The sequence below is a fragment of the Mytilus galloprovincialis genome, chromosome 14 (assembly GCF_965363235.1).
Source record: "Mytilus galloprovincialis chromosome 14, xbMytGall1.hap1.1, whole genome shotgun sequence".
Taxonomy (NCBI): Eukaryota; Metazoa; Mollusca; class Bivalvia; order Mytilida; family Mytilidae; genus Mytilus; species Mytilus galloprovincialis.
In genome coordinates, this window is record NC_134851.1 from 37867798 (window position 1) to 37939886 (window position 72089).

General features: G+C 32.7%; 4 long non-coding RNA genes across 4 annotated transcripts; 1 reads left to right on the top strand and 3 right to left on the bottom strand.

Moving 5' to 3' along the window:
- Positions 1-1812: 1812 nt before the first annotated feature.
- On the bottom strand, positions 1813-7980 carry LOC143058381 (uncharacterized). Its single transcript, XR_012973036.1, has 2 exons — positions 7877-7980; positions 1813-6820 (listed from the first exon to the last, which is right to left on the bottom strand). It is a non-coding gene; the product is annotated as an uncharacterized LOC143058381 (long non-coding RNA).
- Positions 7981-8921: 941 nt separating this feature from the next.
- On the bottom strand, positions 8922-16048 carry LOC143058739 (uncharacterized). The gene is made up of 3 exons (XR_012973215.1): positions 15739-16048; positions 10711-10802; positions 8922-9625 (listed from the first exon to the last, which is right to left on the bottom strand). It is a non-coding gene; the product is annotated as an uncharacterized LOC143058739 (long non-coding RNA).
- Positions 16049-24771: 8723 nt separating this feature from the next.
- Positions 24772-36705, top strand: LOC143059075 (uncharacterized). The gene is made up of 3 exons (XR_012973372.1): positions 24772-25601; positions 28952-29027; positions 36000-36705. It is a non-coding gene; the product is annotated as an uncharacterized LOC143059075 (long non-coding RNA).
- Positions 36706-49894: 13189 nt separating this feature from the next.
- Positions 49895-58924, bottom strand: LOC143058582 (uncharacterized). Its single transcript, XR_012973132.1, has 3 exons — positions 58813-58924; positions 52671-52851; positions 49895-50951 (listed from the first exon to the last, which is right to left on the bottom strand). It is a non-coding gene; the product is annotated as an uncharacterized LOC143058582 (long non-coding RNA).
- Between the last annotated feature and the right edge of the window lie 13165 nt (positions 58925-72089).

Sequence of the window (72089 nt, forward strand, 5' to 3'; positions counted from 1 at the left end):
TCACTGAATGGTAAAGATTGGTTGGTAGTAAAAGTGAATATACATTGTTTATTGTATAAAACAATAAAAAAAACTTCATCAGCAACATTTTATATTGGCAAATTTCCAATGAAGTTATTTACATAAAGTTATTGGCAAATAAAAATAGAAAATGACATCATAGTCATGTCTGGCAAATTTCCAACATACATTATCTAAAAACATTTTAGATAAGATAAGGAAAAAAAGCTTCATCAGCAACATTTTATATTGGCAAATTTCCAATGAAGTTATTTACATAAAGTTATTGGCAAATAAAAATAGAAAATGACATCATAGTCATGTCTGGTAAATTTCCAACATATATTATCAACTACTATTCTATACAAAGAAAGATAACTCAAATTGAAAATTAATTGCTATTGCACAATATTGTGCAATTAGATATTTCTTGCTATTGTGCAATACTGTGCAATTGAAAATTTCTTGCTATTGCACAATACTTGATATGGAATCCTGATTTGGACCAACTTGAAAACTGGGCCCATAATCAAAAATCAAAGTACATATTTAGATAAAGCATATCAAATAAGCCCAAGAATTTAATTTTTGTTAAAATCAAACTTAGTTTAATTTTGGACCCTTTGGACCTTAATGTAGACCAATTTGAAAACTGGACCAAAAATTAAGAATCTACATACAGTTAGATTTGGCATATCAAAGAACCCATTTATTCAATTTTTGATGAAATCAAACAAAGTTTAATTTTGGACCCCCATTTGGACCAACTTGAAAACTAGGCCAATAATTAAAAATCTAAGTACATTTTTAAATTCAGCATATCAAAGAACCCCAAGGATTCAATTTTTGTTAAAATCAAACTAAGTTTAATTTTGGACCCTTTGGACCTTAATGTAGACCAATTTGAAAAAGGGACCAAAAATTAAGAATCTACATACATAGTTAGATTCGGCATATCAAAGAACCCCAATTATTCAATTTTTGATGAAATCACACAAAGTTCAATTTTGGACCCTTTGGGCCCCTTATTCCTAAACTGTTAGGACCAAAACTCCCAAAATCAGACCCAACCTTCCTTTTATGGTCATAAACCTTGTGTTTAAATTTCATTGATTTCTATTTACTTATACTAAAGTTATAGTGCGAAAACCAAGAAAATGCTTATTTGGGCCCTTTTTGGCCCCTAATTCCTAAAATGTTGGGACCAAAACTCCCAAAATCAATCCCAACCTTCCTTTTGTGGTCATAAACCTTGTGTTAAAATTTCATAGATTTCTATTCACTTTTACTAAAGTTAGAGTGCGAAAACTAAAAGTATTCGGACGACGACGACGACGACGACGAAGACGACGCAGACGACGACGCCAACGTGATAGCAATATACGACGAAAAAATTTTCAAATTTTGCGGTCGTATAAAAACATATGAGTTGGGGTGCAGATGCTTAGAAATGAGGTGGATAGCGTTACAGTGTGCATATATATGTACTTAGTCTGTAGGCTAAGAATGTGACATTTGTCATCAGAAGGAGCGTCAGACATATTGTCAAACGTGAAGCAGTCATTGATTTCATTTGGGGGAAGGAATGGTAACCCGAAAAAATGGAATAGCCATTTACCAATGATGCTTAATTTGTCTTTATACTCTGTGCTCAGCCCATGTAAAAGTATTAACTTACCTGTAACTTACCTGTCCAATTAGGAGAAAAAATAAAATCGGCGCAAATGAAAAAATAAATCTGCGCAATTGAAAGAATGAAAATTTTCAAAATCGGCGCAAATGTCATACGCCCGTCAATAAGATAAGATAAGATAAGATAAGAATTTTATTAATCTAATCAAGAACCCATAAAGGGCATCATTTTACAACACAATATGATTGGAAAAAGCAAAACAGAAAACTAATACCATACTATAACGTTATGGACAGGATCAGAGCCTAACACAACATGTGTTTTATATAACTATTATATTAAATCTTATAACAATAAAATATTTAAATTACTTCATATATTTTGTTTACATCTGGATCTTGTTTCTAAACCTTTAATAATGTAATTTCCTAGGCACATGAGAGTTGGTAAATGCTCATTTGTGAACAGCCAGAAATATTTCTTATCATTAGGTAGTTCTTTAAAATTAGTACAAAAAGTGATAACTTCATCAAATAATAATTTCCTCTGTTCATCATATAATGGACAATTTACTGTAAAATGAGTCTCATCTTCAATAGAATTTGATCCAAGTGATTTAAGCAGTGATGACATAGACGTTGAGTTCTCTATGTATTTTTTACTATATCTATCTTTTTTCAATTCTAAGATCATGAGCACTTATTCTCATTTTACATATAGCTCTTCTTATACTAAAATCTTTAATTGATAAATAAGCCTCCTTTACAAAGTCAGTCTTGAGGTTGAAATAATTTTCTAATTTACTATTACCTTGTAATAAGGTTTCAGATCTTTTGACTAACCAAAATGTTTTAAAACTATTACAAAGTTTACATTTTACAAATAATTAATAATTAATTTATTGAGCTTTGTATCTAAATTTTGTATATCAAGTGATTGAAGTACATATTTCATAGATGAATACCAACAATTAATGTTTTCTGTATCTAAAATTTTATAACATTCATAAGCATCATAAAGTAATCCTTTGTCCAACTTGTTAAGCCTGTGTACATATTTTACCATAGATATAATGACAGAAAAATAAAGAGGAAATCTTGCAACCTCTGATAACACTGCTAAATTTGAGGCTTTCTTATTTACACCAAGAATATACTTTAAATATCTGAAATGTGATTTTCCAAATAAACATTTATGTAGATTAATTCAAATAGATAATCACTTTTTTTCTTGCAAGCAGCAGAGTTCATTTTAAATGAACCCCAAATTTCACTACAATATAATAAAATTGGTTTTATTGTGTGATCATATAAATGAATTGCAGTATCAGTTCTTGGATTACAAGCTGACATGGATTTTTGTAATTTAAATTTTGCCTTTAACAATTTTTTGAATAGCTCTTCTTTCCCCTGTTGAAAAAGACCACTAGAAGTAAAGACTATCCCTAAATATTTACATTTATTAACACATTCTATAGCCTCTTTATCTAAATAAAATGATTCCTTCAAAAAAATTTCCAGGCTTGTTAAAAGTTAAAACTTTTGGTTTGGACAAGTTTACATCTAGACACCAGTCAATACAATAAGTATGCAACATATCAAGTCGGTTTTGAAGACCTTTTTTAGTGTTTGATAATACAATAATGTCATCAGCGTACATAAGACAATCAATTCTACGCCCATTGATATCAACAGCATCTGGACTTGGCTCAAATTTTGGAGGCAGATCATTAATGAAAAGCTTAAATAAGTTTGGACTTAGAACATCCCCTTGTCTTACCCCAACTAGTAAACTGAAAGATGGTGTTAATATATTGCCAACTTTCACAGACATTTCATTCTTGCTGTACATATCTTTTAAAATAGTATAAAATTTTCCAGATATGTTATTTTCCTATAATTTATATTTAATACCACAGTGTATGACCCTGTCGAAAGCCTTTTTAAAGTCCACAAAGCAAGCATAGATTTCCCCCTTTTTTGTTGGTATATTTGTCTAATATGGTTTTTAAAACAAACATATGATCAGATGTTCTACTCTTTTTTGAAAAACCAATCTGACATGGATGAATTATATTATTTTTATCAAGATGAATGTCAAGTCTTTTGTTAAGAATACTGTTAAATAATTTTCCAAGGCATGAATTTATTGCTATGCCTCTGTAATTTTCAGGTTTACTAGGACTCCCTGCTTTAAAAATTGGACATAAATAAGATAATGCCCATTGGCGAGGGTATTTTCCAGAACAGAATACTAAATTAAAAAGTTTCTGCAAAACAGGTGCAAATATACTTCCCCCTGATTTTAATATCTCATTTGGAATACCATCCAATCCTGCAGCTTTATTATTCTTTAGTTTATTAATAGCATCCAAAATTTCTTTTAGGGTTATTTTGTAAACTAGTTCACAAAAAGTTGGATTTTTTTCTAAATTTTATACTAAATTTTTTTTCTAAATTTTTCTAAATATAATACTTCCATGATCATACTAGCATATCAATACCGGAAATCTGACTTTTATCGATCAAAGATATTTTTTATGAGAATTAAAAGATAATAAGTTGTAGTTTTGGTTATTAAAGAAAAATGGGTATAACCTTGCATACGGTTGTAGTTCTATGACTGCCATTATAAAGTAATCTCAGATTTAGCGTTATTCAATATATTCTCTAGATCATATCAGTAGTCAAACTTACCGATGGTTATCTTTCCATGTCTTCATTTGGACAATGGTTGTTTTATTTCGTTGGACACTTAAATTCGTGGATAAAGTCATCCACGAAAACCACGAAAATTGGTATCCCACGAATAAAAGTACTTTCACAGTAAGTGGTCATAAACCAAGTCGTTATTACAAATAACCTTGTCGTGATAGCGATTTCAAATTAACTAAAAGATGCCACTAAACGGATTTACCACACATCAACACGTGCGAAACTTACTGTGTAAAAGGATATTTACAATATACATGCAACATATACGTTCACGAGACAGCTTTTTGGCATAAAAAAAATCCGTTGAATCACTCAACCTTCAACATAACACAAGTCCCTGGATAATATTTGCAAACTACATTTAGATTCCCTATGAAACATTCAGGTATTTTTTTTTTATATTTGGTCTGATTAAAAAAATCCCCCAAAAAACTTAATCACAATTTTGATCTTTCAAGAGCTGAAATAGAATGTGTGACCGAAATATGCATACCCATCCGCTATAGTGCCCTTCTCTTGCTTAACTTACAACTAGCACATTTATCCTTTTAATATATTTTTCTATATTTTTAAATTCGTCATATTTCAGTGAAGGTCTCATATACATTAGAATTCAGATTAAAATAGTAACTTTCATAAAATATTATTGGATCATTTTCGTAACGTTAAGTTTACACCATAAAGCTCAATCTGAAAAAGGGTCAAGCAATATTATAAACCCTATTGTATGTTTAACCCTTGTATATTTACATTTCATTAGAATATGAAAACTCAATGTTTATCTTTTTTCTTATCATCAATTCCATCAGCCAGTGTTCATTTTGTTTGATAAATATTGATAGATGTATAACCGTTGTTTATGACTAACAGTTCTCTTGTTTCATTGTTGTACGATAAACCAGTCGGCCGATTTATCCCGTCGTCTGCTGTCAAAACAATGTCATGTTTCTGTCCATCATTAGATATTTTATGTATGTTTTTTGATGTTTGTCCTGATACATACACATCACCACGGTAATCTACAGCTACACCAAAAGCACTTTTCAGGTTAGGACTGTTGTATATCTCACGTTCTTTTCCATCCGAAGAAACTAAGAATACTTTATCACTATTGTCGTCAGTACAATAGACATCACCATCCTGATTGGCACAGATCCTAAAAGGATCAAATGTTGTTTGTATTACTTTAATAACTTTACCATTGATATCCACAATTGTTAGAGTGTAAGGTTTATTTTTTACCCAGATCTTATCCTTTACACTGGTGATTCCTGTACAGGATCCTTCAACTTTAATAATCCTTCCAGGCTTCAATGATGTCAGGTCTATGATCTGGATACCTATATCATGAAGAGATACTACAGCGTGGTTTTTGTCATATAAGCATATATTGATTGGTACATAATCCAAATTAATCACGCTAGAGTTTGATCCATCAAGTTTACTAACAATAAGTTGTTTGCCGTTGTATTGACAGAGTAGTAACCTATCATCAGGAATAAAGCATCCACTAAAGATACATGTAGTTACTCCATTACCTAATTTCGTGGTCGGGAATGAATGTGTCAGTGACAACTTTCTTTCGTCCCTAACGAGAAATTGACCTTGTTGATCAATATCCAGTAAAGGCATTTGGACTTGGATATTTTCTACCGTTATTGTACCCAAGTCTGGGACTAGTTTACTGATGTTCGACTCAGATTCTGACGGATTATATTTAAGTATTGAAACAGTAGATGTTAGGATTTCTCTGATTTCTAATTCTTTCTGGTAAGTTTTTGCATCAAGACATTTTACCACCTGGAATAATTGGATTTCTGATGTGTGTTGCTTCAGTGATTTTAAATCACTTTTCCATGTAGCCAGCAAGTCAGAGCTGGATTGGATGCTTTTTTTGCTCCGGGACACACTCTCGGTACAGTTTTTGTAATTGTAGTCAATGTCTTTATGTATCTCTGTTTCTAGCCTATCTAAATGAGCAATAATGTTCTGCTTGAGCTCCGACACCCTATTCTTTATTTTGTTTCGATTTTTTTCTAAATCAACTAGTGTTGTCTCATTTTGACTCAGTATGTTCTCTGTAACTTGGCATAGGTTGGAAAGCCTTCTCTCTAGATCAGAAATAGCAGTGCCATCTTTCACGCCTCTAGCAGCTTTTTCAATTGAAATGATAGACTTGCAATGTTGATGTGATATCGGAACACATGAATTGCAGATTACTTTGTCATGTTGACAGCAGTACAGTATTATCTTTTGATCTGGATGATTCTTGCAGTTGTCGGACAATTTGAGGAGTGAAGAACTGAGTTGTTGTATTTCTTTCATTGATACTACCTTGTGAGGTGGGGACATCTTTTCGTGAACTCTGGAACACGCCTTACATACAAGTTCTCTGCAATCACTGCACCAAGCTACATCTGTAATGTCTTCACCACCGCGCTGACAACCAGCACAGAATTTACTGTCCGCCATTCTGTAAGAATAGAAAAATATAGCGTCTGTAGTTAAGATATTCACTAAAGTATGAAAATTGTGGCGGCCTTCTTTGACCTCAAATGATCGATAAAGATTACTTGTTAAATGTAGACATGGATAGTAGTACATCTTATTGAATTTTTCAAAGGAAATTATATCAAAACATTTTTATTCTTTTGATATGAGTGTTCAGCCTGAACTGTCTAAACTCCTTATGCGATAATGACCGAAAAGCTGCAGAAAAAAATGTGTAATCTAAATGTTTTGAATTCAAGAAAACAAAATTTATTGATTACCATGTCGAAATTAAATGTAAAACAATTAGAGAGTACCAAAAATCTTATCAATTACTTAGAACGAATAGTAGTTTATGATAATACTAATTTATTTCACAAGATAAATAAATAATAAAAAAAAAACACTATACAGAAAAATACATCTTGAGGAGGGGAAATAAAACATCATATATTACAGTCGTCATAAAAGACAAGTAAGAATTTATTTTAAACTTTTGAAAAAAAAATTCAATGAGAACGATATAGAAATATGCAAACTACTGTCATTCTTATATCGTGAGAAAACATAAAATAGTGCAATTTATCAACAGAAATATTAAGAATTAAAAAGGGGGAAGGGGTCCATTCACCTCACGCCTTTGTTAAAGAGAACTATCAAGATTATTATTGAAAACAATGATTTGTATTTTTCAGAGATTGACACTGTCGCTTTTCGAGTAAGGTAACTAAGCAAATAAAAAGGGAAAATTACTAGATGAACACAGCCTTAGTGTAACCGTGTTCATTTATTTTTTTTTCATTTTCTTTTCTTTATAATGATGCAATGAATATAACTTAAAGGTTTATTAAAGTCCGTATGCTACATGTACACGTATCTCAAATATACCACAATACGCCTTTGTAAGTAGGATTTAAATAATCATAACCTACATTTTTTATTATCTTGGTTACCAACGTAAATAAACAATTTGTATTTTCATCCTTATCATTAGAAGTTTGACTTTTCTATTTTTGATATGATTGTTTGTTTAACTTACCTATCCAGGTTCTTTTGAGGCAAAACTGGATTTTTTTGTTGTGTTTCTGATCAGCACAGTAAAATCACTTTCGTTTTCAGTGGGAATTTCCATTTTATTAAAGGGAAACAACTTAAGTGTACTAACGGTGATTTAACTGAATCGGCGCTAAAATTTAAATCGCATTCGTGTTTCTCATGTTTATGTTGATACGGAGAGAGATATAAACAGTCTCCGGGACAAGTTTGCAATTCCGCTGAGTGCAAAAGTTGTCACCTTCATTTTGGGAGTTAAGTCAAAATGAAGTTGATAACTTGGTTGGTATTAGTTCCCTGATATTTGTCCTAAAATTTTTTGGCTCTAGCACCACTGTAGAAAAAGTTATGCCCCTTTTTTCAACAATTTCCTCAGAGGAAAAGTAGTTTTCCTCAAGGGAAATCAAATTTCCCTAAAGGAAAAAGAGTTTTCCTCAAGGGAAATTGTTTTTTCCTCAAGGGAAATTGTTTTTTCCTCAAGGGAAAAAGATTTCCCTTAGGGAATTTACTGCATAAATATTTCCTTTGAGGAAATTCTATTTCCTTTGAGGAAATTCTTTTTCCTTTGAGGAAATTTGCGGCTTCAAATTTTCCTTTGAGGAAATTCTATTTCCTGTGAGGAAATTTGCGGCTTCAAATTTTCCTTTGAGGAAATACTTTTTCCTGTGAGGAAATTTGTAGCTTCAAATTTTCCTTGGAGGAAATACTTTTTCATGTGAGGAAATTTTTGACAAACACTTTTCCTTGAGGGAAAATTCAAGACAACAAATTTCCTCTAAGGAAATCATTGTTCTTCAATTTTCCTCTAAGGAAATTTCTGAACATCAAATTTCCCTTAAGGAAATGTTTTACCTTATTTTTACGCGTTTAACATTTCTTCACTATACCAAATTACCATGTATACAAACAGTATGAATATAATTTTTAAAAGACTGAATAATTGATACAAATGATATTTAAAACTTTTAATAAATGTTTGACTCAACATTTTAATGGCATTGAAAATTAATACAGTCTGACTGTTTAGGTCTAGATATTGTTCATACTTTTTATATAACTTTAACTTTGATTTATAGAAAAAATTTGTAGCAAAGGATTCTGTTTTCTTTGTAATTGTTTCAATGCAATACATTAAATATAAGCAACCAATTTGAATGTCATACCATTTGTGGTGTTCTTAAGAATTTGTTTATATTTGCAGATTAAATAATAAAATAGACACTTTTCCTGTTATTTTAAATTAAAATTTTCTACTGTTTCAGCTTGTGTACAGTTATTCAATCCACTACGTAAGAATTCAATGAATACATTATTCCATTCACTACACATTTTCCTTCAATTCTAAGACATTGTAAGAGAAAAGATTTTTGCAAATTGTTCTTCAATGATCTTCTGTCGTATATATGATATGAGGGAGCGATGTAAATGAGTGAATAAAACTGGTGTTCCTTTTTTCAATAACAAAATAGTATTTTTTCTGCATTTCTCCTTTCTTTCGACTAATATATATGTTGTTGCTTTTTTACAATAGTGTTTTTGTGTATCTATGATAGCACTCCATTTTGTTTATGGCCATCATCATGTGATTATGATGAAATTTCCTATTTCTTCTTTGCAGGAAAGCACACATTCCAGTTCAGATTAATCCAATTGCGCACTATGTAGATAAATTTCAACTTTAAGTTTCCTCTTCAGTAATGACCTATTGATCATGAAAACCAAGATGTCTAATCACCTATAAATACACAAAATAAACAAATAAAATGTTATAAATGGAGAGAGAAACAGCAATATAAGTTTATTTTGTCATGTTTATTAACATTTTAAATATATTTCCTTTCTTACTTGTGAATGCTTTTGTCTATAGTTCTTATATTAGTTGGTTTTGTGCATTTATCAATCTTTCAAGTTGAGGCAGTTTGTTCTTTAAATATATGTGTTGAGCTGTTAAACCACTGTCTAAAGTTAGGGTAGGGTTGAGTGCTATAAACCCGTTTTTTATTACATGCATTAGTTTTTATGGATTTTTAACTTAAGCTGTCAGTTACTGTGAGTACTTAACTTTGTGTCTTTTCAATTAAGGGAAATGTATAAATTTCTTGCTTACTGTAAACCAACTTATTTTGCGAGCGATTTATTATCACAAGCAATTTATTTTCGCATTTAGAAATATAACGCTCATATAAATCGTCGCCAATGTTTTTTATATGTATAATCTTTTCTTTTTAAAATACATTAAGTAAACTTGTAAAATGCAAAAAATAAATAGCTGCGATATATACTAGAAAGTATAAAACGCAAAATAAAGTATTCACGAAAAATTAGTTGGTTAACAGTAGTCCAGTCTGTGTTTGCAGGAAATTTACATCATTGGTTGTCTGGTGGAGAGTTGTCTTATTGGCAATCATGCCACATCGTATTTTTATATAGCCTTGCCATATTCCTATTGTGCCTGTCCAAAGTTCAGAGCCTGTAGTTTTTGTCAGTTTAGTCTTACACTAAAATTTAGTGGTTGTTGTTTTTGTTTCATACCGGTCATATTTATTTTTTGTAATTTGTTTTGTTATAAACTAGGCAATTAGTTTTACAGTTTGGATTGTTTTAATTTTTCATTTGAGGGTCTTTTATAGCTGCCTACTTTGACTATAGGGTATGGATTTTCTCATTATTGAAGGTCGTCACAGGCCTACAATTGCTTTCTCAAAGCCATGATCAATAGTTTTGATATTTAACATAATACCACATCTTTTAATTTTTATAGTAATCATGATAATCATCATTCAAGTTCAATAACTTTTTTAAAAATAAAAGTGGTCTTACCATTTATGTTTAGTTAAATTGCTTCTGCAAATTTTAAATTGCCTATCATTACTGCTGTTTATAATTTCTCTGTATCTTCTATAGTTCTTGTCCTATACATAAAAGAGTAAAAGTTATTATGGAATGACATCTTGCATCAATATTTTGTTTGCTGTTTAATGTACATGATGTATATTAATGTGTGTTTAATAAAAATCGGTACCATGAGTGCTTGATAAGCTTGTTGCCCTTTTAGCTGGTCTTTATGCTTTAAATGAATTTTAATGATCAACTAGAAAAACTATGAGCACTGCGCAAATAAGACCCCCCAACCCCCTCCAAAAAAAAAAAGGACATGCACACACAGTGGTATTCATTGACATAAAACATGAAGATAATTTGGCTCCATTTAGAGATATCTCAAATGACTATAAGTTTAAAGCTGTGATTTTTTAACAAATACATTTCTAAAACCTTCCAAAGTTTGAAATTTGACAGATTTTAAATAACTTTCCAACAACTAAAGTTCCTTAACTCTGCATCTTGTACAAAAATATACATGATCAATAGGGGATGATACTCCAGCTTGCATATTATTCGAAGTTTTAAAGGAACATAACTGAAGAACGGTAAAAGTTTTACTACCAAAATTTGAAATTGATCTGATTTTGTAGTAAAAAGTATTGTTTTAAAGTTTAATAAATTTGGTTGAGGTAAACTCAAGTTAGAGGACGGAAACGAAAAATTTATCATTTTTCCATTTTTAAAAAAACATAAATCTAGAATAGCATGAATAGTAAAAGAGACACTACCAAAATTCAAACTTAATCTGTATTTTGTGGTGATTGTGTATAAGTTTCATAACATTTGGTTGAGACAAACTAAAGTTTAGAGAACGGGAAACCAAAAATTCAGCATTTTTTTTCCCATTTGTAAGGGGCATAACTCTAGTACAGTAACACTGACATCACCAAAATTCAAACTTGATCTGAGTATTGTGATAACAAGCTTTTGTAAAAGTTTAATGAAATTTGGTTGAGACAAACTAAAGTACTGTAAGAGAACAAACAAGAGGCTCTCAAGAGCCTGAATCGCTCACCTGGTAAACAATGTCTTCGGCCATGTTTTTTGACGAAATAGAAAATAAAACACAAACTTTATTTTATATACCCTACTGATCATTCAAATGAAGTTTGGTTGAATTTGGTTGGGTAGTTTTAGAGGAGAAGATTTTTTAAAGTTAGCAAATATGATGAACAGATTGTGAAAAATTGTCATTAAAGGACAATAACCCCTTAAGGGGTCAATTGACAATTTTGGTCATATTAACTTATTTGTAGATCTTACTTTGCTGATCATTTTTGCTGTTTACAGTTTATCTTTATCTATAATAATATTCAAGATAATGACCAAAAACTGCAAAATTTCCTTAAAATTACCGATTAAGTGGCAGCAACCCAACAATGGGTTGTTTGATTCATCTGAAAATTTCAAGGCTGATAGATCTTGACCTAATTAACATTTTACCCCAGTCAGATTTGCTTTAAATGCTTTAGCTTTTGAGATATAAGCCAAAAACTGCATTTGACCCCTATGTTCTATTTTAAGTAACGGCGGCCATGTTTTTTGACAGATCAAAAATCAAGCACAAACTTTGTGCAGGATAATCTAAGGAACAATTATGCTAAGTTTCATCCAAATTCATTCAGTAGTTTCAGAGGAGAAGATGTTTGTAAAATTGTTAACGACGACAGACGACGACGACGGACGCCAAGTGATGAGAAAAGCTCACATTTCCTTTTAGGAAAGGTGAGCTAAAAACTGCAAAATGTCCTTAAAATTACCAATTCAGGGGCAGCAACCTAGCAACGTGTCGTCCGATCCATCTGAATATTTTAGGGCAGATAGATTTTGACCTGATAAACAATTCAACCACAGTCAGATTTGATCTTAATGCTTTGGTTTTTGACATTTTACCCCTATGTTCTACTTTTAGCCGCGGCAGCCATCTTGTTTGGATGGCCGAGTCACCGGACATATTTTCCAAACTGCATACCCAAAAGATGATTGTGGCCAAGTTTGGATTAATTTGGCCCAGGAGTTTCAGAGGAGAAGATTTTTGTAAAAGATTACTAAGATTTACGAAAAATGGTTAAAAATTGACTATAAAGGGCAATAACTCCTAAAGGGGTCAACTGACCATTTCGGTAATGATGACTTATTTGTAAATCTAACTTTGCTGAACATTATTGCTGTTTACAGTTTATCTTTATCTATAATAATATTCAAGATAATAACCAAAACAGCAAAATTTCCTTAAAATTACCAATTCAGGGGCAGCAACCCAACAATGGGTTGTCAAATTCATCTGAAAATTTCAGGGCAGATAGATCTTGACCTGATTAACAATTTAACCCTGTCAGATTTGCTCTAAATGCTTTGGTTTTTGAGTTATAAGCCAAAAACTGCATTTTACCCCTATGTTCTATTTTTAGCCATGGCGGCCATTTTGGTTGGTTGGCCAGGTCACCGGACACAATTTTCAAACTACATACCCCAATGATGGTTGTGGCCATGTTTAGTTCAATTTGGCCCAGGTAGTTTCAGAGGAGAAGATTTTTGTAAAAGATAACTAAGATTTACGAAAAATGGTTAAAAATTTACTATAAAGGGCAATAACTCCTAAAGGGGTCAACTGACCATTTGGGTAATGATGACTTATTTTGAGGTCTTACTTTGCTGAACATTATTGCTGTTTACAGTTTATCTCTATCTATAATAATATTCATGATAATAACCAAAAACAGCAAAATTTCCTTAAAATTTCCAATTCAGGGGCAGCAACCCAACAATGGGTTGTCCGATTCATCTGAAAATTTCAGGGCAGATCGATCTTGACCTGATAATCAATTTTACACCCATGTCAGATTTGCTCTAAATGCTTAGGTTTTTGAGTTATAAGCCAAAAACTGCATTTGACCGCTATGTTCTATTTTTAGCAATGGCGACCATGTTTGTTGATAGATCAAAACTTCGGATACAATTTATAAACTAGATACCCTAAGGAACATTCAGTTAAAGTTTGGAGGTATTTGGCCTAGTAGTTTTAGAGGAGAAGATTCTTGAAATAGTTTATGACGACAGACGACGACGGACGACGACGGACACCAAGTGATGGCATAAGCTCACTTGGCCCTTTGGGCCATGTGAGCTAAAAACAACTTTGGGACAGACGGACAGACGATCAAGTGTTAAACTTAATGACCCCTCCACTATGGGTCATGAAAATGAAAAGGGAGTTTATGCAAGATATAAAAACGATTCACCAAAGTTTCATTAAAATTGGTGAGAGCATTCTTGAGACTATCCAAATCCCAATAGTACAATGACATATATATATATATCAGAATTTTGAAAATTGAAAGGAAAATTATCATGATTATGTTATACAAAAATAATTCACCAAGTTTCATGAAAATTGCTCAAAGAATTATTAATAGTATACTGGAAAAATCACCCCTTTTATGAATAAAATCCCTTACTTTAAATTGCAAATTTAAAATCTTTAAAAATTAAAAAGGAGCTTAATTATATCAATAGATAATTCATCAAAGTTTTATGAAAATTTTATGATTAATGTATTCTAATTCCAAGACTATCTATATAAGACATGGTTTGTTGAATTAAAAAAGTTGGAATACAGTACCTGCTAGAATTCAGGAGAATTAGCAAATCAGGCCATCTTCTAGATTATCAGACAATTGACTGTAGAAAAGGAATTTTCTTTTTCTTATTTAGCTATTTGTTATCTCTGTCCTTAATACATTGTAATATCTACTGAACTAAGCCAATTTTTTCACGTATTTTTTTTGTCTTTTCTCTCTTGTTATTTAACATAACAAAAAAAAACCAAATAGAAACTGACAATGCCAAGGCAAAACATAAGATGCAGAAAAGAAAAACAAAACAAAACACTAAGCAACACCAACATCACCCAAAAACTAGTGTTGAATTCATGTGCTCTGTCAGTCAGTGAGAGTAGGCAGATCATGACCCACTATATTTATGCTTAAAAACCTAAAAATCATAGAGTCATGAGAGTAGTAAACATATTTTGTAAATACTTGATTAAAATGTTGTCATAAATAGCATAGACACCTCTTAGTTTTGAGAACCACATGTGTTAATTGTGCGAGTATAATTATGATAATCATGCACCAGATTGACTTTTAAAAGCCTATATATTGAAATTTTCTGAAAATATTGCATGCATTTATTAATATGACCAATTTTAAGAAATGCACAAACATGACAAAGATGCAAGATGATTAATATAATTGTAATTTCAGGAATTTAAAGTAAGGGCTTTTAACCCCACTGCATTTTGCACTTTTCCCAAGTCAGGAGCCAGAAGTTATGGCCTTTGTGACCGTTGTATGATTTTTATTTTAGTTACTTTTTTTTATATTGAGAAGTTTAGTGTGACGTCCATTATCACTCAACTAGTATACATTTTTGTTTAATGGCAAGCTAAAGCATGCGGCGATGCCTCACAGGCACGGATCCAGGGGGGTCAGAGGGTTGGAACCCCCCTTTTTTTTTGGACGATCAATGCATTTGAATGGGGACATGTAGTTAGAACCACCACCCCCCCTTTTGTCCTGGGTTAGGAACCCCTCCTTTAAATGGCTGAATCCACCCCAGCCTCAGGTTGTGGGATTTTCTCATTGCATTGAAGACCCATTGGTGACCTTTGGCTGTTATCTGCTCTTTGGTCAGGTTGTTATCTCTTTGACACATTCCCCATTTCCATTTTCAATTTTATTTTCAGTTCTATTATAAAAGTTAGACTTCTTGTTGATTTGGTTTCACATTTCGGCTTCGTCGGAGGAAAGCGTGCCGTTCCAGAAATAAACTAGCCTTGCAAGACGTCATAATTGTTTTCACCAACATCAACATTGTAAAGATTGTCGCACTGTGGAAGAAATGAGTTTGGCGCGTTAACAAAAATATAATTGTCTGTGCTGACAGGTTAGTATGTGTGCATACCAATATTTAAATTTTCTAAGCCTTCTTTTTGAATACTTTGTCCATTTCTTGGTAAAATACTGTCAGACCTCGAGTGCTGTTGTTTTACAAAAATGATCAAGTAATGTAGGGGAAAGAAACTAACTTAAAAGACCAAAATAAGCCACAACTAATGGGGGTCTCATTGGGGGTTCTGTTCACGGATCCCGATTAGTTACTAATTTTTTTTAAAGTTTTTAGATTCCCGCATCCCGCTTACACTAAGGTAAGTAAGCAATTCTGATATTTTTGTAATTTCCCGTGTCCCGCTAAACTTCATTTCCCGTTTTCACGGCACAATAATTTGACTTGCAAGGCCGTAGGGCATGCCTGTTTAAAGTGAGGCCATTCGCCGAGCGGAACGAGGCGAAAAATTTTGGGGCTTTTTTTTAGGGTGGTTCGGGTGCCTGAAACGGGGGAAGCTTTTTCCAGCATTACCATCTATGGTAAAAGATAAAAAATATAACAGAAATGCGTTTTTTTTTTTATTAACTAGCCTAGTAAGTAACAAATCAAGTTTCAATATTAAAGTTATTTAACTGGATTTTTGACGTTCTAATCTCACAAGTGATGCACAAGTTGTCTGTAAACATTCCGCTGGAAGACTTACCTGGACACATTATTCTGCTGGAAGACCGATACCTGGACACATTATTCTACCAATTTTTAAGTCATTGGTTTGACCTACCAGGGTTCGAACCAACGACCTACCGCACTCGAATCAATTGAACACGCTTGCATACAACCAGACAATGCTGATCATTAACAGAAAAAGAAACACGAAAAATAATGTTTTCAAACAATACCAAAAATATATTTCATTCTTTTATTTAAGATAAATAAAAATCAAGAATTGCCTTATACAATAAAGACTTCCATAGAAAACGCGCTTCATGATTTTGTGTAAATTATTTATGAATAATTATTATATGTTTGGCCAATGAATCATTTTAGTGTAAAGATTAATAACTATTGCGTTATCAATTTAAAAATGAACCAAGGAAAGTAATAAGCCAGCATACTTATAGGGGGTGTTTATACTCATGAGTTACCTTTTCATATTTTTTCTCTTTAAAGAACCCATCTTCAACCAGTTTTGTAACGACATTAAGATTTGTTTCAATTTTTTATTTTGATTTGTATTCGGAACACTTATTTTTTTACCTTCATCGCTATGGTAAAAGCTGCAATCGCTGCTGCAGATTGGACATATTGTATGTAGTAGTGTGCTGGTAGATAATTTGAAACGCGAAACTCGAATATTGATAATGTAAAATACATAATTTAAAAAAAATGACACTTTAAAAGTTTGGTCGTCGTTTCAAAAGTGAGGCATTTGCCTCATTTGCCTCCATTACGCTACGGCCCTGACTTGAACATGTGTCACGCTTACAAAAAACCCACCTCGACAATCCCGCGTCCCGCTCAGACCCCCCGAATAGGTACATAAATAGTTTACTATGCAGTCAGTAGCCAAATACACATGAATATACTTTTAGACGACCTGGCTTAGACTCATATACAGAAAAATCGAAAATACTCATCAGTAAAGAACATTTTAGATCACTTAACATTTTAATAGATTTTATAACTTAAAATTTACGACCATATAGATTTTAAAGATCATTTAATCGAAAGATGATAACTTGTCAATGAGCACCTGTAACCCGGTACTGCATTTTTTTTTTGCACGCGTCAAGAAACAGTTAAAGTGCCGGGATCTAGATCTGACAGAGCTTTGAAGAGCTTATTTTCTCGTATGATCTATGTCTGGTACTGTAAATGTATTATATATATTTATCACAAAAAGCTAGTGCTATTTTTTTTCTTTTAGTATGAAGCCCCACCCCTCCTTCAGCTTATCTGATTAATTTACGATCACTCTGAATAAAGAAAGTAAGAAAGTCACAACTCTTAAATCAGGTATTTTAAATTCTGGTCGATAGTTGTCTCATTACGAATCATTTAAATATTTACATCTCCTTATTTTTTATACAGCACAAAAGATACATAATATATCACACTCAAGTCAATCTGCATGTAAAAAAAAAAACCAAAAAAAAACCCTACCAAATGACTAGTAGTCTATAAAAACAACTATAGCATTCCAAAATATATAATTTGTAAAGACTTGCATGCAATTAGGCTTATAGCTCTATATTCCTATAGATCTCATAACTTTACGATTAAAAGGCAGATTATGTGTCACAGGCACCTGTCTCAGAAATTTTTTTTCCTATATACCTTAATATTAAGGTATATAGGAATTTGCCTGTGTTATGTGTGTGTAAGTTTATCAGAAAATTTCAGAGAGACACGTCCTAATCAGGTGATATCAAAATACCGTGCAATTTACAAATTCAGATCTTCTGCCTGTTGTATATTGCTATATTACTATGATTGTATATTGCCAAACTCCAACATTTAACAAATCACATCATTAATATACATGTTTGGTGCGGATGGAAGAAATTCAATATTGATTCTTCAAGAGACAAGTAAATGTTGGAGATACTCATTTCCTATTGTAATATACTGATTAATGTCGGGTGCGCCTAAACAGTGCTAAAAAAAATAATGTATGTTCAGGAAGAAAACGCAGTGCGATACGAGAACTTAAGTTTTTACATACATAGTCAATTTGAAATTTCCAGTCCAAATTTTTGTCAATATATACACCCAAAAGTTTCTGTATTTCAACGGGTGTGATTGGGCTATCTTGTATACATATATTCATATCATTTCCTAGCAAAGTCCGTTTCTTATTTGTTCCAATCAACATAGAAGTAGTTTTAAGGGATTTATAACCATCCTACTGTTCAGACACCAATTATTTATGGTGTTGGCATCGTAATTTAGTTTCCTTTCTATCTCTTCCTTATTTGTTCCATATGTATGAAGTGTTGTATCATCAGCATACATATCAATGGCTGTATGAGTGGTTTCTAAAGTCATGTCATTTATGAATAAGACAAACAAAAGGGGACCTAAAATGGATCCTTGGGGAACCCCATATTTGATACATTTAGATACTGAGGCTGTATTACCAGAGCACACTTTTTGTTTTCTATTAGACAGGTACGACTCGAACCATTTTATTGAATGATAAGATACTTTGTATAAATGTAATTTATGGCAGAGAATGGTGTGATTAACGAGATCAAATGCCTTTTTTAAATCTAGAAAGATTATACTTGATGCACCAATACTAACACCTAGTATAAATTTATTTAAAGAGCTAAAGTGGTTGAATTTCAAATCTCGAATTTCATATCATAAACTTATTCTTGTTCATAAAATTCTAAACGATAAAGCACCTGATTACTTAAAGGAACTCTGTTGTCCAATTGTTAACCTACATAGTAGAAATCTAAGGTCATCTGCAAATAATAATTTAGCTGTTGTACGACCGAACACAAATTCAATGAAGAAATCTTTTGCATATACCTCATCTATACTTTGGAATAAACTACCAAATGAAATAAAATGTTGTGAAAACCTGGACACTTTTAAACAAAAATGTGTTGATTTCTTGTCTATAAATGATTTATATAACAACTTACTCAAATGTTCTAATGATTTGAATGTTATGTATATATATATATCAATGAATTTATTTTTCTCTTGTTCTACAGACAGTTTATAGTTAGTATGAATAGTGCATTTACATAATATGTTAGAAACTGTAAGCTTTGTAATATTTGTACTGTTTGTTCTTTGTGAGGGCCTCAAGGTAGATTAGCGAAAGCTAATTGAGTCACCCTCTGTAAATAAAGTCATTACTTACTTACTTAACAAATTAACAAAATAAACAATAAATACGAGAGGTAGGTCTTGTAATTGAGACCGCCCGTAATACGGTCGGAATATTTCGACTGCCACTGAAAAAGGAGGGACAGAAAATTGGCCTTATACAAGGCTACTAATACAGACCCATTAGCGGTGTGTAGAAATACCGCAAAGGACTTTTTAGTGCACTAGGAAGTAAGTTTTTACACTAAGGACATTAAAACGATGTTATAAGACCCCAAAGAACATGGATGTAAGAGGATATGAGTATATACCTCACATTTATAAAGTTTGGTGTCAATAGATGTTGTAATTTTGAAGTTAAATAACTTTTTAATCAGCGCGTGCCACTCGGCACGTGACCAACGGCTTATCGCAAATTCGGAATTTCCCAATCATCATGTTCAATCAACCTTATCCAAAAAACAATTGTCTCTTGATCGTTACTAATTGATTAATTGTCTTTCGTTATTTTTTTTTAAAAAGGCGATCTCTTTGATCAGATGTTTTTTGTAAGCCAGCATTGATACAACAATTAGTGGCGCTTAAAGTATCCAAACAGCAGGTAATTGCCTTGGCTGTACAGTGCGAGTCTTAACGGCAAACTCCAGCTTGACTAGTTCGTGGAGCGTTTTCACAAATTCTGGTATACTTTGTGGATCCCAGCTCCTCACCTGTTTGCGCAGAGATTATCTTATGCGGTTGTTTTTTGGTTCATTTTCAAAACTTATATCATATGAAGAAAATTTTTTACCTATATATTTCAGGACAAATACGAATAAATTTTTACTAAATGCAACCAATATAAATAAGAAGATGTGGTATGATTGGAGATATGAGACAACTCTTCACAAGAGACAAAATGACACAGAAATAAATAATCATAAGTCACACTACGGCCTTCAACAGTGAGTAAAGCACATACCACATAGTTATTATTTCATAAATTATTTCATACAATATTTTTTTTATGTTTAACAGACAATTCGATAAAAAAAAAAATGTGAGTCTTTTATTTATTTGAAAATGAAACTTAATCTGACTAAAGTTCGTTAGATAATTTTTAACCTTCTTTTCCTTTTAGAATAAAAATGTCGATTTTTGTTTTCTCAATTCAATCGCAATTCGTATACTATGTATATTATAATCAAATTAAATATTTATTTTATTTATTTATTTATTATATCAAAGACATATATACATATATATGTGTATATATGTCTCTGATTATATATAGCATTAATTAAAAAGTGGAAAAGCAATCATCATGATTTATATGTTTTTTTTCGGAATTTACTCATAATTTTAGTTGAAGCCATTTGTATATACACGCATCTTTGTCTGAATTAAAATAAAAACAAAACACTTATAAATATTTCTATTCCTTTTTTGTCTTAGTGACTCTTACATAAACATTTTAACATAAACAAGCTGACCACACTCTAACTTCTTAGTTGGTCACATCAAAGTCGTGCACCTATGGCAAATAGATTTGTCGGGAAATAAATAAAACAAAAGCAGACTTATTTGGCCTTTTAATCATTTTAATTAAGAACAAGACGTTTAATTATAAATATTAAGCATAAATCTTTTCGATACAATTGTTAATTTCTTAAAATAAAAAGATCATGATTGTTTGATAAGTAACTGTTGTTATGTTATTTGGTTTATTGATTTTCGGCATATCAAAGAAAAACAGGCACGTGTCTAAATAATGTTAAATATCTTTTTTATTTATGATTATTTTTCTATAAAATTTTAAATCTATGCATTAAATATCTATCTCTACCATAATATTTAAAAATAATACATATAACAGCTCTCCTTCTAGTCCTTAGTGGCATTGTATAGTCCTTAGTGCACTAAGGAGTCCTTAGCAGTGTTTATAGACGTACCGATTAATGGTTGTTGTTGAATAAACTAACGGTTTAGCGTGGTATAATTTCAAGTTGGTGAAAAAGAGAATATAAATCATAACTGTCTTCTATGAAAGATTACGTTATTACTGATGTCAAGCAAGGACGTATGTTAGTTATAGGTCCTTGTGTCAAGGTCCTTAGTGCACTTTTTTGTTCTTAGTGCACTAAAGAGGTCCTTTGCGGTATTTCTACAGTCCACTCGAAGGGTTGTTGCAAGGGTCCCCCATTCGGATGTGGCTGAGCACAGCCCAATGGACGTTCCACTATCCTTCTACTAAGGTTGTATTGCCGGTCAGAAGAAGACCTGTAACGACGTTATTTGGTTCCCATGTTCAAATAAATTGATGAATTTAATAATAAATCCTTGTTAATATAGAAAAGTAAGTTAATCTTCTCATCTGGACTTTAGTCTGTATACCCCTTCTCTATTTTGGGATTGAAAAAAAATATCTTTAAAAAATGCGGTTTAAGCCTATTTCTTCATTTTAATTTGGTAGCACGTTAAGCAATAAGTGACACTAAGGCAGCAACCATTTGATTTTCTGGGGGGGGGGGGGGGGGGGGGGGGGGGCTATGTTTTTTTTTGGAAAAAAAAGTTTGTTTCCAGTTTTTGGAGAAAAAAATAATTTGTTTTTGATTCTGAGAAAAAAAAATTGTTTGTTTCACCCTCAGCTGCCACTATATGTAATGGTAAAATTGAAAGAAAAAAATTGTTTTCGACTTGTCGCGAAAAAAATAGATTGTTTTTCGCCGCAGGCGAAAAAAAAGTTTGCACAGAAAAAAAAACATAGCAACCCCCACCCCCTCCCCCCAGAAAATCAAATGGTTGCTGCCTAATATGGTATATTACCAATAATAAGGCCATATATATGAAGCTGTTCAAAATTCTGTACATTAATGGTACGTGTATCAGATCGGACAAATTTTTGTCGTATATATAAAAAAGAATTACTATAAGTTATCTAGTATGAAATATGTCCACTGGACCGACCGTGCAAGTGCTGTATAGCCAGTCAAGGTCGTTAAAAACTTCCATTTGTTGTTGTCCACTGGAAATAGAATGTAGGACAGAAAGTCACAGGACAAAAAGTCACAGACAAAAAGTCGCGGACAAAAAGTCACAGGACAAAAAGTCACAATTCATTTTTTTTTACTATTTTCTTTGAATAAAAAACCCTTATTTCTACAAAAATAATTTTGTATTTTTCTTGAACTATTGTATAAAATCTAACTTTGTAAACAAAATTTATCAAAAAAATATCAAAGTAAATTAAATAATTGTTAAAAAAACAAAATGTCAAAGTGGCTTGGCACTTAAATGGGTTCATTCCCTCTATTCCCACTTTTTAAAAATCTGGTAAGAAAAGGTAAAATTTCATGTGGGAATAGAAGGAAAACTTGTGCAAACAAAGGATTATACTGTACAAACATTTTTTAATCAACTGTTAATTGACCAGTGTTTGTTTTTATTAGAACAGGTAATAAGTTATTTTTGCATCTGTATGAATTCTGGTTTTTTTTAAACAAAATAAATAATGAAGTAAAGTTAACAGTTTTCACCCATTATTTTATATCTTTGATTATTGGTCCAAGTAATTATATTTTAAAGTATACTTTTATTCCACATCTTAAGCCAACAGGAATCACCAAAAGCATTAAATTATCGTTTATTTAAAGTTTAACTTACTTTCGAGTTTCAGAAATATTTATTTTGGATGACTGGCAGATATCATTATTTATATATCTCTATACATTTCTGTAACTTGGTTTGTGAGAATAAAGATATATATGTTGTGTACAAGTTGTAATGTTGTACAAATTATAATATTTTTTAAAAGTGGGAATAGGAGGAAGACACCCTTAAATGGCTTCATGATGCCAAGACATTTTTCTTTTGCATGATTAAAATCAAATAAATCTTCATTTTTCAAGTATAATGACACATTTCCTAAACTTTAATATGAATATATGTATTAAAAAGTAAATATTTCAAGATATTTCTCATATATATTCAAACAATTGTCAACATATTATTTGTGACTTTTTGTCCTGTGACTTTTTGTCCTACCAAATTTGTGACTTTATGTCCTGTGACTTTTTGTCCTGTGACTTTCTGTCCGTTTACCTGGAAATAAGCTCTTTAAAACACGAATCCCCGTTAACTCAATGCCAAATTTATTTGTTAGTATTTTTAAATCTTTTTCTTATGATTTTATCATAATATCTTTTTTGTGATTTTTTTTTTGTTTGGTTGAACATGAATTTGACACCGATGCTACAAAGAAAATTTGTTTAATGTCATTTATTGCAATATATACTTGAAGTATTACACGTGGACAGGATGTTCCCCAGAAAATAAGTTATACACACCCCAGGGTACACGCTACTGTCATATGGAAAATTACTGGGTCACCTGTAAGATGGTAATCAGCCATGCAGCTATAATCAGGTGACTGACCATGTCACTACAAATTAAAAAGTTTATCGTCAGATCAAAATGACATATTCATTTTAATTAAGAATTTAAGAACTAAAAGATTTATCATTATTATGAAGTGAAATAATTCAACCAAATCGTATTATTTCCCAAAAGATTATATACATATTTTTTTTATCTATATCGGGGGAAAAAAATTTAAAACTGTATTTATAATTTAAATTTCTTAAAGGTCTCATGAAAAGTCGCATGCCTAATTAAGATTTATAAAATTATTGAAAAATATAACAAATATTTAGTTTTGATATTAAATTAAAGTTACCTTTCCGCGCTATATTATTTATTTGATATGTCATGAATTCAACAATTTTTTTTGAGGGATTTAAGGGTTTGTCCATACAACGTGTATGTTATTAGTATTACACATGACTTGTTTTCGCCTTGAAGCTTATTATTCAGAGTGTTTCAGACAAGGTGATGAAAATAACGTACTTGCAAGAAGATACTTTTTTCCAATCATCGTGAAGTGACAATTTTAATTCCCATTCCTCCATGCACTCTACCCCTGTTCAATTGTATATTTATAATTCCTCGTGCTTTTAATTACCCCCTCTTCGTGATTACCGTTATGCCAACAGAAACCCGGGACTTGATTTTCATGTAAAATCAGGGGCGGATCCAGCCACGATAATGGAGGGTTTGGATGGGGTTAAATGATTAAAGAATAATGCCCTTAAAAAAATGAAGATTAGAGAATAACGGGCCAAAAAAATTAAGATTAGAGAAATGCGTGGTCTAATTTTTTGAAGATTAGGGGAAAAAGGGGTTATTTTTTTGAAGATTAGAGAAAAAAGGGGTGAAAATTAAATGTTTACAGAATAACAGACCCCCCATCCAGACCCTCATTAAGGGGTTCCAACTACATGTCTCCATTAAATAAGGGGTGTCGTTGTCGCTGGATTTCTGTTACCCCACCCTTTTCATATAATTTAGATTTCAAAAGTGTATACCTTTTCATATATTGTGTAGGTTAAAATGTTATCTTTTCCCATATTGTTTGCGTTTTGTTTGGTGTATAATGTAACAGAGTTTTCCCCGATCTATTCACATATTTTTAAGCCTGAAAAGGTGACCCTATTACAATGGCACGTCCTATCACCTTGTGTATAGGAACTTGATTTCAGAGGATTCCCGAGATTAACATTAAATGCAATGATTGCTCACAAAAAGGGGAGTCCAACCCCCGGATTCCATCCCCTTCGACCCGCCACAGAATATAAATATAATTGTTATTTAAAAGTCATATACTAGTAATAGATCCGAGCACCTGTTTTTGGATATATATATATACATATAGCTATAAATTTACCGTATAAAATAAGTTAACGGCAAGAAAATGAATAATACACAAGTTGATAATTGTCTCTTCTCTGCTAATTGATGTGCATGTAATATTCACTCTGATTTACTTGTGAGTCCACCGACACTAATAATTACCTCAAAGTTAATAGGTGCTCCGTTACTGGGAAGATCATATCGGATCCGATCAATTTATATTGGTTTCATTCCCCAAATTATAAGTCAACACTTCTCCTTAGAAAAATGCGTCATAATATATTATCTGGACTACTAATTAGGTCAATGGTATTTGGTATGCAGTTGTATAAGCATTGTCACATTTCATATACATGGAGATTGTTGTAAGTACTACTTCCATATAACTTCGAAAACAGACAATAATTTATTTCACTGGATGAGATTGGGCTGACGGATTTTTTAATGGATTAGTAATTTTTATTTATAGCACAAGTTTACATGGCAAGATTATTCACCTTTTTCACGCTACAAATCAAATGGTTGCCTCCTTACACCTACACGACCTAAAACATATTCATATGAACATTTGGTATCATTCATTTTGTGTGACAACTCTTCATGCAGGGACCTGAGTGTAAGGTTGACAGGGGCGGATCCAGAACTTTTCATATTTTTTTTTCGGGGGTGGGGGTGGGGGGGGGGGAGGGGATGCTTGCTCCAGTGATACTTCAGTGATTCCCTATATAATCAACAAAATTTTTCACACGAAAAAAAAGGGGGGGGGGCTTTCCCCTTAATTAGAAATCTCTATCTCAGCTATTGCCATGAATTTAACTAGGTCATTGTGGGTAAACTGTCATCTATTCCCTTAAGTCTTAGTTCACGCCAAGTTTGATTTAAATTATTGGAGTATATCTACTCTATTAGGTCTCTAGTTTGAATATATATATATATAGTGTATAACTTGCATATTAAAATCATACTTCTTCCAAATTTATTTCTTTAAATATTATGGATGAAATAGCAAGTAAGGGATGAAATTAAATTGGATGAAATGTGGCAATTTTTTTTAGGTAAAGTAGTGATTTGGTATAGTTTGAAAAGGTAAAATATTAGTATGTCTGAAGTTTTCAAACTTAATTATAGACCCTTTAAAAATAAAATTATACTTATTTTGAGTTATAGCTTATCGATTTTTCTATAATGTTGATCAGAGGTGGATCCAGCCATTTTAAAAGGGGGTGTTCCAACTATATGCTCCCATTCAAATGCATTGCTCGGCAAAAGAAAAGGGGTGAATCCAAACCCCGCCCCCCTTGGATCCGCCAATGTTGATGTGGTTCTGTCCCAAAAGTTGTACACTGCACTGTTCTAGTAGACCAGTAAGATTTTGCCATCACTTGGTGTCTGTCGTTGTTTGTCGTCGTCTGTCTGGTGTTTTCCTCTAAAACTACTGAACCAATTTCTACCAAACTTAGGCTGAATGATTTTTCATGTCATATCTATTGGTATCTAAAACACTTTTTGTTTTGTTTTCTGTTTCGTCAAAAAACATTGTGATCATGGCTAAATAAAAACATAGGAGTAAAGGTAGTTTTGGCTTTTATCTCAAAACCCAAATTAAAGCATTTACAGCAAATCTGACACGAAGTTAATATTTTCTAGGTGAAGTTCTATTAACAATTAATTTTTAGACAAATGTAACAACCCATTGTTGGGTTGCTGCCACTATATTTTAAGGAAACATTGCAGTTTTTATACGACTGCAAAAAGTTTTTTGCGATCCATACATTGGTATCATGTAGTCGTCGTCGTCGTCGGAAGACATTTGGTTTTTGCATAATTACTTTAGTATAAGTTAATAGAAATCTATGAAATTCAAACACAAGGTTTGTGACCACAAAAAGGAAGGTTGGGATTCATTTTGGGAGTTTTTGTCCAGAGTTTATGAATTAGGGTCCAAAAGGGTCCAAAATTAAACTTTGTTTGATTTTATAGAAAATTGAATTATTGGGGTTCTTTATTGAGATGGCAAATCTAACTGTGTATTTACATTCTTAATTTTTTGGTCCTGTTTAAATTGGTCTTTCTTAAGGTCCAAAGGGTCCAAAATTAAACTTATTTTGATTTTAACAATATTTAAATTCTTGGTGTTCTTTAATATGCTGAATCTGAATATTTACTTTTTTCTTTTATTATGGGCCCAGTTTTCAAGTTGGTCCAAATCTGGGTCCAAAATTTTACTTTGTTTGATTTTAACAAAAATTGAATATATGGAAATGTATGGGATTCTTTGATATGCTGATTAATCTTACCATTCATTTAGATTTTTGATATTTTGGCCCATTATCAAATTGGTCCACATTGAGGTCTAAAATGTCCAAAATTGAACTTTATTTGATTTCATAAAAAAATGAATTATTGGGGTTCTTTGATCATGTTGATATGCTGCATCTAATCATGTATTAAGATTTTGAATATTGGACCATATTATAGGTTAATTGTCAATTTAAATTTTTTAAGAACTTGGACCACATTCATTCTGTGTCAGAAACCTAGTATGCTGTGTCAACTACTGAATCACAATCCAAATTTAAAATTCAGAGCTGTATCAAGCTTGAATGTTGTGTCCATACTTGCCCCAACTGTTCAGGGTTTAACCTGTATGGTCTTATCAAGCTGAGCCATGCGTAGCATTTTTATTGGCTATTATCTTGAATCTTATTTCTGATAAAGATATATTGTAAACAGCAAATATAATTAGCAAAGTAAGGTCTACAAATATGATATTAATACAACCAAAATTGTCAATTGACCCCATAAGGAGTAGTATTGCCTTTTAAAGACAATTTTTCACAATTTGTTCATCTAGTTTGCTTAATACTCTAAAGAATCTTCTCCTTTGACATTGCGGAAACTATTACAGCCAAACTTGGACTGAATGAGTTTCAGAGTAACTAGTATAAAGTTTGTATTTTATTTCCTTTTACGTCAAGAAATATAGTCACTTTATAGTTACATGAGGGTCTGGATGGGGGGGGGGGGGTCTGTTATTCTGTAAACATTTAATTTTCACCCCGTTTTTCTCTAATCTTTAAAAAAATAATCCCTTTTTTTCTCTAATCTTTAAAAAAATAATCCCTTTTTTTCTCTAATCTTCAAAAAATTAACCCCTTTTTCTCTAATCTTCATTTTTTTGGCCCGTTATTCTCTATTCATCATTTTTTAAGGGCATATTATTCTTTAATCATTTAACCCCATCCAAACCCTCTTACATGGCTAAAATGGAACATAGGGGTAAAATGATAACAAATGGAAGATTGATGTAAAAAATTTCAGGTGAGCACTTCAGGCTCTTGAGAGCCTCTTGTTTAATTGCTCCTGTAAGTAATATATATATATTGATTTGAAATTTTGACAAGTGAGACACATGCAGATTTTACTGTAAACAATATTTCAGAGTTTAACGTAGTCAAGCTAACAAATCATAGAAGAATAGTTGAATCATGTCTTTGTTGTCCAATGAAAAATTAGTACGAACACGAAGAAAAAGTATGGGAATGTTTGTGTTTTTAAACTATTGACCAGGAAGAAAGTCTGAAAGTGTCAGATGACTGGCAAAAAGTCTGTGAAATGAAATAGCACAAATATTCCATTCTTTTTAAATATTATTGTATATAAAGAAAAACACATACTGATGTTTAATAATAGTTTTTACCCTTTTCATGTTTAGGACATGAAAAATATAAACAGTTACAATAGAAATGAGCGGCAAAATAAGATAAACAGAATACAACAAGGCCTAAACGGTAAGACCACTTCTATATACTGTAAATTCAGAAATTATTGCTTGCATTTATTATTGTGCTTTTTCACGAATGGACAACTTATTGTGATTACAAAAAAAAAAATCTGCATAAAGATGTATATATATATATATGTTTCTGTTATCAAAAGATGAGGTTTTTTTGTGTGATACTCGACCAGTCACATTATTCGCATTACTAAAAACCTTAATTTCTGAATTACCGTAATAAAAGTAATTGCCTTTGGATGATGACTCATATAAAAATAAGAAGATGTGGTATGGTAAATGAGTGACTTATCCACCAGAGTTCAATGAAGTGGATGCAAAAAATTAAAGGCCAATGATGGGCCGGCCTTCAATAATGAGAAAACACTTCCTTTATAGACATGAGAAGATATAAACGGCTATTGGTACTTTACGGAACGGAACGGAATTTCATTTAAGGTATCCAAAGGGGGCATTTATCAAAATTTCGAAAAATCTTTAAAACAAAACAAACTTTAAAATTTCTGTGTTTTACGGTTTTCCATATACAAATAACACAAATGTATACTTAATCTCATCTTCACAGGTGATAATGTAATAATGTATAACATCGGGAAATATTCTGTAGATGAATATGTCGGATTGTCCTGATAAATTATCATGAAATTAACGCATTTGCAAGTCATGCATTATGATATCTAGACTGACCTCACGTCGTCCTTGAATAGAGACAGTGATCAAACTGAATCTGATTTAAACTTTTTAATTTATTTTTCCGTTCCGTTCCGTTCCGCAAAGTACCAATTGCTCTGAGGAATTGGTATTTAACGGAAAAAACGGAAACAGACATCTTTAATGTAATTAAAGCAGTATGATAAAAAAAATTGTCTGACACCTCTTTTTGCATGAGTGGTATGTGTTTTAGATAGCATTTTCGACTTGATCAATAATAAAAAAATTTAACACAAAGGCAGGTTACACAAAAAGTCTTTCTCCTTCCATCGGTAATTATATTTTAAAAAAGAGGCCTTCAACAGCCCGTTCCGACGATGATTAGAGACAGTGATCAAGTTGAATCTGATGTTAACTTTTTAATTTATTTTTCCGTTCCGTTCCGTTCCGCAAAGTACCAATTGCTCTGAGGAATTGGTATTTAACGGAAAAAACGGAAACAGACATCTTTAATGTAATTAAAGCAGTATGATAAAAAAAATTGTCTGACACCTCTTTTTGCATGAGTGCTATGTGTTTTAGATAGCATTTTCGACTTGATCAATAATAAAAAATTTAAGGCAGGTTACACAAAAAGTCTTTCTCCTTCCATCGGTAATTATATTTTAAAAAAGGGGCCTTCAACAGCCCGTTCCGACGATGATTAGAGACAGTGATCCAGTTGAATCTAATGTAAACTTTTTAATTTATTGTTCCGTTCCGTTCCGCAAAGTACCAATTGCTCTGAGGAATTGGTATTTAACGGAAAAAACGGAAACTGACATCTTTAATGTAATTAAAGCAGTATGATAAAAAAAAATTGTCTGACACCTCTTTTTGCATGAGTGGTATGTGTTTTAGATAGCATTTCGACTTGATCAATATTTAAATAAACAGCTGCGCCATGAGCGCATGATACGCCCGTCGTCTTGTGAAGAAACATAAATCTTTTTTGAATAACACAGGGTTGTACAGGATGTCATGCTTAGTATATCCTGACTCATTCCTTATTCCCGCTCAATAGGAAGATTGTACAAGATGTATTTGGAAACCCGACGCAACATTAGCCTGTTAAGTTTTTAAAAGCAATACAGATACAGCGCAACATGTGAAAAAAAACCTCTTTTTTTACAAAAAACTCAATAACTCGAAAATATAAAAATGAATCATCACTAAAAAGTATACAGATCTTTAGATTAATATAACAAAGAAGTGTGTAAAGTTTTAAGCAATAATCATAAATCGTTTTTGAGATATGGTGCGACATGTAAACCCCCCCCCTTTTTTTTACAAAATACTCAATAACTCAAAAATGAAATTTTGAATCATCACCAAAAGTATACAGATATTAAGATTAATATAACTAAGAAGTATTTAAAGTTTTAAGCCATAATCAAGAATCGTTTTTGAGATACGGTGCGACATGTGAAAAAAACACACCCCTGTTTTAGTTACAAAGTGTCGTAACTCAAAAAGTTGTAATCTTATTTTCACAAAAAAGTATACAGATCATTTTACCATCATAAGAAACAACTATATTAAGTTTCATGAAATTTGGATAAGTCGTTCTCAAGTTACGGTGCGACATGTTTACACCGGACAGACGGACAGACGGACGGACGGACGGACGGACACTGAACATTTGTATACCATAATACGTCCCGTCAAAATTGACGGACGTATAAAAAATAACACAAAGACAGGTTAGACAAAAGGTCTTTTCTACTTCCATTGGTAATTATAAATTAAAAAAGGAGCCTTCCGAAGATGATTAGAAACAGTGATCAAGTTGAATCTGATTTCCGTTCAGTTCCGCAAAATACCAATTGCTCTGAGGAATTGGTATTTAACTGAATCGAATGGAAACAGGCATGTTCTGGCTTCAAATCCGGAATTGTGGTTACCATTTTTGACTCTAATTTTTTAATCATCACTTTACTTCCTACTTGTTTTGAAAACAACTTGAGATACACTTTACATGTTATTTCCTTACTGTCTCGTAACGTGGTAAGCTTTTTATATCTATAATATTGTCATATATATTTAATTCTAACCACGTAAACGTTTTTTATGAGAAATCCCTATCGTAAAGTTAAATTTTTTGATATGACATGTGTATAATTTTCCACGCCAAATTTTAAATCTATGGAACGCCATTCGGGACATTTATGTATAGGTATACATGTATGGCATGCAATTTGGGATAAAATTTGTAAATGTGTTATATGTTTTTTGGGTTATTTTCATTGTATTTATGAGCTGATAAAAATGTTGTTTATGCTTTATTGATGTTTTGATCATATTGTAAAGTTGTTTATTTTTTTTCTTTCAGTTTTTACCATACTTCTTATTGGAATGATGTACTACGCACCTATTGGATGTCATTTTCGGTGATTTATGCGAATAAAGTATTAACATTCTATAATTTGTTGGTTATCTGGTTGTTTACCCTAGAAACAGCACAAGGCATCTGTAATGTAATAAAAGCAGTCTTGATAATATCAGTGCAAAGTTTTTAAAAATTACTTCTCATCTTATTTCAGTTCCCTTATGTCAAATTTTTAATTCAAGCATTAAAAAATCAGTTTATCCATCATTATTCAAATTAGCTAAAGTCATACCAGTTTTTGAAAATAAATGTTAAAAAATGATGTATTTAATTACAGACAAATTCCATTTTTACAATTAGTATCTAAAATACTTGAGAGACACGTAAAAACTTATTTAATGAACTATACGGACACATATAATCTGTTGTATGTCCTGCAATCAGGTTTTCGTTCGAACCATTCCTGTCAAACTGCCATGACAACTTTGTTAGATAAATGGTTAAAAGCAATTGATGAAGGCGAATTAGTAGGAGCAGTATTTCTGGATCTTTGTAAAGCTTCTGATGTTCTTCATCATAAACTGCTCCTCCAGAAATTACAAAAATACAGATTTTCTTATTCTTCACTGCACTGGCTTACTTCATATCTAACTGATAGACAGCAGGTTGTATACATTTCAAATACTTTTTCAGGTGTATTAAAAGTAAAAACAGGTGTACCTCAAGGGTTCCTTTAAGGTCCCATATTATTCTTATTATTCATTAATTTTTTGCCTTTGTGTAATCCAAATCATAACAGTGATCTTTTGGCTGATGATAGTACTATTTCTGTTACTGGTAAAAACAAAAGTTGTATAGCCAGACACTAAATACTGTGTTAGAAAATATTTCTCATTGGTGTGATGAAAACAAAATGTTAATCAATGTATCCAAAACAAAGAAAATGTGTTTATGTTCAAAACACAAACTTTCTGTCATGTGTAATGAACCTTTTAATATCTTCATTAATAATCAATATATTAATGAAAGTCAGCGTGTTTATGTAATTTAATATTTATACTATTATTCATCATTGTGTATTGCTAGATTGATTTGGTTTATATCAACCGTGCAAGGGCTTTTGTCAAGGTCGTTAAAAAAAAACCGTAGTAGTAGATTATGTTTATTCATGTTGTTAATATTGTGTCTATAGAGAGCCTTATTGAAAATTGATTTAATCCAAATGAGTTACTCTCTTTAAATAAAGATTTATTTATTTATTCTTATTTAATTATTTATTTATTTATTTATTTAAACGAATGACCCCGAGGTTAATGCAAGTTAAAGTTGACATGGATCGTAATTCCAATAAGGCCAATTATAACATAAAATGCATCCAATCTGCAAGTTTCATGAAACTTAACATAGTTGTTTCTTATGATGGTAAAATGATCTGTATACTTTTTTGTGAAAATAAGATTACAACTTTTTGAGTTACGGCACTTTGTAACTAAAACAGGGGTGTGTTTTTTTCACATGTCGCACCGTATCTCAAAAACGATTCTTGATTATGGCTTAAAACTTTAAATACTTCTTAGTTATATTAATCTTAATATCTGTATACTTTTTGGTGATGATTCAAAATTTCATTTTTGAGTTATTGAGTATTTTGTAAAAAAAAAGGGGGGGGGGGGTTTACATGTCGCACCATATCTCAAAAACGATTTATGATTATTGCTTAAAACTTTACACACTTCTTTGTTATATTAATCTAAAGATCTGTATACTTTTTGGTGATGATTCATTTTTATATTTTCGAGTTATTGAGTTTTTTGTAAAAAAAAAGAGGTTTTTTTTCACATGTTGCGCTGTATCTGTATTGCTTAAAACTTAACAGGCTAATGTTGCGTCGGGTTTCCAAATACATCTTGTACAATCTTCCTATTGAGCGGGAATAAGGAATGAGTCAGGATATACTAAGCATGACATCCTGTACAACCCTGTGTTATTCAAAAAAGATTTATGTTTTTCCACAAGACGACGGGCGTATCATGCGCTCATGGCGCAGCTGTTTATTTAAATATTGATCAAGTCGAAATGCTATCTAAAACACATACCACTCATGCAAAAAGAGGTGTCAGACAATTTTTTTTTATCATACTGCTTTAATTACATTAAAGATGTCTGTTTCCGTTTTTTCCGTTAAATACCAATTCCTCAGAGCAATTGGTACTTTGCGGAACGGAACGGAACGGAAAAATAAATTAAAAAGTTTACATCAGATTCAACTGGATCACTGTCTCTAATCATCGTCGGAACGGGCTGTTGAAGGCCCCTTTTTTAAAATATAATTACCGATGGAAGGAGAAAGACTTTTTGTGTAACCTGCCTTACATTTTTTATTATTGATCAAGTCGAAAATGCTATCTAAAACACATACCACTCATGCAAAATGAGGTGTCAGACAATTTTTTTTTATCATACTGCTTTAATTACATTAAAGATGTCAGTTTCCGTTTTTTCCGTTAAATACCAATTCCTCAGAGCAATTGGTACTTTGCGGAACGGAACGGAACGGAAAAATAAATTAAAAAGTTTACATTAGATTCAACTGGATCACTGTCTCTAATCATCGTCGGAACGGGCTGTTGAAGGCCCCTTTTTAAAAATATAATTACCGATGGAAGGAGAAAGACTTTTTGTGTAACCTGCCTTAAATGTTTTATTATTGATCAAGTCGAAAATGCTATCTAAAACACATACCACTCATGCAAAAAGAGGTGTCAGACAATTTTTTTTATCATACTGCTTTAATTACATTAAAGATGTCTGTTTCCGTTTTTTTCCGTTAAATACCAATTCCTCAGAGCAATTGGTACTTTGCGGAATGAAACGGAACGGAAAAATAAATTAAAAAGTTTACATCAGATTCAACTTGATCACTGTCTCTAATCATCGTCGGAACGGGCTGTTGAAGGTCCCTTTTTTTAAATATAATTACCGATGGAAGGAGAAAGACTTTTTGTGTAACCTGCCTTTGTGTTAAATTTTTTATTATTGATCAAGTCGAAAATGCTATCTAAAACACATACCACTCATGCAAAAAGAGGTGTCAGACAATTTTTTTTTATCATACTGCTTTAATTACATTAAAGATGTCTGTTTCCGTTTTTTCCGTTAAATACCAATTCCTCAGAGCAATTGGTACTTTGCGGAACGGAACGGAACGGAAAAATAAATTAAAAAGTTTAAATCAGATTCATTTTGATCACTGTCTCTATTCAAGGACGACGTGAGGTCAGTCTAGATATCATAATGCATGACTTGCAAATGCGTTAATTTCATGATAATTTATCAGGACAATCCGACATATTCATCTACAGAATATTTCCCGATGTTATACATTATTACATTATCACCTGTGAAGATGAGATTAAGTATACATTTGTGTTATTTGTATATGGAAAACCGTAAAACACAGAAATTTTAAAGTTTGTTTTGTTTTAAAGATTTTTCGAAATTTTGATAAATGCCCCCTTTGGATACCTTAAATGAAATTCCGTTCCGTTCCGTTCCGTTCCGTAAAGTACCAATAGCCATATAAACAATCTAATTTAGTTCAACATGTTCAAAGTCAATAACAATTAATAAAAAGTCATGTCTATGAGCACTCAACCTTACCATAATCATGATAATGTAGGACAGTGGTTCAAATAACACAACATATGAACATTCTATAACAACTATTGCAAGTGGCTCAACTTTAAATATCACTGCAAGGCACTAAACAACGAATATTAAATCTTGGACACGAAGCACTGAAATAAGAAAACTCATAAGTAAGAATATAAAATGAAAGTTTCTCAAAATGTTCATTTAAACATGATCATGATGATAAAATAAGCATATTTATATTGCTGTTTTTTTCTCCATTTATGAATTATTTTTTTTAATTTTGTGTATTTATAGGTCAGATATCTTGGTTTTTATGATCATCAACAGGTCCTGCAGGTCTATACTGAAGAGGAAACTAAATTGTTAATACTATTCTGCATAATGTGCTAATTGGATTAATTAATGTGAAATGAACTGTGTGTTTTTATGGAAAAAGAAATAGAAAAAAATCTACAAAATTGCTATAAACAAAATGGAGTACTATCAAAGATGCACAAGAACACAATTGTGTAAAATGTAACAACCTACATATTCACTGATGGATTATGGAGAAATTAACATGATTAAGAAAAAAAATAGTATCTTTGTCATGTTTGTTGTCCAAATAAACACCTGCTTTATCCATTCATGTACATGGCTCCATCATATCAAATATACAGCATTACAGAGAAGATGTTTGAAGAACAAGTTGCCAAAATTTATTCAACCAATTGAAGGAAGATGTCTTGTGGATGGAATTATTTATGCACTGAACTGTTATGTAGGGGGTCGAATAATTGTACACAGCAGCTGAAACAGAAGACAAGTTAATTTAACATGAAAAGTGTTTATTTTATTTAATATGCAAATATGATCACAATATTAATAACATCAGAAATGATATGATATTCATAGCGTTTTGCCTATTATCGTATTGTCTTAAAACATGTCAAACAGTCAGCCTTTTGTTTTTGTATGTTTAATACTCACCATGAAAATTTGTATTAAAATTTTAATTATCTTTTGTATCAATAATTCAGTCTAGGAAAAATTATTTTTATAATGTTTGTACTGTTATGAAATTTTCATAGAGGAAAAATAGGGGAAAACATTTCCCTAAGGGAAATTTGATGTTCAGAAATTTCCTTAAAGGAAATTTGAAGAACAATGATTTCCTTAGAGGAAATTTGTTGTCTTGAATTTTCCCTCGAGGAAAAGTGTTTGTCAAAAATTTCCTCACAGGAAAAAGTATTTCCTCCAAGGAAAATTTGAAGCTGCAAATTTCCTCACAGGAAAAAGTATTTCCTCAAAAGAAAATTTGAAACCGCAAATTTCCTCAAAGGAAATAGAATTTCCTCAAAGGAAAATTTGAAGCCGCAAATTTCCTCAAAGGAAATAGAATTTCCTCTAAGGAAATAGAATTTCCTCTAAGGAAATAGAATTTCCTCAAAGGAAATATTTATGCAGCAAATTCCCTAAGGGAAATCTTTTTCCCTTGAGGAAAAAACAATTTCCCTTGAGGAAAACGCTTTTTCCTTTAGGGAAATTTGATTTCCCTTGAGGAAAACTACTTTTCCTCTGAGGAAATTGTTGAAAAAAGGGGCATAACTTTTTCTACAGTGGTGCTAGAGCAAAAAAATTTTAGGACAAATATCAGGGAACCAATACCAACCAAGTTATCAACTTCATTTTGACTTAACTCCAAAAATTAAGGCGACAACTTTTGCACTCAGCGGAATTGCAAACTTGTCCCGGAGACTGTTTATACCCTGTAGCTTATCAATTTGTGTGTACCAACATGAGTGTGTCATTACAAGTGTATTGTCACTAATAATGTTTTTACCTAAATAAGCCTGTTAGTTTTCTCGTTTGAATTGTTTTACATTGTTATTTCTGGGTCTTGTACCCGAGGTCTTGTATAGCTGACTATGCAGTATGAGCTTTTTTCATTGTTGAAGGCCGTACGAAGACCTATAATTGTTAATGTCTGTGTCATTCTGGTCTCTTGTGGAGTTAGTTCACAAGGTTACAGGAAATCCTGCCACCCTAAACCTTTTCTGAACACAAGTATTTGTTTGCTCTCATTCCTAAATATAGAGTGCTTAACGGAAAAACAATACATACAGATGTTTAAGTCTTTGACCTGCCGGAGATCGAACAAAGATGGGCTTATTTACCCTGAAATTATTTTGTATTACAATAAAAATATATGTATGAGATTTTTCATTATAAGTTTGAAAAATAAAATGCGAAGAAAAGTTAAACAAGTATAATCTCGTTGCATTTCTTGAAGTAAATTAGGGAATGCATGACAGATACAAAATCGATAAAACATGTAGTACACTTTTAGCCAGAGCACAAAATGATGTAAGCAATGATGTTATGTTGTTAACACACCTGAGAAATGACCGTATGTTACGCACATTCATTACACAACATACTTTATAGTGTATTGGGGAGGTTAAGAGTTTAAATACATGTAGGGGTCTTTCAACGGTCACTACAAAATTAATATATTTTAGTAAAGTCGTTCAAACGTTATCTATGAATGACTTGGATAATTTGAAATGAGAAATATTTAGTATTTTTAGTTAAAAGTTTTTTTTTATTTTAATTTAATTTAATTTCATACATTTATTTGGCTTTACATTTGCATTAATTTTATCTGTACGTGTATGCTTAAATTGAAGGTCACAATTAATCAGCGAATATATGATGCATTATTATACTTCCTGTAAGAATGTCCTTCTATACATTTAAAAATGAAAGTACGCTTTTACTTGTTTTTGATAGTACAAATGATGTGCCGCTATATGTGTAAATATGGCCAAGAACTATTTGTGCAACTTTTCTTTTATGTTCAACTAGAATAATTTGTTATCTAATAGTATTGGTACTTTGTTCACACTCAAAAGCTGATTTTGTTTAAATTATTTCAGTTGAAACTGCACTATATGATCCAGATATCATTGACTTTCTGGGACTACCTGATGATGTTTTGGTGGACTACTGCCAATCAGTGGAGAATTCTGACCACCAAATAAGTGCCCCAAAGCAAATGAAGATGATGCCATTGATGAATATTTCAAATTGTACTGTTAATATCAACTTTTACAACAATTGAATTTGAACAATAAGGGAAAATGCATTGTAGTTAATATTATTTGAATTATGCGGACATTTAAGAGACTTTTTAAAAAATACCTTAGTTTCTGTTCAAACTTTATTTTATATTTGTTAACATATGTTCACTGCTATTGAAACCAAAATAGTCATTTGTTACAGATAAATTGTTATAAATAAAATTTACTGTTAATATTACTTGTTTTTTTTTTAAGTTATAGAGTACTGTGGAGAAGGTTAATAAATGAAATAGAAGAGGTTTGGAGTACACCTTCTTGAGACAAATCCAAAATAATACACGGTAAACAAATCTAGGACATAATGCTTTAATTGTACTTCTTCATCTTGAAGTGAACATGAGTTTAAGCTTTCAACAATGAGCAAACCACTGGAACCTTATAGCAAGTTTTAACATAACTTCTAGCACCAGGCCAACCAGTATTCTATTGTATGTCAGTAATGATTTATATTCAGATACAGAGTTAAAATCAATCATTTCACCTCAAAACATACTATTGAATCAATCCCTTTGTTAATCTTTCTAGCAGCTATGAAGACAAAGTCAAAAAAGAGGGACGAAAGATACCAAAGGGACAGTCAAACTCAAAGTCCCGTTAAGACAGCAAATATAAGTTGATAAGGTTGCATTTTTTTACATTGAAATAGACTATTGTCACTTTTAAAAATAGTAAACAGTCAGTAAAATAATGATATTAATGTTGTGTTTAACATTGACTATGGAAAATAGAAGCCAGGGTTTGAGACAATAGTGCACTCCCCTTCGGGTCGTGCACTATTGTCTCTCACCCTGGCTACTATTTTCGCATAGTCAATGTTAAACACAACATTATTATATGAATACCAAACTTGAGAACCGAAAGTCGAAGAGACATGGGACTATCACCATTCAACTAAAGACCACTTGACCTTTTAAGTATCACAAGGTCAAGGTCATAGTTCACTTTGAAGGACAAGGTTAAATTTCATCATGACCTGACATTGACATCAAATTGAGGGTCTTAAAGTACTGATCATTTTTGCAATCATAGTAGGTTGATATCTGTTACCTTTTCAAAGATATACACACAATACTATACTTTTAAGAATTATCTCGTCGTAACCTATCGTCCAAATAAGGTAATAATATCTTCAAAAACAACGAGAGGGGGCCATGTTGAAAAAAAAACAATAAAAGGGAGATAACTTATAAAGGGGATAATGAAATCCTTTACAGGGTCATCTGGTAATACCTCATGATAAGGTCTATCGATGGTCCATATTTGGTCTTGATAACTTGAAAAGAAATGTGGGGAAGCCATGCCAAAACAATATTGGAAGAAAAAAAAGAAGAAAAAGACTAGTATCTCAATTGTTTGTAAAACAATTGAAAGGTCTTTCCTGTAATAGTGATGTTTTCGTAATGTACTTTGTATGACCTTTTGTTTGATATACGACAAGCATACATTTTGTACCTTCTGAAACTTTTCGCTTTTAACACTTAATGCCCTCATCCGCCTACATTTTTTAGATCGGGAGTATGATATATGTAACATAGAGTAGATGAGCTTTCATTTGATATGCGACAACGCCATGTTCTAGAAAGTTTGATTTTTGCACTTATTAACCCTATCCAACTATTTTTTTGAGGTTGGGAATTTGATATTTCAAATGTACACATCTTGACCTTTCATTTCATATACAACAACCCGATCTTAAAAGAAAATTTATTTTTTGCACTCAATGACCCCATCCAACCATTTTTTTTGGGGGACGTCAACTTGTATTTGAAATGTACGCTTTATGTTCTATCATTTGATATGCGACAACCTTACCATCTGAGAAATTTGACTTTTTGCACTAAATGACCCCACCCTTTCCCCTGGGATGAAAAAGGGGTTTAAAATTATCATTTTTAAGTAGAGTTTATTAAGACCTTCAATTTGATATATCGAATGACCCCATTTGACAAAGTGCCAAAAATGATGCAATATCAACTATATAAATAGAAGTTATAAAACTTACAAAGTCAATGCAAACATGAAAATTTCAAATTGATTTTTTGGTGTTTTTTTCTATGGAATGTTTGTGGTATTTGGTCAAACATATAACTATGTTACCTCTTCAATTTCTTAAACATTTTAAGTGGTAAGCTGTTGTTGATTCAGAAATACATGCCTCCGCTCCCAAATTTCCAACTGCATAATCTCTAAAACGACAATAGATATCTCAAATCTGTTAAATGATAAATGTTCTACAGTTGAAGAACAACATTATAGAAAAATAAATTGGGACAATTTCAAAAGTCACGAAGAATCATCAAATATATGATGCAATCCCAAACTTGAGAACCGGAAGTCGTAGAGACATGGGACTACCACCATTCAACTCAGGACTACTTGACCTTTCAAATATCACAAGGTCAAGGTCATAGTACACTTTGAAGGTCAAGGTGAAATTTTATCATGACCTGACATTGACCTCAAATTGAAGGTCATGAATTACTGACCATCTTAGCAGTTTATAGTAGTTTGGTAACTGTTACCTTTAAAAAGATATACATATAATACTATAGTATTACTTTTAAGAATCATCCCGTTATAACTTTTGAACAGACGGTCGGACATTTTTGGGCTTATTGTATAAAATGTAGAGCTCGTCGAGAGGAACATTTTATACGCTGTATATTTGCAGCAAAGTCTGATCGTTTTCCTAATATGTAAGCTTGAAATTTCAGCGATATCTTATTTTGCACTCGGTGAACTTTGACCTTGGGTTCAAATTGAAGGTCACATGAACTTCAGATTACTGGTGTAGGTCCCAAGTCTCTTCGACTTCCGGTTCTCGAAATACATTTTTTCAAAAATTGTGTACAATTTTTCAAGGGAATTAACTCCTTATAAGGGTTAATAACAAAATGATAATATAATGTTCATTCACATTGCCATCTGTTCCTGTACATGTTGCCGTTTTCAAATCGATTCTATCTCTAATACTTTTTTTAGAAAAATGCAAAGGAAAGAAATTGTTTCAAGGGGATGTAACTCTCATAGGGGATAATGAAATCCTACGCAGTCTCATATGGTTATACATCATTATTATATCTACCTATTGTACAAATAAAGATATCTTCAAAAACAAAGAGAGGCGCATATGTCTAAAAAAAATCAATAAAAGGGAGATAACTTCTAAAGAGGATGATGAAATTCTACACAGCCTCATCTGGTAATACCTTATGATGAGGTCATCGATGGTCCATATTTGTTCTTGATGACTTTAATAGAAACAGGGGGAGGGCATTTTAAAAAATGTTGGAAAAAAACATTAGAACTAGTATCTCAATTGTTTGTAAAACATTTGAAAGGTCTTTCCTGTAAAAGTGATGTTTTCGTAATGTACTTTCTACGAGCTTTTTGATTGATATACTGTGGCACCGTTAAAGTCCACAATTCCTCTAAAGTCCACAACACCGCTAAAGTCCACAACAATTTTCCGCTAAAGTCCACAACGCCGCTAAAGTCCACAAAATTTCCGCTAAAGTCCACAAAATGACCTCCGCTAAAGTCCACAAGAAAACACCGTTAAAGTCCACAACAACAAGTTCCGCTAAAGTCCACAAAAAAGCACCGTTAAAGTCCAAACATTTTTTTTTTCATTATCAAAAGACAATTTTCTGTTTTTTACAACCGATATTATAGATATAATTCAAAGCACGGACTTTTGTTCTTAGAAAGTATTTCTTGTCAGCATAAATTCTATTTTGATGAATGAAAAAATTATAGTATTTGCTTTATCGATTTTTATGCGATTTTCTATCAATCAAACAGACAACATTTCTGAAAAGTTATCTAACTATTATACTCTTTTTATTCTTTAGTAAATATTTGTTCATCCACAAGAAACTCCAACATAGCGTTCTCTTTATGTATATGCTGGAGACATAATTTGGAGCCTATATTTGATATTTAAATTTCCTTTGCAATATCTATAAAACATAAGTAAGATTTCTATTCAGTGTCTGTAAGGTTCCACAGCACCCAAAACGGTCCGTAAATCTCAAAAATAGACTTGGATCCATCATGTTCTTTTTTGAAATCAAAATAATGATAAAGAATACCACACATTCATGCATTTTGTGGTGCTCAGCAGAAATCCACCACTCTTTGGTTTGCATATAAAAAAGAAGATATGGTATGATTGCCAATGAGACAACTGTCCACAAGAGACCAAAATGACACAGACATTATAAACAACTGTTTGTTTTGTTTTCAAAAAGGAAAATGAATTTGTTTCAGAATGAAAGATGAATTGAATAAATTATACGCGGATGTGATTCTGTATTGTGTATTATCCATGATGAGTACAAGTATAAGTTTTTTTTCAACAATGCTACATGTATATATATATACTAGAACACACCCGTGAAATCGCGGGCATATACAGCTTGCAAACTGTTGAAGGATGATTTTTTTTGTAAAAGATATTATGTATGGAGAATTTCACAAAAGGTATCAAAAGCCCTCTCCCTAAAGTTCGATATTTGTTTCCTTTCTGTTGAATTCAATTATTTTCGTGTTTCTGGCCTCAGACCACAATTATTCTTCTCCTTTGCTACAATGCTTCTTTTGGTAAAAGTCAAATCAAATTAAAAATATCACCGTTTCAAACATGAAATAAATGTAACAGCTTATATATAGACCATTATTAGTCTAATAAAATATGCTTCTAGAACAATCCATCGGTGCTTTTTATTTTGAGAGCCTTATTAAGATGCCACTGGTAGAATATGAATCTTGTATAAATGACTAAAACCGATTAAGGCTAATTTGAGGGGTGGTCGGAGGGGTCCTGATCCCGGAATCCCGGGCTTAAAACAATTAAATCCCGAGATACAGAATTGAAAGAAATTCATATCCCGAAATCCCGAAATCGAAAAAAATATTCCCGGATCCCGTAAGGTTCAATCCCCAAATCCCGAGCTTAAAAACACCAAATGCCGACGCCTCGAAAAAGGTCCTGTCTCCCTCTAATCTCTACCTTATTTTCATTTTCGCTAAATCACTTTTTTCCCTTTCAACAATAAATTTATATGCCCCTTTTATGGGCATTATGTTTCTAGTCTGTGCATCCGTTCGTTCGTTCGTTCAATCGTCCATCCGTTCGTCTCTCCCGCTTCAGGTTAAAGTTTTTGGTCGAGGTCGACTTTCTATACTAACATAGAAAGTCCCTGACAGAATACAGAGAGTCTCTATATATTAAAGTATTACAATCGTAGTTTACATGTAGATAAACACGAAAAATAATTGTCCTCTCTAAGGAGGTATAATAGTTGTGGTTCTTGCGATCTAAACACCATGATATGAAACGCGAAAAATAATTGTCCTCTCTAAAGAGATATAATAGGTGTGATTCTTGCGATCTAAACACCATGATATAAAGAACGCTCTGAATGGCTTATTTATTTTTCATTTTTGTTATCTATGATCATACGATTGGTTGTACTTGTGTCACATGTTTTACTTATTTTAATATATATGCAACTGGTATGACCCCTTAAATAGTAAACATTTCAAAGAAAACAGTAGACAAAATACAGAGAGTCTCTATATATATATTAAAGTAGTATAATCGTACTTTACGTGTAGATAAACGCGAAAAATAATTGTCCTCCATAAGGAGGTATAATAGTTGTGGTTCTTGCGACCTAAACATCATGATATGGAGAACGCTATCATTGGCCTATTTATTTTTCATTTTTGTAATCTATCATACGATTGGTGTTTCAAACCGGATGTCTTATCCATGACTAAAATTTAGTCTGATGACGGAATCATATCCGGACTCCTTTTTTGTCGTTTTTCTCCCAAAATAACTCAATCTGAATAATCATAAGAATGGATGACAAATGCGACTATGCATGTTACCTATAGGACAGAGTCTCTATATATATTAAAGCAGTATAATCGTACTTTACGTGTAGACAAACGCGAAAAATAATTGTCCTCCATAAGGATGTATAATAGTTGTGGTTATTGCGACCTAAACATCATGATATGGAGAACGCTATCATTGGCTTATTTATTTTTCATTTTTGTAATCTATCATACGATTGGTTGTATTTGTGCATGTTTCAAACCGGATGCCTTAATCATGACTAAAATTTAGTCTGATGACGGAATCATATCCGGACTCCTTTTTTGTCGTTTTTCTCCCAAAATAACTCAATCTGAATAATCATAAGAATGGATGACAAATGCGACTATGCATGTTACCTATAGGACACAGAGGCATGGTGATTGATTTATTGTGGAAGGAAGAGAAGCGACACACAAAATGAGGTCTTCTCGTTTAATAGTATAGATGTTCCAGACAATATGAGTGTATCTGATTTGAACCCTCACGCGTATAATGTGGACCATATAAGTATACCTGAACGTATACTCGTACCGTATGAGTATACTCGTATGGTTTAGTATGAGGTCGAACATACATGTGCATTTGTCAAATTTATCAAGAGTCAGAAAATGAAATAAAAACTTTAACAAAATAAACTAGAGTCTCTAAAGAGCCTGTGTCGCTCACCTGTATTTACTGATCCTTTGGAAATCATGTAAAATAAGGTTAAAATCATAATTTATAGTATAAGATATCATTTATATTTAGATACTATAATAATATCTAAGATAATAGCAAAGAACTCAGGGACAGCAACCCAACTACTGGTTGTCTGAAAATTTCAGGGCAGATATATCTAAATCTGATGAACATTTTTGCCACCGTCAGATTTGCTCTAAATGCTTCAGTTTCAGAGATATACACCAAAAACTGATTTTACCCTATGTACTATTTTTAGCCATGTCTGCCATCTTCGTTCGCGGGCAGTGTTATCGGACACATTTTTTAAACTATATACTCTTATGATGATTGTGGATAAGTTTAGTTACACTTTGTTTAAGTAATTTCAGAGGAGAAGATTTTTGTAAAAGTTAACGACGACGACGACGACGACGCCGAACGCAAAGTGACGAGAAAAGCTCACTTGGCCCTTCGGGCCAGGTGAGCTAAAAAGTGACGCTACATTTTTTAGTATGAAATTAAGTTCAAATGCTCAAATTGCAATTGAAGTTATGGAAGTACATACATGTATATTTTGGAAGATAAGTTTTTAGAACATTTAGGAACGTTGTACTTCAAAAACCGATAAGCCAGTAAAGTAAAATGGTCAGAAGTATTTGTCACCTATAATTAGTTGTTATATATATCATGAAATCTACGGATATTTTTCATAACAAATATTTAGGAACTATTTCATGTAAGATTTTAATCAAAATTAGTACCAATAGAAGCAGACCTCTCATAAGTTTATTTGTTTATTTGTTTATTTGTTTATTTTGTAATTTATCTATTTTGAAGCGTTAATTCTCAATTTCTGATGATATAACACAAAGTTTATATCTTATCCAAAAATTTGATTTACACCAAAAATGAAAAACAAAACTAACCGAAGAAAAGTATGACCAAATAAAAAAAAAACTTGCCGACGTATTTGTGTGTTGAGAAATCCAGAACTAATAAAAATAAGTGTCTATGAGCATTGGAGGGTGTGGATATAGGATAAAGACAGGATGTGGATATAGAATAAAGGCGATAGGAACGTTCATCTTGCATTGAGCCCGAACACCAACAATTGTTGAACTATCCTATAGTCATATTGATTGATAAAATGTACGTCACATCAAAGTTCACGGTATCGCTTTCAGAGTTAATTTCGTTTCTTTATTCTCTTTTAAAGATACTTTTTAAAGTATTTTGAAAAGGCTAAATGGAAGAATAGTATGAAGTTTTAAGCTGAAACTTTTACGAATTATATAATATCAAAGAATGTTTCTGTTCTTTTCAATACAATTTTATTGGTTTAATACTGTAGAACAGATTTAGCGTTTTGCGAGTTTATAGAAATTAATCTTGTGAGTAATTTTACATGTGATTAAAACACTTTACCAAGATAAACAACTACATGTAGTGTATGTATATTTTCTTAAGCCCCATTTATGGGCATTGGTTTTTCCTTTTGAATGGTTTTACACTTGTAATTGTTGGGGACTTTTATAGTTGGCTGTTCCGTGTGAGCCAAGGTTCCGTGTGGAAGGCCGTACCTTGACCTATAATGGTCTTTTATAAATTATAACTTGGATAGAGAGTTGTCTTATTGGCACTGTGACTCATACCACATCTTCCTATATCGATCAAATCAGGTTTTGTTGTGACATTTTGGTAGAAACCCATTCAACACATCGATATCTGATACTAATCGATAAAAATATAACTTAAAGCATAGAATATTTTCTTTTTTATTTGGAATTTATCATACTGGCTTCATTTTTCCGTTCTGAAAATCATAACAGAAATTAATAACGTTAAACATTGGTTAAAAGTTTTGCGACAGGAAACCTTTGGGAATTCATTAACTTAGTATTTTTTTTGTTTAATGATATAATCAAGATTGTTGCATGCCGTTCAAATGTTATAGATTAGGAGGCTTTGTACAGTAATTATGTCAAAAAGTGATTATATGCAAAGAATAAGAGAAAAAAATTACTTGTTGAATGCAGTAATAATAAATAACGAACTTACAAACTGTTTAGAAATGATGTCCAAATTGGCCATCAAGATCAAAATTGATAGAACAAAATCATATACCGATACTGTACTTTTTTCATGTATCAAACTGATAAAATAAAATACTACCGAGAAGAAAGGCCAATGCTTTGTATTGTACTAACGGGATAAAAATAACGAATAATATGTTTTTAACAATAAAAAAATTGGTGTGGACTTTAACGGTGCTTTTTTGTGGACTTTAGCGGAACTTGTTATTGTGGACTTCAACGGCGTTTTCTTGTGGACTTTAGCGGAGGTAATTTTGTGGACTTTAGCGGAAAGTTTGTGGACTTTAGCGGCGTTGTGGACTTTAGCGGAAATTTGTTGTGGACTTTAGCGGTGTTGTGGACTTTAGAGGAATTGTGGACTTTAACGGTGCCACAATATACGACAAGCACACCTTCTGAAACTTTTCGCTTTTTACACTTAATGACCCCATCCGCCTACATTTTCGAGATTGGAAGTATGATAAATGTAATGTAGACTTGATGATCTTTCATTTGATATGCGACAACACCATGTTCTAGAAAGTTTGATTTTTGCACTAAATAACCCCATTGAACTCATTTTTGGAGGACAGGAATTTGATATTTGAAATGTACACGTTGAGACCTTTCATTTGATATACAACAACCTTATCTTAAAAGAAAATTTATTTTTTGCACTCAATGACCTTACCCAACCCGTGTTTTGTGGACGTCAATTTGATATTTGAAATGTACGCTTTATGGACTTTCATTTGATATGCAACAAACTAACCATCTGAGAAGTTAAAACATTTTGTACTTAATGACCCCACCCTTCCCACTGGGATGAAAAATGGGTTTGAAATTTTCATTTTGAGTAGAGTCAATTTGATATTTATAATGACTGCATTTTGCAAAATGCCAAAAATGATGCAATATCAATTATATAAATAGAACTAATGAAACTTACAAAGTCAATGTAAAAGATGAAAAATTCAAATTGACTTTTTTTATTAGTTTTTCATTGAAAGTTTTTGGTAATTTGTCAAACATATAGCCATGTTAAACTCTTCAATTTCTGAAAATTTCAGGAGGTAAGCAGTTGTTGATTCAGAAATACATGCCTCCGCTCGCAAAGTTTGAAACTGCATTATCTTTAAAACGACAATAGATATCTTAAATCTGTCTAATAATTAATGATCTGCAGTTGAATGACAACATTGTAAAAAAGAATTTAGGACAATTCCGAGGTTCATAAAGGTCACAATGAATCTTCAAATATATGATGCAATACCAAACTTGAGAACCGGAAGTCGTAGAGACATGGGACTATCACGATTCGACTCAAGACTACTTTAACTTTCAAATATTACAAGGTCAAGGTCATAGTACACTTTGAAGGTCAAGGTGAAATTTCGTCATGACCTGACATTGACCTCAAATTGAAGGTCTTAAAATACTGATCTTTTTTGCAGTTTATAGTAGGTTGATATCTGTTACCTTTAAAAAGATATACACACAAAACTATACTTCTAAGAATTATCTCGTTGTAACTTTTGAACAGACGGCCGGACATTTTTGGGCTTATTGTATAAAATGTAAAGCTCTTCCAGAGGAACATTTTGAAGACCCATTGGTGGCCTTCGGCTGTTGTCTGCTCTATGTAACAAACACAGATATATTTTAGTTGTTTTAATATTATTTATTATTTTAAGTCGGACTTTGTCATATTTATGACAAAAACATAGTTCTTCTTTTTTCGACTCATTTATTTGTACTGTAGTCCTGTCATGTAATGTTGTCATTTCAATGTTATATTTAACATTGCCATAAAAGCGTGAGGTTTGGCTAGCCGCAAAACCAGGTTTAACCCACCATTTTTTTTTCTTAAAATGTCCTGTACCAAGTCAGGAATATGGCTATTGTTATATTATAGTTCGTTTCTGCGTGTGTTACATTTTAGAGTTGTGTTTCTGTTGTGTCGTAGTTCTCCTCTTATATTTGATGTGTTTCCCTCAGTTTTAGTTTGTAACCCTGATTTGTTTTTTTTCTCAATCGATTTATGAATTTCGAACAGCGGTATACTACTGTTGCCTTTATCTATGGTCGGGTTGTTGTCGCTTTGGCACATTCCCCATTTCCTTTCTCAATTTTATTAATAACTTCAACAGAAACGGGGGGAGGCCATGCCAAAACAAATGTTGGAAGAAAAAAAAGAAAAGAAAAAGAAAAAAAACATTAGAAAAACAATACGGTCTTTCCTAACGAAGAGGAAAGACCTTAAATACATGAATGTTGGATGTATAAATACCGAGCCACGTCGTATAGCAATGCGAATTCACACTCGACAAAGCAAGGGATCAATTTGCTTAAGTCGTTGTTGCCGAGTATCAACCTGATATAATTAACAATGGTCTGTGACCAAACAGATTATTTATCAAATGAAGCGTTTATATCGGTATATTTTAGTTGTTTTAATATTATTTATTTTTTTAAGTCGGACTTTGTCATGAGGTACTATTCAAGTACCAACATATTTATGACAAAAACATAGTTTTTCTTTTTTCGACTTCGAACACTTTTTCTCCGAATAAACAAGCTGTTGCTACACAAAAATATGTCCCAGCCTGTCTGTCACTGTTTTCAACAAAGACTAGCGTTTTAACTGTTTCATATTCATTGTAGGTCGGAATCACATTCTTAGTAACTTCTTCTCTATCGTCAGACTTTGTTGTTCGTAGGAATAGTTTAACTTTGGGATTTCTAAAACCAAATACTCTGCAAATTAATATAGTCTTTTCTGCATTACCACTTTCCTCAAAATTTGTTATGATTAATCCAGTTAGAGGAAAGAAAGGCTCTTTGAGGCTTAAACCATTGTAAAGATAACTTGTTAGTTCAAAAACATACTTGATATCTACTTTAAACCGGTTAGTTGTAGAAACTGTTACTTTTAACAAACCATGAAACCCTTTCTTGGTGTCTTCCACTAAATCAATATTGACAATCTTTAGCTTGTTGGACAATGGCGGAACTGACATCTCTGAAAAGCTTATAAGTGTAGTATTACCATCCCGTTTGGCTATATCATACACATACCTGGGTGATTTTGTTTTGATTCCAAATCCTTCAAACGACGTCGTGATTTCATTAACAGAACTGTCAGAGTCGTAGGTGAAACCAAACATGCCTCGGTATCTCCGTGTACTCGATTGCTTAGCTAGGAAAAACTCAAAGTTATCAAAGTCATATGTTTGTGAAGAGGTAGCATCAGTGAAACCCAAGTCAGAACCTTTGAATGTAATTTCATAGTTCTGATAGCTGTAGAAATGTCTTGATTCCTTCTTCTTTTTTAAGTATAAAAATTCATCTTGCTTGTAACTGACAATAACTTTAAATGTTTTGTTTGCAATATCAGTTGGAGTCAAAGAAGTTGATAGATCGAATGAAATCAAACGGCCATCATCAACATATTCCACTGAATTCCCATAGCAGCTGAAATCCTTGTTCTTAATGTAAACTACAATAGAAAAGATTACTCTTGAATATTATATCAAAGCAAATATGGTGGTGTTAATATATAGATATAGGAAACAAACATATTTAGCTCTTTATTAAAACAAACATTGCTGATATTATGATAATTTTTTTTTTTAAAGTTGTGAAATTACGTACTCTATAAGCAGATATTGTGGTATTTTCATAAGACCGGTTGAAATATTCTTTTTTAAAACTTTTCATTTTTTATTTGACATGTCTCATTTCCAAGTTGATATCTCTCAGTTCAACTTGAAATGTGTTCATTTCTAAGTTTACAGTTATGACTTCCAACTTGACCTTTCTAAGTTTAAACTTCCAAGTTTACTTTTCTCACTTCACAGTTGGAACTGAGAAATGTAAAAATTGAAATAATAAATTTAAAAATAGAATGTCCTTTCCAGTTTATTTATTTAGGTATTTCATTACAACATTATACAACTGACATTGCGGTATTTAATTAAATCAAGCAGACATTATTAGTCACTACAGAAAACATCGTGTTATTTCATTAAAGCAGGCAGACATTGTGGTATATAATTACAGAAAGCATCGTGTTATTTCGTTGTAGCAGACAGACATTAGAGTAAATCATTATACAGTAGAAGTAATATTGTCCCAAAATTGACACCATATGGCCATAAGACTAGGAATTTTGAATTTCGCGTAAAGATGGCCCCGAACATGGTCAATGCCAATCAACGGCCGAAGCAAGTACGATGCATGTAGAAGGTCACACGATGACACCCGATCCACACTCGAAGGCAACGCAAATATAATTTTTAAGATATTAGATATTTTATTAAGTAGTTTACTCGTAGGACACACGACTGTATACCACTCTGCAACATGCCAAGTATAAGTATATGTATGCAGCTAGATCAGAAAAGTTCAGGAAAAAATACCAATATAATCAATTGATGTGCAGCAACGATTAACCCTTTTGAAATTAAGCTACGCAAATCCGGTTGTCTTCGCCATTACCACGGTCCAATCTCTATGTCATAGTACTATTATACTATGGCTACACGACGGGTTTGTGAGGGCTTCACGTAGTCATGTTGCCTTCCAAAGACAATCGGGCAGCTTCTTTTTTCCTTCGTTGTTTTGTAATGACTAGTTTCGATGTTTTGTAATAACTTGTTTCGGTGTTTTGTAGTAACTTTTATCGGTGTTTTGTAATAACTTGTTTCGATGTTATGTAAACGTAATAAATTGTTTCGGTGTTTTTAGTAACTTGTTTCGGTGTTTTGTTAAAACTTATCTAAGATTCGAACGCATTTAAAAAAAACAATACTCACTCAATATATATGATGGTTACTTTGAGTTGTTTAAGATGTCATAAAGATGTCATTAGGGTGTTTTAATCTTTGACCGGTCGGGAAAACGTTTGAATGTTTGATGACTCATAACACCAGTGCAAGCCTGTCACACGTTCATTTTAATATATTCTAAGCCAGGAATCTTGTCTGTGGGTGACGATTCTATTTCATTATTTTTTTTATTATTTTTGTAGTGTGAGAATTTGTTTGACGTCAGATATTTGGTTGTCTCTAATAAGAATTTATTACACAATTTTACTAGACTTGTATAAATTTCGAGTTTGACAAACCGTGAAGTTTTTCAATGTGACCTCTTGTTGTCTATTCTAGTGTATAAGGCTGACAGGATAATAAATTTTGTCTTTATTACGACTACTTACAAGATTGGACAGGAATGTTATCTACAAACCACGTAGAACGATAGTCGAAATATTGTTTTTTGTTCATTTTAGCGTTAGCTTTGATATAAGTCCTATGTCGTCCTTTATTTACTGTGATGGACTCAAACTTCATATGAGGGAGCTCACTTATGGCCGAGTCAAAGGCTACTGGTGGCAATCTCTGTAAATAATAATACAGCAATTAATGGTTTGGAAAATCAAATCAAACGAAGAAGTCTTTTATAACTACCTCTAAAATTTCATGTATATCCTTTATGCTTAATATATTCATACATAGTTATAATTGTATAAGTCATTGATATATATGTAATTAGATATAAGAAGATGTGGTATAAGTGCCAATGAGACAACTCTCCATCCAAGTCACAATTTGTAAAAGTAAACCATTATAGGTCACAGTATGTCTTCAACACGGAGTCTTGACTCACACATACAAACATGATCCATCTCTGGCACACTCCAACACGAACAAGTGCATTTAATGAAACGGAAATTTTAGGATATGTTACTTAACCGCAAAAGCCTCCAAGGGACGGTGCTGCATGGCAAGGTGAGAAATAGACGCACATGGTATACATGCACAAAACTGGCATGTCATCCTCGTTCCAGATGCAGATGAGGTTGATAAAAAGGGACCCGACTGCAGGAGGCACCAAGGGATGATGCTGAATGGCATGCCCAAGTGTATATAGTACCAAAATCTCTATCGGAAAACACGTGGTTATACAGGGCTGACACCATATATAAAGGCTCGCAGCCGTAGATTTCGAAGAAAAAGTCAAATTTCGGTCCATTCCAACAACACTGTTGTCAATTTGTCAACAGTCTCTTTAACTGAGGAAGAAATTAAAGTTTTATCTAAGGGTTTGAATTTTTGCCCTACGCCCAGTTACATAGATAATATGAAACTGGAAGATGACCTGATTAACTTTGCCAGAACCCTTAGAATTAAGGAATACTTTGGTGACAAGGATAATGAGGAGGATAATGAGGAAGACTCAGACAAGTCTAACTCGGAGGAAGAAATCAGAATTCCGCGCTTCAAAAAGAAGAGTTCATGGATGCCAAAACCAATCAAATCTGATACACTGGAAGAAGTTATCGACAAAATCAAATCGGACGTTGTCCATCTAGCTAACAACAAGTACTCGTCGTTTTATAACTTTATAACACCTCTTCTGACGAGAAAAAAGTCATACAATCGCTAAAAAAACCGAAATGTTATTGTAATAAAACCAGCAGACAAGGGAGGTGGCGTTGTGATAATGAACAAAGCTAACTACATCGCGGAAGCAGAGCGTCTCTGATGAGAGATTTTATAAGAAGCTTGACCATGACCCTACTTCCGAGTTTAGTTCCAAAATTGTTATTGCGTTACAAACCGTGCACAATGACGGTCACATAGATGAGGATACAATCGGATATTTAAAACCAGAGAACGCAAAGCCTGGTCGATTGTATTTTTCTTCCCAAAATACAGAAGTTTAACAACCCTGGTGGACCCATTGTATCCGCAACCGGCCATCCGACTGAGCAAATCTCAGAATTCGTAGACTTCCATTTAAGACCTCATGTAAAAAATCTTCCTTCTCACATTCAAGACACCACAGATTACCTTCGTAAAATGGAATTCATGAACCCTCTTCCTTCGAAAACTCTCCTTGTCACTTTAGATGTCACCTCATTGTATACCAACATACAAAAAATGTACCTCATGATGACGGATTATACAATCGTGTTAAGAAAATGGGATGCACGCAACACTTTAAAACCACCTACTGAATGTTTAGTCCAGCTGCTTACTCTGGTTCTGAAATGCAACAATTTCATCTTTAATGGTGAAAATTTACCTTCAGATAAACGGGACAGCGTTGGGGATGAAAATGGCACCGTCTTCAGTGGCGGATCCAGGGGGGGGGGGGGTTCCGGGGGTGCGCACCCCCCTTTATTTTTGCCGATCAATGCATTTGTATCGGGACATATGTTTTGCACCCCCCTTTGCCCTGGGTGCCCTGGGTTAGCACCCCCCCTTTCGAAAATTCCTGCATCCGCCCCTGGTCTTACGCCAATATTTTCATGGGCAAGTTAGAGAAGCAAATCACTTCAACATTTTTATCCAAACCTCTGTCTTGGTTCCATTTCATCGATGATGTTGACATGAAATGGATTGAATCCCAACAAAAACTGGATGATTTTATCAGACATGCAAACAACGCCCATCAGTCAATTAAAGGAGTAGGCCCAGACCCCTTTTTGGCCCCAAAATATTGCAGTTTTACAAAATTGTTAAAATGAAAACTTTTAGCTATTTATTGGAAATTAGAATACTTCTGTTAAATAAATATGGGCTGTTTTTGACAATACATGTATCGGGTACTAGTATCATTAAGTCATGCTGAATTACTGAAATCTTCGAAATTGTAGCATTTTGGTTAATTTTTAGACGGTTTCCGTCTGAAATAGAAATGGCCGCATTTGTGTTCATTCTTAATATTTAAATGTAAGTTGCATTTGATGATTAAACATAACATATATAAAGGTTGAGAATGAACACGGATGCGGCCACTTTCATTTTTGACAAAAAAACATCTGAAAAGTGACATATTATGGCATATTTGATAGATTTTTCATATTTAAGCTTGAATTTGAGCGTCTTTAATGACTAAATCAGTTCAAATCTTTCACATAAACTAATTGAATCGACTAAAGTAGACACATAAGTGTTTTAAAAATTTCAAAATCTTTCCTCAGATTGACCTGAATTTTTAGGCCCTACCGGACCTACTCCTTTACATATGAAATTTCCGAAATTTCCGACTCTAAAATATCTTTCCTAGACACAACTTCATTTATAAAGGACGGTGTCATATCAACAGACCTCAACTGTAAACCTACAGATAAACATCAGTACCTTTCTCCCCAAAGCTGTCACTCCAAACACTGTACAAAAAGTATCCCGTACAGTCAAGCTCTCAAAGTAAAGCGGATTTGCTCCTCTGAGGAGGCTGACACTAAACGGTAATAGGAACTTCGCGGATTTTTGACTAAACGAGGTTATAAGAAATGGGACATAGATAAGGGGTTTGCGCGTGCTAACAATAACAGCCGCAATGACCTATTACAGTACAAACAGAAGAGGTGCAGCGAAATAGTTCCGTTTGTTTTAACATACAATCCCGCCTTTACTTACCTTTCACGTTTGATCTGTGCCAATTGGCAGACTATTGCCAAGCACCCAAAATTATCCAAGATCTTTTCCAAACCTCCTGTCTTAGCTTTTTGGAGACCAGCAAGTCTGAAAGACTTATTTGTGAGAGCTGATGTGTAATAAAAGCTGTTCAACTGCAGGATGGTGCAAGTCGTGTGGTAACAGACGATGTCTGACTTGCCAACAAATACTTAGAATACTTTGTTTCTTAGTATGGATAGTAAAATTGGGTATTTTCTCTGTGTCGTTTAAATCACTCGAAACTAGGTGAGACATGCACAGAAGTGATAGATATGTATTATAAATATAGAAAATTGAATATTTTATTCAGCCAAAAAAAAATCCAAAAACAAATCTGTATCATATACCCAAGCGCCTGTGAATTTAAGGAGGCTCGAGGGTACAAAAATTTCAGAAAATTGTTACTTTATGATATGGTACAAAAATCAACCAAACAAATCGATTCGTTTTGGCTCCAGAGGACTTTTAAAATGTTAACATCATTTAAACAGCTCCAAATTATCTCCCTTTCGTGCAAAAAATGCCATTTTTTTGGCATTAAAATTGAAATATCTTTTTTAACTCATCGGTGACTTATATTTCTTATCAATATTTTCAAATAAGCTTTACTTGAACCTTACAATTGTAAAATTTAGACGATTTCTGTAATTAAGTTCTTTTTTTTCGATATTACCTATATTTCTCCTATTAGTTCAACAGAAAAAAAGTAGCTTAACAAAAATGCATGCTTCTTTCAAAGGCAAATTTTGAGCTTAAATGAACGGTGACCCCATTTTTTTATTTAATTTTTTAATTAAGCATATGATAAAGTTCATTTATAGAAAAAAAAATCGATTTATACCCGCGAGCCCCTTAATTATTACCAGTTGTTTTCTTGTTAGTCAAAGAAATGAACTAGTTTTAGTAAAATTTAGTGCATGTAAAGTGGTAACTGTCGTATACTCATTTGTACATAGAATAAAAGGAAATTTGAAAACAAATTAAACTGACGTGATGACATTATATTATCAGTTGCATTCTTAAAGGAGGGGGGGCAAGGGGGGTCCCAATAACAGCAAAACAGCAAATTGATTTGGCTTATAACAGATTACAAGGAATTAAAATGGACAAAAACAGATAACAGTAAATGAAATATTAAAATAAGTCGGGTCCTTGACAAATCCAGTATTTCTTATTACGGGTATAATCCTTTGTAATGAATTCCATTTTCTATGAACATGGTTTTCAGAATTATGTATCTAGATATGTATTTGGTATATTCTTGTCCGTCCGTCGTCAACATGTCGGACATTAACTCAAACATTCTTTAATCAATTTACATAAAATCTTTGGAAATTGTTTATATCTATTGACGTGAGCTCCCTATTGTTTTGTTTTTTTTGTAAATTTTATATTTTAAGTTTCTGAGTAATGGGGTTTGATTCAATAAAAATGGTGTTTTTTTTTCAGTTTTCTGATAATATCTCAAAAATCCGTTTACAAATTTGCAAGGAATTTTGGTAAATTGTTTATATCTATTGACATGAGCTCCCTTTCAATTTTTATAAATTTTAGATTTTACGTTTCCGTGTTAAGGATTTTTATTAATTAAAAGGGGGATTTTCTAGTTTTTGGACATTAACACAAACACATTTTTAGCAGTTCTCATGAAACTTTTCTGAATAGTTTAAGTCTATTGTTGTTAGCGCCCTTTCAATTTTTTTTATTTCCGATTTAATGTTATTCAGTTAAGGGGTTTATTCATTAAAAAAGATGGTATTTTCCAGTTTTCAGACAATAACTCAAAAATGTTCTCTGCAGTTCTCATGAAACTTTGATGTATTGTTTATATACATGATATATATTGACTGATTTTTATAGATATCTGATATGACATTGATAAGTTATCGAATATTTCAAAAAGGTGACGGGCGTATCATGCACTCATGGCGTAGCTGTTTATTTGTTCTGGAATACTTTTTTCAGCATTTATTTTTGTACAAATATCGAAACTCACACATGTTTGTAATTTAAATAATGTGTAATAAAATTGCGAATGGAAATGAGGAATACGTCAAAGGGACAAAAATTATATCTAGTAAAAATTCAAGGGCAGTTATGGTATCAAAGTAGGTCCATTTGACATATAGTTCTTGTGTTTGTTGCTATTAAAAAAATGACCTAAAAGAGTTTGAATATATATATATTCGCATTCTGACTTTTCTAAATGCCCATTTAATGAGGTGTGTGAATTTTTCTGAATAAGACTATGAGGCAAAGTTGTATATAGGGTAGAAAAATCAAAAGCACCAATTATAAGCATGCAATTTATCAAGTAGGACCAATTTTGACACTCCAAAAGTAATTTATTCCACTATTTTCAAAGGCCTTATTTGAACAAATTTGTATCAGGTTTTTGATTGTACCAAGTCTACTAGTAAGTAGAATACATAGTTTAATAGGGGAACTATGGCTTGAAGTTGAAATACATCTTTAATTGTAATGAGTTATGTGCAGCTTCGGAACCTAGTACAAGGTGGGAACTTTCATTGTATAATGTAGTTGGTTCTGCTTTGAAAAGAGCTGAGTCTACATGTATGTACCATATAATATAAAAGCTTTTACGAAGGATAATCATAAGATATAATGGAATTGTCCTGGTCCTCACTTCTGTGATGGTTATATGTTAATGGAATCCTTCTCCGAATACGGGACCAACATATTAGTAGTGGTAGACTCCAATGTCCAATGATCTTTAATTTCTACCGAATTTTGCATGGCTGTCTCAAAAATGTTAACATCCCAATTCAATAACAGTTAACAGCAAATACATTATCACAATAACAGATAACAAAAAAAACTAAAAACCCAATAACATCTAACAATTAGATTATGTTATAAAATATAGTTTACCTTGTTATATTCAAGCGATGTGTAAACGCTTCCAAATAATAAAAACGATAAAACTATATAAATAATACCCATCTTTGTTACTGAATGTCTCTAGTTTCACAATGAAACAAACTTTATTGAGTAAGAGGTTATATAGTTATTTGTTCGCCAACTTTCTGGCTAATTATCTTTTCATTATAATTTATGTCAAAAATGAACCCCATATACTTAAAAAATAACCAATTACAGGAAAATTGACATTTGTAAAAACTAATAATAATTACAAACAGTATATTTGAAACCAATTTTATAACATTTAAAGGTGTTTATGGGTAATTTTACGAATCATTTGTCTTCCAGCTACATTTATTACGACCCAATCATTAATGCAAATTTCATTTTCGCATAATTACTGTGGACTTCATCTGATAATATTTTTCGTTTCTTCAGTTGTACGCCACTCATATAGATAATGCCTAGTCGGGTTGGATTAATCATGGGTAGCCATTTTTGTACTAATGTGAACAAAATACAACGGAAATCTGAATAAATACCACATAGAACTTGCTATCTTTTTCCCAAACACACATATTTTTTTAATGTTGAATATAAATCTTTTAAAAATCTCACATTTTTATGGAAGCCGAATTAGACCAATTTAAAAATCTAAAACACGAAAACGTATAGACGTAAAAGCGAAAACACTAAAACAAGTGAAATAAAAAAGCAAAACTGGCCGCTTCAACAATGAGCTCAATCAATTTGCACGTACTGTATATATACTAGACGTGCGCTGAAATCGATGGATATACATACTATTTCCGTTCACTGTATATAGATTTTTTCCATGAAGTTGTTGCACAAATTTACTTCTAAATTGTTAAGAAATATTGGGGGTGGTGGTGGTGGTGGTGATAATGGTGATGTGGTGGTGGTGATGGTGGTGGTGTGCTGGTGGCTGTGGTGATGGTTGTTGGTGGTGGTAGCGGTCGTGGTGGAGGGGTTGGGGGGGGGGGGGGGGGTAATATGGTAATGTCATTAAAAAAACAACTAAAATTGTGATAAGTGCATTTAAAAACAGAAAAATTCCACATCTATCTTCAAGCATATGGTATATATTGCACTTGTTAGATTTCCTCTGAAAACAGTTGGATATATAAATAAAACTAAAGACAATGCAATTTTGGTTTATAGATCCAGACAATAAAATTTCATGAATGTCCAAAAGCTGAAATAATTTCCTGATCATTGATATATTGAAAGCGTGAGGTGGGGAAGGCGGCGGTTAAAGAAAAAAATTGCATCACAATATAAAATAGCGTCCTTCTATCCAAACAGAATTATCAAAGATGAGTTCTACCACGTGTATCTCTTCTAAATAAGGAACAACCAATAAAAGTAGCACATGCAGACACAGACACGAGCTTCTTTACACTTACATCCCAGCTTCTTTGTTCTACCAGGGGTGATCTGAGCCGGATCGCCCCTACCAGATCACCCCAGCCTGAGTTTCTTTGCTTTGCATGCTTTCCTGTGTTTTGTAACATTTTGGCAGGAATGCCTAATCCACAAAACTTAGAAATATTTATACAAAAAAGACTAACTATCAAAATTTATGTAGAAAAAAATTCAGTGTATAGGGGGATTCGAACTCAAGACCTTTAGCATTTCACCCCAAGACTCAGATCCCTACACCAGGACGACTGGATACAAAATACCGTCATTTAAACATACTTAAACATTGTGTCTGGGGCTCATTAAAGGTATATACTATATAATGATATATAAAGTATATAATAAGGATTGTGTGTGGCGTTCTAACTACATTTTATGAAGTGTAAAAGTTTTTTTTTAACTAATTTAGAATAGCTGGGATGTAAAATAGTTATCCCATTCGGACTTGTTGTGTCAGTGTACTAAGATCACCCTCTGGCCTCCGGCCATCGGGATGATCTTACACTGACACACCGCGTCCTCATGAGATAACTATTACGAATAAACCACGCCTAAATTATATGTAAGCTAATATTTATTCATGTCAATCATCCCGAAATTCTTGAGGTGAAAGACCTTTAATGACCCAAGAGTCCATGTGCATTTGGAACTCTATAATTAGATGAAGAACAGCTTAATGTCCGGAATATCTCTTTCATACTATGCACGTGTCTATCGAAATACTATAAAATAGTGATACATCAAAGTTTTGACTGACCGCAAAAGTATAGAAATCTGTAGAGAACATCATCTGGTTGGGGAAAACAAGTATCTATTTAGATCATTGATAAAGACCGCGAAAGTAATAAATATGTCTCATTGGCGATTTGTGGTCAACATCAAGTAATTCGAAAAATAAAATTGAGATTGGATACAGACTACCAAATTTATTCAATAGATATACATAAGTTTATGATTATACAAATATTTTTTGGTCCTTGGGAATCATCTCAGCTATGTATAAATTTTGACCGGTCCCTGCCTAAAAAGTTCATTAGCATTCATGAGAAGCAAACTTCAAAGGCAGTGACACACCCGTCAGTTCGAAGGAACGCAGCATTTTTCACCATTTTACGTGTGAGTTACACTAACGAAACACCGAATTTAGGTCAATGTGAACAAGTATTGTTCGAAACTAATTGTTATATGTAGTTAATCCTCGATCTTTACAAATAAAAAAATATTTGATTGGCAAAAAGCGATTTTATTTGAAAACCGTTCTTCTATAAGAGATTGAAAAAAACTAGTTTTTCGTTAGGGATGAAGCACAGTCATGACCGTATATACAGAGATTAAATACAGAAGCACTAACATTACTCTACCATTGACATGGCACTTGTGTGAAATTGCAATCTATTAATTTGAGATGTCTAAAATGTGACCCAACTCCATTAAAACGGCTGGTGTATACTTTGATGCAGGAAGAGACTTAGAGACTCCCGCATGAGTTAGTGCAGGAATATTCCGGTTCTACTTCGTGACATCGTTATTGACTTATCGATTTGAAGTTGTTCTGATTTGTCTGTGGCGACGTTAATTCCCTCGAATGAGATTTTCATATGATATATTTATGTCGTCTGTCTTACAGGGATTGATCTTTTCGGTTTTGCTGCATCTTAGCTGCGAGAATATTCTATAAGCAGTTGTAGGAATTTATAGATCCACGGATTTCAAGTCTTTGGTTTTGAGCTATTTGATGGAACGCTTATAGGAGATCATAGGATCACCAAATATTTCCAGGGTTGTAGCTCACCAAACGCCTTCGGGCATTGAGCCGACCGCGCGAGGGCTGAAAAGCCAGTCAACGCGTTAAACACTTCCATCATTAAACCAGGGTTGTATTCAGTTTCAATCCTGAAACAATCCCATAGCTTTTCAAATTTTATTGTTGACCATTCATTTTTTATATGGGCATGTTTGTTTTCAGTACTGCGAAAACATATTCTCGACTGTACATGTATTCAACATCATACTACTGTGGAAACAATTATTTTCGTGGGTACCAATTTTCGTGGAAGGCCAAAAAACTCGCCTTTTTGTGGATATGTGATTTCGTGGTTTTGCTTAAATGCTGAATACAACCTGATATTAAGGGGGTAGACCTTGGTTCAGGGAGATAACTCTTTAAATCAGTTAAGCGTTTGTAAAAGTCTAGTCTGTTTCCCGGCCGTTATTGAAATTCTCGAATTTTTTTTCCGAATTTCGGGATGTCGGAATTTTAATTTAATGTATACATGATAATAATAAAATTAATTAAATCTAATAGAGACAAGTCCCGTTAGAATAGCAAGTCCCTGGTAAGCGGAAGCCAAGTTGAAACCTATTGTATTTAAAGATATGGTATGCAATTCAAATAAAACGCTATTATTTCAAAAGCAATACTTTTTGGAGCTATGCGATTGTCTATGTCATATTGTATATATTATTTTTTTTTTGTTATCAAATATATGATGATGCAATAGATTTCTATAGAATTAGCTCAGTTATATTAATCAGAGCTGGTCAAATATCATATTTGCTATTTTGCGGATGCCCAATAAAAAGCCTTTGCTTCAATATAATTATGTTTCCCCCTGTTATAAAATCAAGAATTAATGAGTTTGGGATGTTTCCACGAACTGATCAAGAAATTACTTCAGTCTGACGTTTAACGCCATTTCAACTGGTACCGTATGTGAACGTCGTCAAACCGGGAACCGAAACGTTCAAGTTCAAGGCCATCATTAGCTCATACCGACCGTTAATATTTGTATATTCCGAAGGCATACTGAATGTTTTACGGAGGGGACCAACCTAGTAAAAGTCAAGTTCATCAATGTATTTTAAACATTTACCTGAAACAGATTGAAAATAATCTATGTAACCTAGAAGCTTAGAATATATTTTTGAAAATGGTTGACACAAACGTAATGATGATTTTAAGAGTTATTTCCCTTAACCTAGGTCTACACGTACCTCCTTAAATTTGTATTTCGTTGAACATTTAAATTCGTGGTTGAGCTGTATTGAAAATTTGTATCCAACGAATAACAATATGAATCTACAGTAATTGTTTTTTTCTGTAACAGATGGTCTGGTGGGATTTACAAAATGAGGAATAATGTGCAAAAATATAAAGAATAGAGAAAAACTGTCAAAAGTATAAAGAATGGAAAATAATGAGATGCAAAAATATTAAGTTATCAAAATAATGGGCAAAATAAATCAAAAATGAAGAAAATGGTTCTACAAAGGAATACATAAAGTGATGAAGGACCCTCATAACATACAGGAACAAGAAATGATTTTGTTTCTCAAAAAAAGTTTAAACTCCCTTCAAATCCCCCCCCCCCTTTTTTTTCAATACGCAAAACATAAATGAATGATCGGTGCACAGGCACTTGTTTTTAAAATATGTTACGCACATAGTTTAATATAACACCTTGTTATGTAGAGACAAGTAAGTGCCTGTGGGTCGATTCCCAGGTTAATTTCGGTCTGAGATTTCGGTATTTACAACTAAATTCCAAAGAGTTTAAAAGAGAATAATTGGACGAGCGTTGAAAAGGGCGAAGGTGTAAATGATTTAATTATTTCTTTATGTGGTCAATACGCAGTGAGAATGTTTGCGTCATTGGCACCTCAGACGGATACATTATAAACACCTCATATCTAACGTTTCAAAATGGGACTGTATTGATTCATTACATACCGAGCGTCTACTGGAAGCCATCATATTGCTCAATAATTTTACATGTCTAATATTGATAGCGGTGCTGGAGGGGACCTACATTTTAATTTGTATTTTCAGACAAAAAGTTCCCCTCCCCGGGTTTCTACGACAATAATGTTAAATTTTTATATATTCACACGAAAATAATCATGAAAGAGTAGGAGAAACCTTATAATAGCGTTTAATATTACCAAGAGTTTGTGTGAAAGGAAATTCCACGAAAGAAGGATGGGTTTAATTTATAGCTTGCATAAGTTTGTATGACCTCTTTTGCGACTGAATATCAAATTTATGGAAGGCTAACTTAAAGATAATTACAACATATCAGTTGACATATTTTATTGACTTCAAGTGTAAATTGATTTTCACTTCACAGGACATGTTCAGGATACATGCAGAGATTTACGAATGAAGCCATTGCATAGTTCAACTATAGTTTATATGTACTGGTTGCTAGTCCCACTTAACGAATAAACATTTCTGAATATGCTATAATTGTCAGTATGGGGATTTTTGGATTAGAACAGATGCATTAGCTTGAAGATAATTTTTCATTGACCATTTGTTTCTGCTTGCAGCTGATATGATTGTATTTCACTTTATGCAATTTATCTGAAAATCTCGACCAAAAGGGATTTTTTCATACTAGACGGATCCAGGTCGGGGGGATCTAGGGGCCACCTCCTCGCCCTTTTCGTGGAAAAATTTTGGTTGATTATATATGGAATCACTGACACATGACGTACTGGAGTCCCCTCCCCCCTTTTTTTTTTAGGTCAGTCACCTTCCCCCATTACAAAAAGTTCTGGATCCGACACTGCTTATGGTATTGTTTAGAGGCAGAAATCGGAGCCGATATAGCTGACCAATATACAACATATAATGTTAAGTGCCAGAGAAAAACTGTGGAAAAATTAAAAATCAAAAAGGAGATATGGTATGATTGCCAATGACACCAATGTCAGTATCCAGCAAAGTTCAATGACGTGTATCACTGTATGAATAAACAACTATCGGCCACCTAACGCGACAGCCTTCAACAAAGAGCAAAATCCATATTAGTTAGTTATAAAATGCCGCGACATTAGGAAAATGTGAAGCAAATTAAACGATAAAACCAACGACCTTCTGAGAAGACGAAAATATAATTTTACATGCAGAAACCAACGACAACTACTGCAACGCCCCTTAGATATGCTAATTTATAATTTAAGAGTATATTTTATATAGAAATATAGTTAATTAATCAAATTACTAATATACATGTACAAGAACCATTGGCGGATCCAGAAGGGGGGTCTGGGGGTTGGAAACCCCTTTTTTTTTTGGCCGATCAATGCATTTGAATGGAAACATATAGTTGGCATCCCCCCTTTGTCCTGGGTCGGGACCCCCCCCCCCCTTTTTTTTTTAGAATGGCTGGATCCGCCCCTGAGAACTCTCTTTCGTTACCTCTTTTAAATAAATTATCACCTCGTACACATTGAATCCAGTACATCTGTATAACTCGTATTTTGAATACATGTAGTTGGTTCTAACACCTTTAAATTGCTTTAATTCTAATTTCCTCAAATTGTATTTTGAATTTAAAACATTATCGTCAAAATAGAGCTTTCTTACAAATTGACGAAAGGTACGAACGAACGTAAAGGGAGCACGTATTTCATTTCCACAATAACAGTTAAAAGAGTCTTTGTTTTATCCAGTAAAACAGCATTCTTTTCTAAATCAAGTTTATTTTCAAAAATAATGATTTCGTAAATAATACACGATTTTTATATAATCAAACAGAGAAAAATAGTGTCAAATACACTTACGTCCGATACGTTACTGACGTAAACCACGAGTACACACATTTCCGCGGGATTTTTTTAAGCACGAGTTTCACGATTAACATTTCAATGGCATTATTGAAGTACGTTAGTCTAAATTTAACGACATGATTCACATTTATTTTTATTTTTTATAGTAAACTTTCAGCAAATTGTCAAAGTGGAATATCGAGATTTGCTAAAAAAAAAATATGCTACAATGTTTTTAAAAAGAAATGTTAAATAAATCTAGAAAAACAGATTTTGTATATCAAGAAAAAAAATCTACAATTTTGTGGATTTTATGATGACGATTTAACAGTACACGTGTTTCGAAGATAGACGCAAAGTTGTCACTTATCGTCCAGTGGCTAATATTTCATGAAGGTTCAGGACAATAGGCAAAACGTAATTATACACTAAAACAACCCTTCAATTGCTCCGGTGTGTCATATATATACATTAAGGGGGAGCAATGAATATTACCAGGGGAGAGGCGATGATTCAAAAGTTATTAAACGAACACCAGCATATGGCATAGTTTGAAGATCATCTTGTTTTCTTCATTTTCATTTTACTATTTTGAGCGTTGTAAATTTTGAATCAAGGAAGTATTTGCGCTTTGATTTTTCTCATTTTTCTGTAAGGAAAGAAGACAATGTATTTGCTTTGACTTTTTTTTTTAGGTTAAACAGTGCAACATTGTATTATTGAAGAGAGCCGGTTTTTAGTCTATTAGGGGAAATGTTTTCGTCTGACTACTCTATATTTAGGATATTTTGAAGTGTTATCTCCTACGACCTGGTGGTATCATATTTTAACCTATAGTACGTCCCGAAATCCTAAATATATCCCAAGAAAAATCCAATTTAATAAGTGTCGTTGCATGTAGGATAATTGTCAGCAGTTCCACGACTATAATTATTTAAATATGTCAAAAGAAAGGATCCCTTAAACGAGTCTTACGTATGATTCGTCAAGCATACGTACCTTTCGTCAATTTGTAAGAAAGCTCTATTAAACGAGTTGATAATGTGGAACAAATCGATAATGAATATGTCAGCCATACTAATCCCAAACACTTCAGCACATAGTATCAATCGAAAGCCTTACATTTCAAGTTTGTATAAGTTACGCGGAGGAAAAGGGAACAGCTTAATATTTTTACGGTATTTTCGTACGCTTCGACCTATAAAAATACAGTATTTTTCCTACTAGAATCGAAATATTTCCTTCTTGTCATGCTCTATGCTCATTTTAACATATTCAGGCATTATACTTGACCACATTTTACACCTAGCTAACGCTCAGTATAAAATATCGACAAATATAATGCCTACCCATGTTAAAATGAGCAAAGAGCATGAAATGAAGGAATTATTTCTAACTAGAAGCGATAGAAGTATTGAAGTTTGACTGCCAAGTATACAGGCCAGCTGTCATATGAATCATTGTATTATTATTTTGGGGGACTGGTGCGATGACTCCAACCTTAGTTAAACAAAATGTGTTTATTGCAGCTAAAATGCTACCTCTTTCGATTCTGTCGATATTTTATACTGAGCGTTAGCTAGGTGTAAAATGTGGTCAAATATAATGCCTGAATATGTTAAAATGAGCATAGAGCATGACATAAAGGAAATATTTCGATTCTAGTAGGAAAAAAACTGTATTTTTATAGGTCGAAGCGTACGAAAATACCGTAAAAATATTAAGCTGTCCCCGTTTCCTCCGCGATGAGTCTGTACATTACATTTCATATTTGATAAGTTTAAAAACTACAAGCAGGGTACATATATGTTGTTTGATAAAAATATACAATAAAAGTTTATGTTAGCTCCTTAAATGTATATATTTTAAAGGATAACGATGGAAATAACGTTAATATAAACAGTAAGTTCGTGCGCATGTGTAAAACATATTTTGTGCGGCTTAATTTTGTTTACAAAGCGTAATAAGGACGTCATATTAAAATCTATAATAGATTAAGTTAAAAAATTCTATAACCTCACATTTTAATTGTCATCATATATATAGTAAGGTCTCTCCCTAAAATAGGGGGGGCTAGAGGGGGTCTCATCCCGATTTCCCGGTTTCAATATCAGAAAATCCCGAAATCCTGGACATATTTTGTTAAAACCCGATCCAGATAAACAACAAATCACCATTTATTTATTAAAAAGGTCCTCCATTATTTTAGGTAACGAATAGACACATCTGACACAACTTTTGAAAGAGGCCGTCCTGGTAAACTTTGAAAATTAAACACTCTGAGTAATGTTGTTCTTATTCATTTGCTTTCAATTTGTGCATTTTGAACAATATATTCAGTACGTACATTTTAAACACGTCAAGTTGGGGTATTTGTTTTCTTCAAAATTGCAGAATGCCATAAATATTTTTATATGATATTCGATTATAGAGAAGACTGTGTCTGTGAAATTATCTGTGTAGTAAGGCCAAGAAAAAAATACATGTGTTTCAGGTAACATCCCCTAAAAAATAAGGATCGGTAGGAAAGCAAGATAGTTTTTTTTCAAACGTTTTTGACTGGTTCATATGGAAGAAAAATTCTGACTTTATAAGTGCTTGTCCACATGACATCCAAAAATCTTTTAAGAGTAGAGTTAGATTATAGGTACTTAAAATTAGGGTAGATAAATATATATAGGGGTACCGGAAACACATGTGTTTTCTTTTAGGTCCTATATAATCTTACTCTTATTGAAAATATCCCGGTGAAATCAAGTCTAACTTTTGGGAAGGGTTGTAAAGAGGCGTTATGTTCACGGACAAACGCGAAATAAAATTCCAATTTTACGATGAACGAAAAATAAAAAAATTGCTTGCACGTTGCCGTTTTTACCAATTTCACAGTGAAGCACGAACTTTTTTCACGGAAGGTTGAAATTAAAAATGGCAAAACACGTTGCACGAAAAAAAAACTTTACCACCCTTCTTTGGGTATACTGATCCTCTAAATCAGAGCGACACTAATACCAAGGAGCTTAGACATTTATCATGAATTTTGGTTAGCATTTCATTCGCGTACAGTGAATATTAAATATGGCACTGGCTACGTTTACTTTAAAAAAAAACAAGCAGAAAAAAAACAATAAGATCTGGATCTACTCTGTTTCTAGATGCGATTCTGATTGAAGTATAATGAAAATGGCACTTTTATCTGTCCAAGGTACAGTTTTTTTGTCAATCCCGTTATATTTCAACATAAAAATCCCGATTTCCCATGGCTAAAAACGTGGGTTTCCGTATCCCAATGTTTTTCGAAACGGCCCGATTTCCCGATCTTTAAACAAGGCAATCCCAATTTCCCGTTGCTAAAATCGGCCAATCCCGAAAATGGTCTCCCCCCCCCCTCAAAATACGCCTCGTGTATCTAATTAAAATATAAAGTTTGTTTGCTATGATCGCTATCGATTTGGTTAAGAATTCTATATAACATGTAATTTGCCTTGATAAGTTTTCCTAAAAATATGCCTCGTGATCAATTTTAGTAGTGTCTAACATCAAGATTTGTTTACAAATTGTCTTCATTTCTTATTCGCACACAAAGTAGTTCACATTTTTTGAAATACTAAGGTTTTTCTTCCTCGGGAATAGACTACATTAGCGGTATACGGCAAACTTTTATGGATATTTGGTCCTCATTCAATGCTTTCAACTTCGTACTTTATTTGACCTATATTTTTTTTAATCGAGCGTCACTGTTGAAATTTTTTGGAGACGTAACGCGAGCCTGGCGCATACAAGTATACAAAATTTTAATCCTGGTATCTATGATGAGTTTATTTATATATATGTGTCTGTCGTCAAGTGCATGTGTAACTATGCTTCAAGTATCTGTCAGTAGAAGATTGAATACATGTATCATTTTAAATTCGTTTAGTAAATTATCCATTTGTTATTGTGATACAACATTAAAGGTTGCTTCGCCCTTCAGCAAACTTTAAATATTATACTGTTAACCCCTTTTTATGCCCCACCTACGATAGTAGAGGGGCATTATGTTTTCTGGTCTGTGGCTCCGTTCGTCCGTCTGTGCTTCCGTTCGTCCTTCCGTCCGTCTGTGCGTCCGTTCAGGTTAAAGTTTTTGGTCAAGGTAGTTTTCGATGAAGCTGAAGTCCAATCAACTTGAAACTTAGTACACTTGTTGCTTATGATATGATCTTTTTAATTTTAAAGCCAAATTAGACTTTTGACCCTAATTGCACTGTCCACTGAACATAGAAAACGAAAGTGGGAGTTGCAGGTTAAAGTTTTTGGTCAAGGTAGTTTTTGATGAAGCTGAAGTCCAATCAACTTGAAACTTAGTACACTTGTTGCTTATGATAATTTATTCTATATTCTGTGTCTCCATCCAGATTCTCTTGTATACCACGAGGGTCCGGATCGGGGTGTTGTTTATTTCTGTGACATTTAAATTGTTTTGTCACTTTTCTTTCAATTTTATTGATCTTACTCATTATTCTTTCTCTATTCTTTATATTTTAGCATCTCAATATATTTAACTTACTGATGTTGAGTTACCTTACGACGTTTATCTCTTATTTATACATGTATACTAGTTACCAATGTAGATGACAAATTGGTCGTATTCATGACAATTAAACAGAATCCACATGATATATGCGATCATTTTTGAATGAAATTAATATTACTACAATATTACACTTTTTGAAACCATTTTTATCAATTTTCATTTTCCATTGTCTTAATTGTTCATGATTGTTTATGTGTTGTTTCCGTATATTTTATGTTTCATTGCCCATGTGCTGTTTCCGTATATTTTAGCCGCTCGTCTTTAGCCTACCCATTTGATTCGATCACACCCAATATAGCAATAAAATTATACTTTATTGCCATTCATTACTCTTAACAGACCAATTAACAGACCGAGTTTTATACATCCGACCCATTAACAGACCAGGTTTTAAATAAAGATTGATTAATGTTACGAAAATACAGATTTTCGTGTAGATTTTCGTGTAGATTTTTCACACAATGATATCAATATGGTTAACAAACATAATGCCTGTCTTTTTTCGATGTTCAAATTATTGCATGCAAGTAAATTCAACCAACGTGTCATTTTGTGTACTTTATGTGTGTGTAAAATGTGTATAAAGTTATTGATGAGTAACCCGCCTTTTCATTTTATAGATCGTACAAAGCTAGAAAAATAATAATTTAATTACACCACTGCATTCAGCTCATTGAATTGTTTTGTTAGACATGAATAATTTTTATGATAACAATATATTTAAAAAGTTATACAATGAAACATGCTGAACTTTCAATGATTTTCTCGATAACTCCTGATTAACAGACTTTAGCCAACCCGATTAACAGACTAACCGCCGATATAGCCGCATACTCAATACAGATTAACCGACCAATATCTCGGTTAGCCGAGTGTCGGCCGTGCATTTTGGCATTTCATAAAAGGAAAAGGGGGTGTTATAAAAGATACATTTTTTACAACTTCAATCAAACCGAATTTTTACATGATTGTTTGCAATGCAGTGGCAGCTCGAGTGGCGATCAAAAAGCGGGTGATAAAGGGGGAAGGGTTGGAATACTTTTCTAGTTGATGATCTATGCATATTAAAGGGAAATCACACTATTTAAACTACTAATAACAATTCATTGAAATTTTGCATTTAGACAGATCATACTTATTTCAATATTTTAGGCGAAAAAAAAATTGGGGTCACCGATGTTGTTTTCGAGATATGACGTCATCAAAAAGTAAAGAATTGCGTTATACCGTAACATAGAAATAGCGGATCCAGAAATTTTCATAAGTGGGGGCCCACTGACTGACCTAAGAGGGGGCCCGCTCCAGTCACGCTTCAGTGATTCTCTATATAAGCAACCAAATTTTTTCTCAAAGGGGGGGGGGGGGGGGTGCCCTGGCCCCCTGGCCCCTCCTAAATCCGCCTCTGGAGAAGGTCCATGTTTAGAACCCCTTCTTTATTTTTCGATTAATAATTATGAGAATGTTTCAGGGTAGTTTGAACATCGCCTAGCTTATAAAAATGAGTGGATTTGCGCCTGTGAACAATGAACTTTCAAATTGTTGGGACTGCAAAATAGGGGGCGGTCATAAGGCACAATTGCAAGATATAGAGATGAAATACTTCTGAGCTTTAATTTGTAAAAAAAAATAATATGAAAGTTTAATTGTTGATGATGAAGCTTTTAACTGGTGCATGAAGTACATGTAATCGTGTATCATGAACTAGGCAGATTGCCATTAT